Source organism: Balaenoptera physalus, assembly GCF_965194825.1.
Source record: "Balaenoptera physalus genome assembly, chromosome: 1".
Taxonomy (NCBI): domain Eukaryota; kingdom Metazoa; phylum Chordata; class Mammalia; order Artiodactyla; family Balaenopteridae; genus Balaenoptera; species Balaenoptera physalus.
In genome coordinates this window covers 179187188-179248135 of record NC_138882.1, presented here as the reverse complement: position 1 = coordinate 179248135, position 60948 = coordinate 179187188, and the positions used below count along the sequence as shown (strand labels likewise).

The following is a 60948-nucleotide window of genomic DNA, read 5'->3' as shown; positions in this document are numbered from 1 at the left end:
TTGGGCAGGAACTAAATTCTTTTCTATTTGTCCCCCACCTCCTCAATCTACATCCACTTTACCACACCCTCCTCTGTCATCGTGTCTGTCCCTCCTTTCCAAATCAATGCCCAAGAAGGGTTCTGAGACCTTGGATTAGGCCAAGGTTTGAACAGCTGATCATGGCTCAGTGAAATGCGGATACAGCCTCTGGGTGTTAAAGGTGAATTCAAACTAGTTATTGAGAAGGAGAGGGGGCAAAGAGTGTCCCCATATCTAGAATTTGATAATGTTTATCTGCTTTTCCCATGTCCTTCCCCAAGTCTCTCTTCTCCCTCTTCTACAAAAAAGTCACTGCCACAATTGCAAGGTAAAGAAATAATCATTTTATCGTGCACCAGACTATTTCATGGGGACGTCACAAAGGCAAGGTGCCTAGTATAAAAATTGGGATGAGGTGGGGGCAGCAGAGGGGGTAGCAGCATCCAGAGCTGGGGCTTGTCCAGCCCTAGGCCTCCGAGGACACCTTTGCCTTGCGTTAAGACTAGTGGGGAGGGTCTCGGGCAGGGCTTGAACCCTCTGGCCAGCTTCCAGGGTGGGTGGCTATGTCAGTCCTGTGCTGGTTCCTCTTTAAACTGTTCTGCTGGACAGTTTAGAGCTGGGTGTGTCCAAGGAAACTCCATTTTCCTGCAGCTGTGGATCCCTTTGGCCTTCGGGGTGCTGGTGGCAGTGGTGGTAGGGCTGGGCAGAGGTTCCTAGAATCTAGTCTGCTTCACCGGGGCTACACCCTTCAGAACCCCGGGAGGATCAGCTTTGAGGAGCCCCCTGGTAGGTGGAGAGGTGAGGCCTATGAATAAGCAGAGATCCTCTCCCTTCTCCCTGGGGCAGTGCCCATCATACCAGCATCCAGCCTGAATCTACTAGTCCTCTGGCTCTGGGGACAGGACTTAGGGGTGGGGGAGGGGTCTCCACTGCTTCCTTTGTGTGGGTCGGGCCTCTGCCAGTGAGGGATAGTATTTTCCCTGGCTCTGAGCAGACAGCTGAACAGAGCCCGCCAGAGGAGCAGTGAGCCCAGCTGGGCAGCTGTGGGGACACTTAGTCGGCTCAGCTTTCATCCACATCAGAGCCTGCCTGCCCCAAGATTATCCCCACATTTGAATGTGGGTCCAGCATCTCACTTGGTTTTGGCCTTCTTCTTGGACGGACACTGAGCAGAGAGCTTGGCTGGGGGCCGAGGGTGTTGACCCTGTCTTCGTGAGGGAGCCAACACCAGGAGGCACAAGCTGCAAGGCCTGGAGGAGAGCGTCTACAGGCTGGAGCCCGTATTCTGGGTCTGGGACCTTGAATTCAGACGCTGAACCCTGGAGCCAAGAACCTGGAGTCTGAGAACCTGGAGCCTGGAGCTTAAGACCTCAAACCAGGAGCCGAAAGCCCCAGTGTTGGTGCAGCTTGGAGAGAGGGCTGAGAGTGAGGTCCTCTGGTGGTCGGGAGCCCACCTGAGCAGCAGTTGGGTCAGGCCAGGGCTTGCTGTGTGCAGGTCCTGCTCACAGAAGTTTGGGCTGGGCTCCTGATGGTTTGGCTGGTGCACAGGGCCAGGCCCGGGCTGCTGGTGCTGGCTCTGGGGGGCTCTGCTTCAGTACCCACGGTACCTGGGGGGCAGGGGTGCCTCTGCTGCGGAGACCTCACTTCGTCAGCCTTCCCACTGTCCACCTCTTCCCTCAGAGCCTGCTCTGCCCTCCCTTGGGAACCAAGTGGGCTCTGGCTCAGCCTGTGGTCTGTGGCTCCTGCTGCTTCCCAGCCCCTTTTCCTCCAGCCAGAGCTCCATCCCCAAGGCTCAGACCCAGGGGGACCTACAGTTTCTGGGCCTTTGGGTACAGGAGTCCAGGAGGAGCCTTGGCTGGGGGGGCTCTTCTGGCTCTGCCTCTGCCTCTACTGGCTCTGGGACCCAGCTGAGCCTTGCCCTTCCTCCTGTAAAATGGGCACAAGCATGCATCCCTGTCTTGTTGACCTCCCAGGACTGCTGTGGTCATCCAGTGAGATGGCCCAGTACAGGGCCTAGAACAGTATTTGCTCAGTAGATTTGGTTAAGGGAGTGAAATAAAAGTTGGGAGATGGCTTTTTCACGTGGCCCTCTCCTGTGTGCGTGTGGTGTTTCCATTCTTAGTTTCATGGAGGAGCAGCACTGTGGAGTGACGCTCACGGCGTCACCATGAAGGCCCAGCTGGGGTCTCTGATCCAGGACGCAGCCGTATTCCTGCCTGGGAGGGACCAGGGAGTGAGGGTCTCCCTCTCTGAGGGGAGGCCTGGCGGCTGGGCTAGGGGTGGGGGCACTGCAGCCTTCACCGGCTCTCGCCTCATCTGCTGTTCTTGCCTGGAGGGTCCCACAGAGATTGAACCTCTGGCTGCTCATGGAGGCCTGAAATTAACCCTCTGCCCTGGACCTGGTGTCTGCCCATTCCTTTTCCAGGGGGCTTGAGAGACAAAGCTACCAGGCTGAAGCTGCCCGAGGTGCGTGTGTAAGTGTGGGGTGCAACTGCCGTCAAGGTGGCACCATTCCCCTGCCATAGGGCTGCCCCTTTCCCTAGATGGCAGAGTCAGTAGGCATGTGGCTGTAACACTTCGTTACCCACCTTAAGTCTGCAAGTGGAAAAACAGGTACAGATAAAAAGTGAGTGGTCAGCAGTGGCCACATGTGGGCAGCCAGAAGCATGAGCAAAGTCCCTTTGGTCAGTGGCAGCCGCAAAGGCCCAGGCTTCAGGGAGGCCCCAGTTGGTGCCCTTGGGGTCGCCTGGCTGGTTCCGGCAATAAATAACATGAGGACCCAAAAACCAAACCAAAATAAAAAATACAGCCAGTATCTTTTGGGGTGGGTGGTGCGGGACTGTTTAAATTATCGGCCTTCCCTGGGCCACTAGGTGGTTGCGGGCGCAGGGCTGGGCGGCGGTCACCGGCACGTGTGCAGCTCCACGAGCCGCTGGCACTGCCGGCACTTGACGAAGCAGCACCAGTGGAACTTGCAGCTGCAGCGCTCGGCCAGCTCTACCTGTGCTGTGTGGAAGCCGCGGCCGCAGCACAGCAGCTCACAGCCGTCGATGGCCTTGGACGTCTTGTTGCACGTGCGGCCCCTCGTGCCCAGCACGCCGCTGCGCATGTCCTGCTCGCAGAAGTCCGGGCTGGGCTCCAAGTACACCAGGTCCTCATCTGTGTGCGGCTTGAACTGCGCGTTGCGCGGCACCAGCGCCCTGGAGGAGCCCACACGGCGTGGCTCCACCTCCGTGGCGCCGTCAAACTTCTCCTTCAGCGCGTGGCCCACCTGGCGGAAGGGCGGCACGGCTCGCCAGCACGTCTTTACCTCGCAGGAGCCCGACACCCCGTGGCACTTGCACTCCACCCGCATGTGAGTCAGGATAGCCTGCGGGGGGCGGGGAGGGGAGAGGGGCCATCAGGAGATGTCAGGGGAGGCCGGGGAGGGGCTGCTGGGGGGCGGACGAGCGGGGGCAGGGACGGGGGCATGGCGCAGAATTGGAGAAAGATGTACGGTCATGCTTCCTCTGTATTAAGCTCCTGCCGTATGCCACGGTGGGCTGGTAAGCTGTGTTGGGAACAAAGATACTGTCCTTGCCCTTGGGGCACTCGGAGTTGATGGAGGAGAGACATGTTAAAGGGCAGTGTCACACGAAACAGTGAAAAGTGACGTGTTGGGGAAGAACATGGCTGCATTGAACCTGCACAGGAACCTTGACGAGTAGGTACTGAGATAGCAGATGGTACTGCAGTTAAGCACACGGTCTCCGCAGTGACACGGAGAAATCCTAACCCTGCTACTTATTAGGGGTGTGTGTGCGTGACAAAGAGGGATGGAGACACACTTGTGTGCACATATATGTGTGGGTGGGGGCGTGTTGGGGCACGTGTGTGCTACACTGGGGGCCACTCACACTGTTCTGTGACGCCTGCTTACCTGTCCACTCCCTCCCCGCGTCCCCCGCCCCATAGGAGGTGCCTGGTACTGGAGCCCAACAAGTGTTTTCTGAGGGGCAGGTGGGTGGGGGAGAGTGTCTGGGGACCTTGCTGAGCCCGCCCTTTCCCGGCCGGCTGTGAGGGTGCTAGGGCTGCACGCACTACCTTCCTGCCGGCCTCGTTGTTGTGGAGGTTCATGAGGGCCCGGCTGGACGAGGCCCCCTTGCTCCTCTCCCGCACGTCCACAAATGACTGTGAGAAGGCCACGCCGTAGGCGATGTTGTCCGAGCATCCCGACCACTGGAAGCCTGGGTGGGGTGGGCACGCGGGGTCCGCGGGTGAGTGAGGGCCCGGGCCCCGGCCCCTGCCTTGCCACGCATGCCCTCCCCACCGCCCGCACTTACCCTGTGGGCTGACCCCGTGTACCGTCCGGTCACAGCCGCACTTTTCCAGCTCCCCACTGCTGCATGCCCGCGTCACCGCAAAGGCCACACCTGCCGAAGAGATGGCGTACACGAAGGCCGCCTCCCGAGTCCCTGTGGGAGGGAGGCAGAGGGAGGGCAGGGCTGGGTCCCAGTGCTCCTCCCCGCACCCTCCTTTTTAGAGGAGAGGCATAGATGGGACTCCTAAACGATGGAGGCCCAGGGAGAGAGCAAGGCAGGCTGACTCCCGTGGGGCAGGAGTCACGCTGTGCTGGCGCTTATTCTTACCCACCGATGGCCAACATACTTACACACGCCGGACACTGCCCTGCGGTCTTCACGTGTGCTGGTCATGTATCCTCCCCGCACCCGTCAGGTGAGTACAATTATTATCCCCGCTTTCAGAGGGATCAGCCAACTTGTCCCAGGCCACACAGCATGTGGTTGAGCAGCCAGATGGTGCAGCTTCAGTGCTCTGAGCACCGTCAGTTACTGTTCTCACAACCTCTCCAGGAGGTTAGTGACGTTAACGTCATTTTATGAGAGACAAGACAGGCGTGGGAGAGGTGAATTAACTTACCAAGACTGCAGAAGTAGCAGGCTGGCCTGTCAACCCAGCTCTTTTTTGTGCCTATTCCCCAGCTGGCCCCTCTAGGCTCTGATGGGGTCCCCCGCCCCAGGAACCTGCCCCAGCCCTTCCTGCTGAGGCTGGGCCCATTTCTGAGACCACCTTGCTTCCTTGTACCTCTAAGAGTAAACTAATGACAGTGGCCCCACCGCTTACCAGGATCACTGCTGAAGAGGGGATGCCCTCTACCATCGGAAGCTTTATCTGTGCCCATTTCACAGATGGCACAGTGCAGGTTTGGGGAGGGGAAGTGGGTCGCAGTCGTCCAGTCAGGAAGTGATAGAACCAGGACTCAAACTCCGGTCTGTCCGCCTCTGCTGCCTGTCTTTCCCTTCCGCCCCATGACTTCTTGGTGGTTCTATTTTGGTGCCTGCCCTGTCTCTTGCCTGAATGGGTGTTTTTATCCTCCTAGGAACTGTGCCTCAGGGGATGTAGCTGCTATGTAGCCCCTTTCTGGGGGTGTGGGTGGTGGGAGGGAGTGTCTTTGTGTGCGTTGTGTGTGTGTGTGTGGTGCGTGTGCACACGGCTGGCTGGGTGTGTGACCAGACGGGCCCTGCTCCTCTCTGGGCCCTGTGAGGGCCTCTGTGTGCCCGTGACTGTCCTTCTGTCTCTTGCTGGAGTGTCTGTGTCCACAGGAGCAGAGGGGGGAGGCTTTGGCCTCGTGGTTGGCAATTACCTCTGTGACACCCAGGCCGGTGCTCTCGGCTGCCCTGGGGAGCAGTCGCCGTGGTCAGACAGAAACAATCACCTCCTCTGTGCCCGTGTCTGTGGACAGGCAGCGGAGCCCGAGCACTGGGGCTGGGGGCAGCTCAGGCCCCCATGGCCCAGGATGCCCTATTCTCGGTTCGGCCCTCGAGCTGGGGATACTGCCCGCCACCCACTTTCTACGGCCCACCCTCTGCCCTGGCCTGGACACTTTGGGCCGGCATGAGGGGGCTTGGCTGGAGCCACGGGGGCCTTGACAGCCTGAGATGGAATCCTCTCCAAGTTAATCGAGGTTAATAGCAGGATCATGTTGGTTGGTTTTGTGCTGTGGCCGCCCAAAGAGAGACGACTTTAGTTTCTGGTATTTCTGGTATTTCCAGGCCTGAACCAGCACAAATCTTTGCCCCAAAGACCAAGGGGGAAGGGAAAGCAGGAGATAGTAGGGTGGATGGGACTGGCAGGGTGGCCCCAGCTCCTGGCCTGGCATGTTCCTTTCTCCTCTGCTTCTCTGGCCCCTCAGGCAGCCCCCGGCCTGCCCCAAGCTCTGGGCCCACCTCCTCCCCTAAGCGCTAGTAGCCCTGGGTGCAGGGCTCCCTGTGAGGTGGCTCAGGGAGACCCCTGCCTCATCCCCAACCAACACCCATCTGCCAGGACTACAGGCCCCCTTGTCCTGGCCTCGGGAGCAAGGGCGCTATAGTTCTCTCCACTTGGGCCTGAAGGAAGAGGTTCTGGAAGGAAGATAATAACACGAGCTAAAGCTCAGAGAGAGCTCACTCTGTGCTGGGCACTGTCTGAGCACTTGACATAATTTATATACTCTTCACAACAACCCTGCGAAGTAGAGACTTTTACTCCCCATTTTACAGATAAGGAAACTGAGGCACTGAGCCATGAAGCACCTGTCCAAGGACACCCAGCCAGGAAGTGGTGGAGCCAGAATTCGGACTCAGACAGCCTAGCTCCAGAGTTTCAACCTTGACATGATCCTGCCGCCCGGAGCCCAGAGCCTGGAGCCCCCAGGAATATATGCACATCTCTTCCCACCTCCATGTGTGAAGCCACGAGCTGTGGGACATGTCCAGTTCCTTTTGTGGGTTCTTCACTGGGGGATGGTGAGCAGTGGGCCTGTGCTCAGCACAGGAGGCCCCAGAAGGCCTGAAGAATGTGGCTGAGTCACTGTGTCCCGAGAGCCGATGGCAGCGGCTCCTCCAGCCTTTTATGACTGGCCCTGGGTCCCGATCCCTTGACTCCAGGGCTGTGGCCCCTCCTGGCTCATCCCCTCTGCCCGGCTGGAGCCTTGCTCACCAGTGGGGCGCCTGGCAGCGACTGCTGAGACACAGAAAAAGGATTGTGGTATGGCTGTGAGGGTGGCAGAGGGGAGTTCCCCAGCGACCTGGTCGATAACTGCTCCCTGGTCTGGGGGTTTGCCTGTTCCAGCTGCAGGGGGAGGACAGTCCTGACTCTTGTCCTCCTGGGACAGCAGAGCCGGCCGAGGGAAAGGCAGAGCTCGTGAAGGTGCTAGCAGCTGCCCTACAGCCTTCTGCCTTTTCCATAATGCCATTTGCCCCATTCCACACCCAACTCCTTTCTTCCTGCTCTTTCTTCTTCCCTGAGCACCTCCTTCCCTGGCTCCATTGGCCTAAATCCTGAGCGTCCTCTAGGTCCCGCCTCACTGCCATCTTTTCCAAGGTGCTAAGGCTGCCTGGGGCTGGGAATTCAGAGTTGTCCTGGGGATCCAGTGATAACTACCCTTTCTGAGGGCCTACGATGTGCCAGGGCCTTTCCATGAGCTTATGGCGACCTGAGCAACCAGCTCTCTCCAGCTCTGCTCTGTGGAGGAAAAAGTGAGGCTCGGGGGCTTGTCTGGGGTCCCTCAGCCAGTCAGTGGCCAAGAGGGAATTGGAACCGCGGCCTGCCTGACTCGAGGCCGGTGCTCTTCTGAGCACATCACATGCGCTGTCTCCCCAGATGCTGGATGGAAGGACATTTGAGCAGGAAGGAGTGTTTGGAGGAGAAACAGATGAGGCTGAGTTGGGCTAGAAAGGAAGCCACAGGCGTCGGGATCCTCGGGGCATCAGGCAGGTGTCCTGGTGGCGGTGTCATTCCGAAAATAACTTACATGTTTCCAAAGCAGACCCAGCGGGAGCCCTAGGGAGGTGGGGCAGGAGAGGAACTGCCCTTGTCCTCTCTCCATCCCTGCCCCCCAGCCTGCCTTGCCAATTTCCTTTGCTCTCTTGTCTGCAAAGGCTCACCTTTTCTTGAAACCACCTCCAGGAAGCCTCTTTGGATTTAAGAGACAATGTAGGGCAGGGGAAAGAGTAAAGGCTTTGGAGTTGGACAAAGCTGTGTTAAGACTCTTACTAGTGTAGTGACCTTTCCCAGTTCTAACATGGGGAAAGTAACGCTGGCCCAGCAGGCCAGGGCCTGGCACTTCTGCACATCCCTCCCACCATCAGGGATTCCTGGGACCCCGGGTCCTCTGGCTGGCCTGGCCTGCCCTCCCCACGCAGTCAGAGTTGCACTCGGACTGTTTCATCTTCTAAGTGTCTTGTGTGCTTGTCTGCAGCCAGACTGGAAGCTCCAGGGGCCACGCTGTCCCTCACCACCTCCTCTGCCCGCCTCGAGCCCAGTACAGAGCTGGCAAGAACAGGCCTTTCCCAGCTCCCTGGAGACAGAGGCGGGTATTGGGAGGAGCGTGGATGCTCAGCCTGGCAGGCCTGAGATCTAGTCCTGGTTCTGCCACTTCCTAAATGTGTGATTTCAGTTTTTATGTCCATAGAATGGGGCTGACAATAGTTCTGACCTCTTCAGGTGTAAAACATGGGAAGTACTTAGCCACTGGCCTGGAGTAGGAGCCTGAGACATGGTAGCTACTGTGAATGTTACTGTTGGGTGATTAATGCCATTTTATTCATTCGCTAACAAATATCGGTAGGGCACTTACCCCCTGAGGGCCACTTGTCCGCATATTTGCCATTGGGCTAAAGGTTTCCTTAGCCCAGAGACACCTCCTCCCTCGCCAGACGTTTATTAGCCGCCTGCTGTGAGCCAGGCCCTATGCCAGCACGAGGGAGACAGACGTGAGTCTGTCCTCAAGGAACCCCCAGTGCAAAATGTCTCTGGGGTAACCCCTCCCCAGACCTCCTGTGATGTATCTGATGGCACCAAAAGCTGGCCTGAGAGGTCCCCAGAAGAAAGGCATGTTGTCACCCTCATTGGGTCCAAAGTGATGCCAACATTGAGGACAAAGGTGAGAGCACAGGTGTTAGGGAGTCACAGCCCAGGACTGAAAAGCATCCACTTCGTAGATCCAGCCTGAAGTTACCGTCAGTCAGGTGCCCTGAGGTTAGACACGCGGGGACTGCAAACACAGCCTGGGCTGGATCCTCTCTTGGTTACGACCAGTGCACCACATCACCTCCCGACACGGCAGCCAGAGCCCAGAGGGGCCTCAGGGCTCATGGAGTCCCCTCTCTCGGGACAGGGACACGATCAAGCTCACAGAGCGAGGTGTGAGAAGGCAGGGGCACGCCCAGCGTTGGCTACAGATGGAGGGAAGCAGGAGCAGAGGAGTCTGCATGGCCTTCCCCACCCCTCCCTGTCCTGCTCGGGCCAGCCCACTCTGAGACACCACCACATCCTGCTCACGGCCACACTGAACTTTCGCCAGACTCCCTGGCCTCTCTCTCCCACCCTCAAACCCTCGTCAGTCATTCCACAAATACTTATCAGTTACCTACCTTGTGCAGGTGCTGCCCCAGGCACAGGGATTAAGCAGTGACCAAACCGCACAGAGGCCATCCCACATCTGGCCCTGCACGCCTGCTCAGCCAAGAACCACCGCCTGCCCCATTCCTGGCTGCCCCCGATGCCAACTTCACCAAATTTCTGGCAGATTCTCAGCCTAGAGCACACAGTTTGGCCCTGACTTGCACACGGTCCTCACCAGTCACCATTATGTCACCGTCTGTCTTGCCTCTGTAGGCCAGGAGCAGGGGGTCTCCACTGCCCGGGAGGGGAGGGGGTGCGGGTTGGAGCTGTACGGCCTCGGGCAGTGCTGGCCATAAGAGAGCTGCTCCCATCCCCAGGTGCCCTGGGAGTCAGGCAGGCCTTTGGAGACATCATCTTTGAATCCTGATGGGAAGTCCAGGAGCTGGGGCCTGGGGTTGCCCCCTATCCAGGGAGGAGGACGCTGAGGCTAGGACAGGGGATGGACCTTGCCCAGGGTCTCATGCCAAGAGCCAGCAGGTCCCGGATCTAGGTGCATAACACCCTCTGTCTGCTGGGCCTCCTTTCTCAGCTGTAACGTGGGAACAATACTACACACTCGGACTTGTCCTGAGGGTGGTCGGATGCAAGGCAGCACCGAGGAGGCCCTCAACAAATGGGGCTCCTTTTCTTCTCCAAGTATGGCCTGGCTCCTGGAGGGATCTGTGAGCTATTACCTTTCCAGGTCTGAGGTCAGGACCCCAGCCAGGCAGCCCATGAATGTGGGCACTGGCCTAGCCCCCCAACCCCTAAACCTGGGGGCTGTGAGAGAGGCCTGCCCAGCCAGCTGCTGCCCAAAATCACAGCAGCTGGTGAGGACGAATGGCTTTTCTGGGGTCAAGGTCCACCCTAAATGGTGACGCCCTTATGAGGTAAGCACACGTGCAGGTCCCACTGACAGGTGGGGATACCGAGGCTCGGAGGAGTGAGGTCCCTCCCCCAAGGTCATGCTGCCCGTGCTCTCCCCGCACGGCCTCATCAACCCTGGACCCTCCAAGAGCAGCACTGTGGCCTCGGGAGGGGCAAGTCCCGTCTCTTGTTCAGTGGAGATAAATTGAGACTTTTCCAGGAGGAATTTTACTAGGGAAGAAAACGGAAAATGCAAAAGTGAGGGGATGGACAAATGGGAAGAGTTCAGACTCCTCCAAACACGACTGCCCTTGCCTGGCGTGTGGCTGGCTTGGCAAGTGCATGCCCTGACTCAGCCCCAAGGAGACTGGGTGCTTGACCGAGTCACTTGGACTTTAGTCCAGAGCAGGTTCCAGCCAAGGAACCTGTAGGATTCTCAGCATCTCCCTGAACTTGATGAGCCGGGGCTGGGCCCCCTCCCTGGTTCCTGGTGCAAACACAGGTGAGGAAAGCACTTCTCGACGGGGTCCCTCTCCTGCGTCAGGCCGCACTGACCCATGCCTCCCCTCTTCTGCCCCTTGAGTCCTTGCCCCGACTTGCTCTCTGCCACTGGATGACATCCCTTGACTGTCTCCTCCATGCCAGGCTCTGCCACGCGCTGGGAAACCGGTAAATGAGACATTACCCTTGCCTTGGAAGAGTTCAAGGTTTAGGGATGGGGGAGTGGGGTGGGGGAGACAGGCATCACAGTTCAGTGTGAAAGGTGTAATGAAAGCCACGTGGACACAAATGGTTTAGACAGAAGTGTGTGTGTGTGTACACGTGTGTGTATTAAGGGAGGGAGAGAGTGAGAGAGAAAGGAGAGAGAGAGAAATGGATAAGTCAAATGGGTTAAAATGTAAACAGCTGGTGAATCTAGGTAAAGAGTATATGGCAATTCTTCACAGGAAAAACTGAACTCATATATTCAGAGAACAAACTGGTGGTGCCAGAGGCAGAAGCAGGGATGGGGGGTGGGCAAAATGGGTGAAGGGGTCAACAAGTACCAACTTCCAGTTATAAAATAATTATGTCATGAGGATGTGATGTACAGCGTAGTGACCATAGTTAATAATACTGTATTGCATATTTGAAAGTTGCTAAGAAAGTAGATCTTAAAAGTTCTCACCACAAGGAAAAAAATGTTTGCAACTGTGTGGTGATGGACGGTAACTAGACTTACTGAATCATTATATTGGACACCTGAAACTAATATAATATGTCAATTATACCTCATTTAAAAAAGAAGAAAATGAAAGTAGCTGACTGAATAAACCCATCACACAGAGATTTTTAAAAAAAGAGTATATGGGAATTTCTTGTACTATTTTTGCAACTTTTCTGTAAGTTTGAAATTATATCAGAACAATTACCAAAAAAAAGGGAAAAAACCCCAGCATGAACAAAGAGCTTTGGAGCCCAGTGGAAGAAAGCAACCACCTGCTTGCAGGAGCTGGGCAGACTGGTGGAGGGAGCTGCTGAGCTGGTGGAGAAAGAGGGTTGGGTGTTTGGGGGTGGAGGAAATAGCATGTGCAAAGGCACGGGGGTATGAAGGGCCTGGCACACGTAACCCTGCCAGTCTATTCATCAGTCCACCTAAAACACGGAACACCTACTGTGTGCAAGGGGCTTCCTGTGCCCAGGGTCTGCTGTTTGAGCCTAGTGTCTGGGCCTCATCAGACAGACAGCCCTGGGTCCTCGGCAGGGGCACCGTGGTCCCGGGAGGGCCTCCGCTCCCAGGCCGCTCACTGGGCCTTTGCTTCTTCTCCGAAGCAGCAATGTTCAGTCATGCCAAGCATAATCGTGCCTTTTTGGCCCCTGCCAACTCCCAGGAGAATGGCTTCCAAATTTCTATCCCAGTTGGTTTCCAACAACATCCAAATGGTTTTGCCACAAGCCCAGCAGCCCTCGCTGTCCAGGACCACAGGTGCCAAGACAAAGGTTGGCCCAGGAACGCTTTCCTGCTGCCTGAGCAAGTCAAGGGGCCTGTGGACTATTGGTGGCTCGGAGTGTCAGTTTCACACTCAGGAAGTAGAAAAAGAGGCAGCTGGTTTAGAGCGCTCCCTCGAGGGCAGCGGCTTGACCCCGTGACCTCTTAAGGAGCCTTCCAGTTGCATGGAACAGTTCTCTATGCCCTGGCCCATCTTCCTCTGGCTTGATGCCTTCTCATATTTCTGGTGTCAGCCGAGGACCCACTCCTTGGGAAAGCTTTCCCTGAGCAGCCTCCCTGGCTGGGGCAGGGGTCCACCCTCGTGCTCCCGAGGATCCTGTGTCCCCTCTCATCGTGGGTAAGAGCAAGACCCTGGAGCTGGACTGCACGGGCTCAAGTCCTGGCTTGGCCACTTTTCGGTTCTGTGACTTTGGGCGAGTTACTTAACCTCTGCGTGCCTCAGTTTCGTCATTTGCAATACGGAAGCCTATCTCAAAGGGCCAGATGAGTTAATATCACTTAAAGCACTTAAACAGTGTCTGGTCCCTAGCTGGTGCTACAGGTGTGAGAGCCACTGCCCCTAGTGAGGTGTCATCGTTGCTTCAACTGTGAGCCCAGGAGGACAGGGTCTGGGTGCTGCTCCTCCCGGGGACTCAGGGCTGGGCAAGTGAGGCTCAACATGGTTCGTCAAAGGTACAGACGAACGAGATGTGCTTGCATAGGTGAGGCCAGTGCTAAGGTAAAAATAGCACGGGGCTGGGGGGCTGGAAGCCCAGGTCTGAATTCTTTTCTGCTGTTCACCCTCTGAGGAGCCCCGGGCAACTCCGTCCTTTCCCCTGCCTGAGGCTCAGTTTCTGACTCTAAAACGGGATGGTGGCTCCAGGACTGAAAACACGGCACACCGTACTGTGCTGCACAGCCAGAGAACGGCATCCTTCTCCGTCGGCCCTCCCGCAGGGGACTGCCGCCCGCTGGGCCCTGCCTGCTCCCATGCCTCCACCTGCATCCTGTGATGAGTGATGGACCCGTCAGGCCACTCATGAGCACATGATTCCCCACCCCAGGAAACAGTGGTCCCTTCCGGGGTCCCCAGCACCCCCGCGAGCCCCTCCCTCACCTTGCGTCACCACCTTGCCGAAAACAGGCAGCGAGTCGAGCGTGGAGCAGTTCCAGCGCCGGTTCCGGAACTGGTACTGGCACTCCTCGATGGCGAGCTGGGCGCCGCGGCGCACCGAGTCCATCACCTCCAGGTTCCGCTTGCACATCTGCACCTGCCTCTGGATCAGGCCCTTGAGCTTCTCGCACGTCTCCTCCTCTGAGATGCTCCCCACTGATGACAGCTTGGCCAGGTACCTGGGGAGAGGGGGGTTGGCGATGGGGGTGGGACGTGGTGCTGAGCCCCTTCCCTCCTCCTTCCACGCCCCGGCTGAGGCCACGCCCTGCCCAGGTCTCTGGGAGCCAGTTTGTACCAGGGATGGGTCCTGGAGGTCGGCTTCTCTCTGGATCCAGTGACGGCCCTCCTGCCTGGTTCCCAGGGCCAGAAGGGCGGAAGTGCTGTCTTGCACAAGGCCTCCATCTCAAGTTAGCCAAAGCAGGGAGAGCACTGGGAGGGCGGCTGACAGACCCCCGTGGGATCCCTCCCTGCCTGGGTGGTCCCTGCACTGTCATCTGTGCCCCGATGTTACCCTAGACCTCGCCCATGGGCTCCGAGCCCTTCATGTCGAAACGCCCTCTAGATGGGAGGCTGGAGCCGCTGTCTGCCCTGGTGTGTCTCTTTCCCCTCCCAAGGCAGAGACCCCAGTGACCTAAGCCCACCTCTGGCTACAAGGTCACGATCCTCACTGCCAGCCATATCCCAGGGCCACCAGGCAGAGACCAGCGTCACTGCTGTAGCACTTAGGACAATAAGGGCAGTGAGGGCTGGGGGGCTGGGGATGGTGTTGGGGGAAGGGGCTTTGAAAACAAAGTGTGCCATGCTCTCCCCTCAGCCCCTGGAGTCTTTATAGCCAGAGAACGGGGCACCAGTGCTTGCCCCACCTCACAGGGTTACAGCGAGGATCACAATCCAGATGAGACAGCTTATGTCAAGGCACTCTGGGGCCAGGCACACGTGGGAAGGGGCTTTACTGCATCCCTTTCAGCAGAGGACACCTACCATGTGCTGTGCACGGCGGCAGGCACTTCTTCCTGTTGCCAGCTCACCCCAAATCTATCAGGTGACAATTACTACGACCATTTTATGGATTCCAAAATAAAGGCTAAGAGGGAAACATGCCCAAGGTGACCCAGGTAGCAAGTGTCAGAGCCAAGCTTCAAACCCCTCCAAACCCCATGGGCCTTTCCCCTGCCAACCCCCTCCATGAGGGCGCTGGAAGGCTCTGCCCTGTCTAATGACGGCCACTTTGTTTTTTTGTGTGTTTTTTTTGGCCGTGCTGCGTGGCATGTGGGATCTTAGTTCCCCGATCAGGGTTCGAACCCGCGCCCACTGCATTGGAAGCATGGCGTCTTAACCACTAGACCACCAGGGAAGTCCCTAATGACGGCCACTTTGCAATCTGGGCCAGGGGGCAAGGGGGCCAGGAGTAAGACACAAAAATACTCACCGGGGTGGGAGCAGAGGTAGGGAAAGACCCTGTGAAGAAGAAACTGGTTTTTCTCTCAAGGGAAGGGTGTGCATTAACAGAACACCTACTAAGTGCCAGGCATGTTTCAGAGCAGTGAGATGACCATCAAGGTCACCCAACTTGTAGGGGCAGACCTGGATTGGAGCCCGGGTCTGGATGACCCTGAGGCTTGTCCTCCAACCACTGCTCCCCAACCTGTCCCCTCACCCCATCCCAGCATCCCTGGCCAGGGCCCAGTGCACATAGTAGGCACACAAGTAGCAGCCTAATGGTGGAAGGAGAGCTGAGTGGTGACTCTGGAAGGCCTCCTCTCCCTCCCCTGCCTCCCTTTCCCCCCTCTTCAGTGGGAGATGCACCTGCCACCTCTCAGGGCAGGCAGGGCTGCCTGGCGCTGCCTTCCAGATTCTTGGAGGAGCAGCAGGGTGCACAGAATCACAGCCTTAAGAATGTTCCCTGACACGTGGTCTGGTCCAGACTCCTTATTTTACAGGTAAGCTCAGAGAAGGAGAGGGGCCTTCCCACCACCTCCCAGCAGGAGACTCAGACCCTGGCTCTACCCTCAGCCTCAGCCCCATAGATCAGGGGCTCTGAACAAAAGCAGAGCAAGTGTCCCACTGCCCCAGAGACCACAGTGAACCAGCCCAGCAACCCAGGTCTGCTTGATGCGGGGGGCAATGGCTCTCTGGGTGGTAGAGGTGAAGATGCCAGTGCATCTTTACCAGGGAAACTGCACAGATTTCTTGTCCAAAGAAGGACAAAGGCTACTGCTCTCTGGGACTCAGTTTTTCCACCTGTAATGTGAGGGGGAGACCACCGATTGTGGCCAAGTCAGGGAACTGTTGTCAGGCTCTAAAGGGATCCTGTATGTGAAAGGTGGTCTTACGTGGGGCCTCAGGCAATGGGGCAGGAACTCGACATCTGTTTACTTAGTGAAGGAATGAATAAATGCATGGTACCCAGATAGAAAAGCACACAGAAAGCCTAGTAAGATATGGGAGATTTTTATGACAATGACAATAAGAATAGCTAACTTGTATGGCCCTTAATCAGTAAAGCCTAAGACTTTACTTGCATGATTGCATTTAATCCTCCCAGCAAGCCAATGAACCCCCATTTATAGAGGAGGAAACTGAGGCACAGACAAGTTAAGTACTTTGCTTTGTGTGCGAGGTCACACAGCTAGTAAAGGCAGAGCCAGGACTTGAACCTGGTTTTGCCCGACTTCAGAACCTTTGCTAGAGACAATATTCTTTTATGTGGCTCAAGGACTTGAACGTCACCCGTGGGCAGAGGTTGCTGGGAGCTGGGTTCGTTTGACGTAAGGATGCGGGCCACGGTGCAGTGGGTGGGCCGCCTGCGGGTTGCTGAGCTCTCCATCCCCGGGGGTGTACAATCAGCAGCTGGGTTCTATTTGTCAGGCACGTGGGCTGGACCAGAGTGATGGTTCTCGTATCTGGCTGCGCATCGAAACATTTGTGGGGTTTGCTGAAAGTGCAGGTGTCTGGGCCCCACTCCAGGCAGGGCTTGGTGGGCATCTGGGCTTTTCACACGTTCCCAGCAGCAGCTGTGAAGCCAGGCTGGCAATGGCCTGGAGGGCACTTTAGGGGAAGTCTGTGAGTACCCACTGCGGATGTTTCTTTCTAAGTCCCAAGGAATCTGATTCTGGGACCCTCTCTCCTCCTCAAAGCTGCGGGGCCTCTCTGCATCTGGCTTTCTTGATCTGGCAATCCCACAGGCTGCTGTGAGAAGTTAACGTGATTTGACGTGGCTGGTGCATCTGGCTCTCGGCCGGCACATCTTGGGTGCGCCGTAGCTGTGAGGATCTCGCCCTTCCCTGGCAGCTCGGGCTGGTGGGAGGTGGGTGGTCTCGGGCTGAGGCAGTCCCACCTCCCCTCACTTTTCCTGAATTCCTTGCCTCCCGGGAGCCTCAGTCTTCTCTACCAGGTCCTGCCCAGAGGATGCACAGAGGCTGGTAGTGTCCCGACGAGGCCTGGGCAGAAGCCTGAGCTTCTCAGAAGGGAGACAAAGGTGGGAAGATGGCTGGGGGTCCGGGGAGGGTGTATCTGCAAGGGGAGGGGGCTGACTTGGCTCCTCAGCCCTACCTAGGTGCATCCCCCGCCTCTGCCAGCTATGGAGCTAGTCCCACCTGGCGCTTTTGGCCTGCAGGGGGCACCAAGAGCCCGGCTACTGGCCGTGGGCCAGGTCCACGTTTGGGAAGCCACGGGTGAGGGGACTAGCAACTGGGCCTAAAGCTGGATCCTTTCCTGCTCAGATGCCAGGATTGGTCTCTAGGAGAAGGTGGGGCCCCCTATTCCCACTGTGACATGGGGGCACAGAGCTGACCTGTCCCCATCTCAGCCGCTGCTCCCTCTGTGTCCTGCCAAGGGGCCAGGTGGGGCTGTGCTGGGCCCTGGCTTCTGTGTTCAAGGCAGGGGTTCTCTGGGCAGGAGGAACAAGCTGGGGAGGCCTGGCTGAGCCACCAACCCACTGTGGGACCTTGGGCAAGTCCCCGCCCCACTTGGAGCCTGTCTCCTCACGGTACCATAAATGATTGGGTCTGTGTCAGAGTCCGCTGGGACGGGGGGTGGGTTCAAGCCTCAAAGTCCCCCTGGCCTCATGCCAGGCGGATAGACGGAGCCCCTGCCATTGAAGAGGCGTGAGATGGGCCAGAGGGGCCACCCACTGCTGCCTCCCGTAAGCTCAGGACTCAACGAGGGACACGGGCTGAAATAACAGTAATAGGGATTTAGGGGTGAGCTGCTGGCCTGCCACGGGTGTGAGTCACTGGGACGGCTTCCAGGAAGAGGCTGAGAACCCTCTTCCGCTGAGGAGTGTCCCTGCCCCCAAGGTTGGCACCAATGCCCACCGCCCCCAGCCCCTGCCTTCATCTGGCTCCACAGCTGTCCCCTTCCATGCCACAGGAGGCAGGGCCCCAACTCACTCTGGTTCTCTCAGATCCCAGGGTCTTGTCTGGGAAGGGCTGGGTATCAGAACTGGAAATGGAACTGGGAATGGAGTGGGGAGAGTTAGGACCCCAGACATCACGCGCCCTTGCCCACACTGCTTGCTCGTTCTGGTATCTGGTTAGGGTGCCTGGCCTCATTTTACAGATGAGCAAACTGAGGCCCAGAGAGGTGGAGTGACTCCCCAAAGTCACACAGCTAGTGAGTGGCAAATCTGGAATGCAAACCCAGCTCAAATTGGGACCTCTCTTTCCCCTGTACCCTGGTTGTGGATCTGCCTTGTTTGACAGCTGCAGGGGGCTAACACCACCCTCGGTGTCACGTCCAGTCCGTGGCCTCCTCGATGCCTAGCACAGGGTGTGGCACCTAGAAGGTGCTCAATACATGCTTGCAGCATAAACGGATGGCTCTGTCCTGACTAGGTCCCCTCTGCTCCCCTCCTGGCAGAGGGCTCAGGGTTGGGGGCGGGGCGGTGAGGGGAGAAAGTGGAGGCTCTGTGGCTTTTTGGTCTGCTGAGGACTTGGAGACCCTTAGGGGCAAGGCCCAGCTGGTTCCAGGGGCCTCAGGAATCCCCTCTCTGCACCCTCAGGTGGCTCAACCTTTCCTCCAGAGACACGCGTGCCACTTGCTGACCGGGAGCCGGGCCCGGCTCAAATGTCAACTGCACAAGCCATTCCTGGAGGAGACCAAGAGCCTGGGCGTGTGCGGGGGTGCTGATTGCGTTGCGCTGGGCCGGCCTGTGGAGGGCCTTGGCCATCCCTGCTTCTTCTCTCATTCTGGTTGCATCGCCCCAATTTAGGCTTCTTCCTGCCACTGCTGAGCACAGGCTTAGCCATTTGCTACCCGCTGCCCCGGCCACGCAGGACTCCAGCCACAGCCGTGCCATCGATCAGGTTACCCCCCAACCCCGGGCCGCCCCGCTGCCAGGCAGCTCGTGCCCTGTCTTCTCCAGCGGGGGCTCCGGTCCTTCAGGCTCCTCCCAGGAGGCCCTCCCCACGCCCGGCCCGTGCCTGCAGCCTGCGAGGCTGGAGGGCCCTGGCCCTGCCAGGGAGATCAGATCCTCTCGGCCACCTGCTGTTTTCATTAGAAACTAAAATTAGCTGGGCTTGTCCCAAGCTTTTCCAGGTTTGCTTGCTTTTCAAAAAAAATATACAAATTCCTAGAGGAAAATCCGCACCTCTTCGCGACTCCTGCCCAGCTCTTGCTCTGCGCGTCAAGAGGACAGGGGACGGGAAATAGCTGGAGCGTTTGGGAGGCCAAGCAGATCAGCGTCGTGGGTCCTGGCCCCACGGTCTCCAGGTGGGGGCTGGGACGCCAGCCCAGGCCTCTCTACCCCCTCCCTCTGGCCTCCCCACCCGGCCGGGCCACATTTAGAGCCTCCTCAGGAGCGGTCGTGCCTGCCGGCGACACCAGGGAGGAAGGAGGCCAGGCGGCAGGAGGAGGAGCCGGAAGGAAATGAGCCCCTGATGAGCCGAGAGCCGCCTGGGGAGACGTGGCCGGGTGAGGGCGAGAGGGACCCAGACCCATCCGGGACTGTGCGCTCGTGGCAGGCGGGGCGCACCTGGCTCCCCAGGAGCCTTCCACACCCGCAGTTGTTCTCAGACCTTTGAGGGTTTCTGTACCCGTGGTCTTAGTCTCCTGCTGTCCTCTCCCCTACAGTGTCCCGGGCCCGGAGACTCTTATCCCTGCGCGTGGCAGGCAGCGTGGTGCGCTGTGCAGGAGAGAGGGACCGTCTGGGTCAGCGTCCCACCTCTGTGTTACTGAGGCAAGAGAGGGAACATCTTTGAGCCTCAGTGTCTTCACCTCTAGAATGGGGAGAAGAATAGTTCGGATCTCAGGAGTGAATTAAGTGAATTAAATAGCCACATAGGAGGCACTCTTCCCCTGTTGGCAACAGTATTACATAATCATCATTAAGATGTTTATCATCTTCATCATCATCACTGCCCTCTCAAAGCCTCTTCATAGTCCATTGAGCTGGACCCTCTTCTGGACCCCAGACAGTTCTGCTCATTTGTCTTCTTTGGCTTGGTTCCATCAGCTCTCTTCCACCTGGGTTCCCAGCCTGTTTTTCAGCTGAGCGCTCCGGAGGGCAGGGCACACGCCCATGGGGCAGAGTGGATCACTTCAGCCTCGATCCCAACTGTCGATTTTTTTTGGCCACGCAGCATTCGGGATCCTAGTTCCCTGACCAGCGATCGAACCCGTGCCCCCGGCAGTGGGAGTGCGGAGCCTTAACCACTGGACCGCCAGGGCAGCCCCCCCAACTGTAGATTCTTGATAGTCCCCGGATGGAGTACGCAGAGTTAGAGCGCGTGCTTCCAGTGACTCTGGCCCATCAGATAGATCCTCCGAGGACTGGGAGTATGAGGGATGGGATGGGGGGGTGGTCCTATTAGGAGATCAGGAGCTGGGGACACTGGGGTGAGGAGGGCAGGGACAGTGGGGACCTAGGACTAGCTCAGGTGTGCCCAGGGGACTTGGAAACCGTTCATGGCACTAGATGACTAGAAGAAAGGGACCTCATGTCCCTTGTCACTTGTGCTCTTCAAACAACAGCCACATGCTTTACTACATCCTTATATGGATATATATCCATACATCCATGCAGGGGGGTCCAGGTGGGTATCATCCCCTCCATTTTTTTTTAAAATAAATTTATTTATTTTACTTATTTATTTTTGGCTGCGTTGGGTCTTCGTTGCTGCGCACAGGCCTTCTCTAGTTGCAGTGAGCAGGGGCTACTCTTTGTTGTGGTACGTGGTCTTCTCACTGCGGTGGCTTCTCTTGTGGAGCACGAGCTCTAGGCGTGCGGGCTTCAGTAGCTGTGGCTCACGGGCTCTAGAACACAGGCTCAGTAGTTGTGGCGCACGGGCTCTAGAGCGCAGGCTCAGTAGCTGTGGCGCACAGGCTTAGTTGCTCCGTGGCAGGTGGGATCTTCCAGGACTAGGTCTCGAACCCGTGTCCCCTGCATTGGCAGGCGGATTCTTAACCACTGCGCCACCAAGGAAGCCCCATCCCCTCCATTTTACAGATGAGGAAACTGAGGTTCAGAGAGGCATGTGTTCAAGGCCGTGTCAGTGGTGGTCAGGATTTGAAAACAGGTCATACTGGCTCCTAAGCCCGGGCTGGTTGATCAGGCTCCAGAGGTGGCCCAGGGCATTGAGGGCATGATGGTTTGGCATCAGTGGACAATGATTTGAGGAAGGTGGTCTTCTTCTTCGATTGATGAGTCTTTCTAGAGCCCCATGTCTCTTCTGAACTATGGTGAAGGCATCTTTCAGGGCTGCTTTCAGGAGTGAGGGGTGCTGGGGAGGGCAATGTCTCAGGGGTTATGTGGCTGCCTGGACAGCATCTGGGCCGGTGGTCTCTGCAGCTACTCAGGCCATAGAAGGAGTTGCTGTCACTGGCCTGAACCCCCTGGAGGGGCAGCCAGCGAGGAGGGGCTGGCCTTGGAGACATTCCCAGTGGTGGTGGGGTGGCGGGTGCTGCCTCCACGCCACCTTCTTCCCAGATGTAGCATAACTCTAGAGTTCTCAATGCCCAGGTAATGTTCTCTTTGTCCCCAGTGCATTTCCCCAGCTGGGGAGAAATGACAGCCTCCTCTGGAGCCCAAGGCCCCACTCCTGTACCTTAGGGTGCTAATTCCCCCTCTACCTGTCTCCTGGGATCCCTAGCTCCCTTTACTCTCCATCCGCAGAAGCCTCAGCACCCGTATTTTCCGTCTCTTGACATCCCAGTTTCCATTATTTTCAGCTCCTTAGATTTCTTTCCTGTCCCCCACCTATTTGGGAGCCCCCCCATTTCCCATCTCACAGTATTTGTTCCCAGGGGAGCTGGTGGCTGACTCAGGGCCAGGAAGTAGCCTCTCAGACCTGAACTTGGATGGTTCCAGAGCTGTGCCAGAGGTGAGAATTCTTCTCTCTCTGGGGCAGGTGTGCTTGTGGGGTGAGTGGGTGTCGAATTTAAGGCACTTCCTCACCTTGCCTTGCCCCCCTAATTTACCAACAGAGAGCTTCTCCCTTGCAAAGAACCCATCCAACCCTCATCCCCAGGGTGCCTTTCTTGCCCTTGGAGCCATCGAACCATTGCACTGTCCTCCCTAGCTCGGCTGAGGGAGCCCTGGGGATGAGGACCAGGGAGGCATGGGGAAGCTGCATGAGCTGTCCAGGGCCGGCGCTGGCTTCCTGGAGTGAGGCTCATGCTCTGGTGGCTTCAGGTTTCTAGCGAGTTCCTTGGCCTTGGTGCACCCCTTCTAAAGGCCCAGTCCTGGGAGAGCCTGTGGCTGAGCCCGCACGCCCACCCCAACAGGGCGGATGGGAAAACGTGGGTTCCTCCCTCGTTGCTCATCACCTCCAGCAGAGATGACTGGCTAGGTGTATGGGCTGCAGCTCTGCTTTCACCTGCTGCAGGGAAAGTTCTGGGAAGACAGTCAGGAGACCTGGGGTAGAGTTCCAGCTCTACCACTAATATGCTCTGTGACCCCAAGTGCCTAGCACGGTGCCTGACGGAGCGTAGGTCTGGACAAGTAAGTGCTTGACATGACTGAATAGGGCTTACCCGGCACTCACTCTCCTGCTTGGAGGCTCTGTGTCCCGGGAGCGGGCAGAGCTGATCACTTCTGAGACCCCCTCTGACTCTGATGGCTGTGATTCCGCCCTCTATGCCTGGGGTGCCAGGAAAGCAGGGCATCACTGACTCAAGAGGAATACCCTGCTGGCTCCAGTCCTTGGCAAAGAGTTCCTGGGACCCAACCCTGCGATGATATGACTTGTGTGTGAACAGAGTGAGAAACAGGGTCTGAAAGCCTCCAGGGTCATGGCAGGAAAGAGGCCCCTCTAGTTTCATCAGCAATTTCATGCTGCTCCCAGTGGGCCGCTCCAAAGTTCCCCCGTGAACTGCGAGCTGTCAGGAGGTTCCTTCCCTCCCGGGACACATCCCTCCCTCCTTCCACCCTCCCCGCCCAGCCTCTCTTCTCAGACCAGGTCCCCTCTGCTGCGGGGGTTCTGACTTGGCCAGGGAACTTTTAAAACAGAGTTTGGTTTCAAGTTTGCCAGGAGATGGGGGAGGTGGAGAGGGGTTTGGAGCAGGGAAGGGGGAGCTGGGGGTGGTCACGGCAGGGAGCGTGCCTTCTCCCGGGTTTGGCCGAATCACAGAAGACGCAGTTCAGGACTCAGAGATAAAACCTGGCAACTCCTGTAGAAATCTGGACAGCCACCATGGGGTCGCAGCTTCGCCTCCCAGCTGAGTTTGCCGAGCAGCTCTTGCAAGCTCCTTTGGAGCGGGGGTGACTGGGGTGGGGGCAGCTGTGATGCACCCCCACCCCTATCAGCGGCTCCCCGGTCAACTCCGTGCCCAGCTGGCTCAGGCCAAGCCCTTCTTCCCAGAGGGAGGAACAAGAGGAGCCGTGGTACAATTGCTCAGCTTTCCAAATGCACCCACAGGGCCCGAGTTGGGCGAGTTTCAACAGGTTTGGGGAGCACTGTCTTGTCAGATGCTGAGTTGCTCAATTGCTAATCCAGGGTTGAGGGAAGAAAGTCAAGCCACAGCAGACAGCTGGGTCGTGACTGCTGCCTGAGCAAACCCCTCGGGCAGAGCCAGGTCCCGGGGCCCTGGGAAGAGGGTGAGGGGAACGAGCGCTTAGCCTGGTTCTGAGCGGGTGGCCTGGCCGGGAGCTGCGGGCCAGGGCAGCGCATCTGCCGGGTGACAGCCACACGTCCTGACACCCACTTTGGCACATCTTAGCATCACCTGAGGCTCAAGGCAGTAGAGCAGAGCCTCCCTCCCATTCGAGGTCTTTGAAAGTGGGGCATGATGTGACAGCAACTTACAACCCTCTGGAGCGAACAGGCCTGTCCTTCCTTTGTTTATCAAATGTTGACTGAGCACCTAGTACATGCCAGACATATGCCAGGAACTGAGGCTGCTGAGCAGTGTTGATGCCACAGCCTCGGCCTCCAGAGGTTTATAACCTTGTAGAAGGAGCCACATTATTAGACTATAGTTATATACAATACGAGACACTTCCATAAGCAGGGGATAAAAACCATGAGATCTGGACATGTGAGAGCAAGTCAAGTTCAAGTCCTGCTTCTGACGTGCAGAATGTCCTTGGGGAAGTCACTGCACCTCTGGGCCTCTGAAGTGGGGCTGAAGAGAATACAGACTCCCTCCTCTGAAGGGGGAGGGGGAGAGGTTATGTGGTTCTCATAGGGAAATGGCTGTGAAAATGCTTTGTCAGCCACCGATTCTCAACCAGGGGTGATTTTGCCCTCCAGGGGACATTTGGCAGTGTCTGGGGACATTTTTGGTGGTCACCTGGTTGGGGGGGGGGGGTGCTACTGGTGTCTAGTGGGTAGAGAGGCCAGGGATGCTGCTAAACGTTCTACAGTGCACAGGACGGGCCCCAAATATCAATGGTGGATTTGAGAAATCCGGGTGTAGACTGTAAAGAGCTGTGGGTGTGTAGTGATTATGATTCAATGCCCAGAGCCATGGGAGGCGATCCAAGGGGGTGGGTTTTTGCTATTTAGAAGGGAGCGAGGGATCCTTTATAGCTGGAGACTAGGCGGACACTTCTTGGGGGAGACAGACCACACCTTTACCTGTGGGGCTGGCACTGCACATCTTGGCTGGCTCTGCCCACACCTGGTCCAGCAAGTTGCACCCAGAGTGCCAGGCCTCACTCTGCTCATGGGCAGGGCAGTTACACACCTCTGCTGCGTGAGCAGGCACATGGGAGCTTGGCCCGGAGACGGAGGTGCACACCTGTGGGGAGTCAGATCCAGTGCGCAGGGAGATGCCTCCCCCAGGGGCACCGAAGGGCACTCCCAGCAGCAACTCCTCTGACTGGCAGGATTTGCCCGGGAGCCCGGCTGGTCTCCCTGGCTCTGTGAGGCTCTTGCAGGGGCCCTGGTTGAAGAGCAGGGAGGCAGCAGCCTAGGATCCTACCTGTGTGGCCTGTGTAAGATCACAGGGTCTGGACAGCACAGTTTTGGGTAGATGGCGCTTGGGGGCAGAAGCCTGAAGGCCCGTTCCCTCCATCATCTCTGTAACCATGGGCACAGCTCCCCCACTTCAGTGACAGCTGCCCTCCATGTCCTGCAGCAGCCATGGCTGCAGTTTCTATCGCTGTGCCTGGCACTGTTCTCAGCATGCCACATGCACGGGCTCTCTCTGGCCTTATCACCCCCAAGCATGGGTACCATTTTACAGATGAGGAACCCGAGGCTCAGAGAGGTTGAGTAACATGTCCAAGGTCACTACTCTTGTCGGTGGCAGACCTGGGATGGAACTGCATACAATCTGTCCTAGCCACTCTGCTGGACTACCTTTGAGTGTAGCACAGGCCCCCTGCCCTCGCCTACTGGGCCTCCGCTGGGGCCCCAGCATAGCGCGTCACTGCCTTTCTTCAGGAAACCCACAATGATGAAACTTTAATTTATCTATTCTCTAACTCTTCCAGTACTTCCATTTGGGGTTCAGAACAATCTGCTGAGGATTGTGGCCCAGAGGGAAAAAGAGGCCCATCCAAGGCCGCCCAGCACTGGGGACCAAGCTGGGACTGGAACCCTGGTCTCCCGACTTCCAGCATAGCCCCAGTGCCGGGGGGAACATTCAGAGACATTTATGAGCCCAGGTCTGTGGCAGAGTCCAGGCCTTCCACCGATGGACTGTTTTTACCCCTCCATCCCTCCCTCGGTGGGAGCTGCCACAAGCTGTCAACTCACTCCTGGTGCCAGACACAAGTCTAATCAACAGCTTCCAGCTTCTCTGGGCTTGCCCAGGCCTCAGGCTGCAGAGCCCTCCCATCTCCAAGCTCCATCCTGCCCAACAGCTGCACGCAGCGGGACACCTGGCCTCCCCTCCAGGCCACCCGCCCTTCGGAAACAACAGATAGCACTGGCTCTTGCAACCGGCCAGCCAGCAGACCCTGGACGGAAGCCTGACTCCAGGTATTGGAAGGGGAGTGGACACCCAGGCCTTGCCCCTCTGAGAGTGCTGCCAGCCATCCTCTTGTGGCCAGACCTCCAGCGTGGCTCACACTTGAAAAGACACAGTGCCAGCTACCATGCCTGGATGGACATCTGCCCGCCAGAAGCTTTTCCTTCTAGAGGCAGCTTTTGGGTCAGATGCCTCTGTCATTTACTAGCTAGGTGACTCGGGGCAATTACCTCTGTGATCCCCAATTTTCTCATATGTAAAATGGGATTCAGATGTTGTCAGGATTTAGATAGTACAGGGGGAGCTACTATAATCTTTATTGTCATGATTCTACAACCTCCAGGCCAAGTCCCCTCCATGACCGCTCCAGCTCACACTCAACTCTTTCCTCTGATAGCAATAGCATGTTCATGGTCTCATCCATTCGTGATCTGCTTTTATCTTGTCTTCCTCTTAGAGACCAGGCTGTGACATCTATTTCCCCCAGAGCTGGACCAGTCCCTGGCCTGGGGATGGACCCTGTCTTGGAATGTGCCCAGAGATCTCTTCTCCATCATAGCCTCTCTGGTTTGGCAGCGTCCTGGGAAGCCCCTTGTTCTTCCTGCCTTGGGCTGAGCAGAGAGACCCTTGGCTCGAAGCCCAGGGTGGAGCGGGAGTGAGCTGGGTCATCCGGAGACCTGCTTCGTGGCAACCTGAACCATCACGGCTGCAGAGAACAGGTTTGCCAACCTCTCGTCTCTCGAGAAGGCCGCCGCTCCTCACCCCCCCCCCCCCCCCCACGGCGCAGCACGAGAACTGAGCTGTTGGAATTCCCCATGGTTTGCGTGACCCAAAGCTGGGGCTGCCTCCCTGGCTGGGATTTCGGGCTGGGATGTGGCTGAGGGTGGGTGGTGACACCACCTGGGCCACACTGGCTCAACCTTGGGACGGCTTCAAGGAAGGGCGTGTGTCACTGGCTGGGAGTCAGAGCACCTGGGTTCAGTTCTCAGCTCTGAGTTTGAGCAAGTAGCTTCCCCTCCTGGGGCCTCAGTTTCCTCATCTGTAAAATGAGCCAAAATGCTAGATGCTCTTTGAAGGACTTTCCACTGTGGATGTCATGCTCTTTCCCGATGGCCTGGGTCAGACCCTTGAACTGCCGCTTCCTCCTCTGCCTTTTAGTGGCCTTCAGCCCTGGGCCGGTCATACCCAGTTCTTGCTCACGCTCGCTTTGGAGACCCCGGCTCTGAACCCATGCTTTCCAGAGTCAGCTCCAGGGACCCCGGACTTCCCCAAGTCCAAATCAGCTCCCCTCCTCGGCTCTGCGACCCAGGCCCCTCTCAGGGGGACGGCCTGCTAGGGGGTAGTGGGAGGGAGGTAGTGGTGCCCTGGTTTTTGTACACTTTGCCACTGCCCCTGAAGTGTTAATCAAATTAAGTCTCCAAGAAAAACAAAAGCTCCGCAGCCACTTCAGCCTGCCTTGGAGTCGCTCACTCTTGCTCTCAGAACAGCTGGGAGAATTCCACATCACCTCCGTCCCCCAAGCCCTGGGTGGCTCTGACCCCAACGAACACACTCCTTCCAGCCTGCGGGGCCCTGGCGGCTGCAATGACCTCATAGCAACAGCCATTGGACACTCGGGGCAATTTCATGGGAGATATTTGTTCTTTGGTCTTGATGCAGAGAGAATTTTTTTTCCTCTCCTGCTGTCTCCATGGAAACCCCAGCTACACTGTTGGCTATCCCCCTTCCCACCTCATGCTTTTCAGATCAATATTGGATCTTGGCTCCCCACTGGCTGCCCACAGCCGATGGGGGCAGAGCTCTGCGCAGAAGGAATTGGGACCAGGGTTAAGCCTGGGACTGGGGGAATGGTCACTGAGGGAGATGAAGAAGGGGTCCAGGGTCCTCTTGCTTCCCTGTTCACCCACTCATGGAAGCTCATCCTTTAGAATCCCCCCAACCCCCGAGCCAATCTTCCCAGGGAGTCCCCTGAGCCAGGCCCAGTCAAGGAGAAACAGACAGGTCACCAGCGGTCACTACCCCTCCCTCCTTAGGTGAGACTGAGGGAGGTGGAGGGCTGCTGTGCTCTTTAAGGTCTGGACGGAGTTTCTTCCTGCCCCAGGGAGAACCAAGGCCGTCCAGCGTCGGCTGCGGTCTCTCGGATGCCGGGCGTCCCGTCCCTTCCCTCCTTCTCTCCCGGCTCCCGCCCCCCAAGCAGAAACAGGTCTCTGCACGCCTCCAGCCCAGCCCGCAGCGCCGCGCGGGGCAGCTCGGCGCGGGGAACTCGCCCCTGGACTTCTGGGGATTAACCTGTTATTAGGAGCCAGGGTTCTTCCCCGTAATGGGCTTCCTCGGCGACCTGTCAGCCCAGCCCGGTCTGCGCCCCGCGCCCGGCACCCCACGCCGGCCGCGGTCCCGCTCTCGCACCCCTTGCGCTCTCGGGCTCCCGAGGCCGCCTAGGGGTGCGGAAGCCGCCGCCACCCTTGCAGCCTCTGGGCTGGGACGCGGGCAGAGGGGTGTCCGGAGGGAGGCCCGGGCGGTGTCGGCTGCAGTGCAGAGGGCGAACGAGCCTCGCGTCCCGCGGCCGAGACACCTGCCGGGCGCCCCCGCGCCTGCTGCCCCGCGCTGCCTGGCACCGACTGCTGCCCCCGGGGCCTGCGCCGCCCCGCCCCGCCCGGCCCCCGCCCGGCCCAGCCGGGTCCCGGCCCGACTTACAGCCAGTTGCTCGCGGCGGCCGAGAAGACGGCGAAGACCAGGAGGCGCAGCGAACGCAGGCACGAGCGGGGACTCATGGTGCCGCCGCGGGCGCCCGGCCCCGGGCAGCGGCTGCGGCCGCTGGGGGCCTCCCGTCGGGGCGGCAGGTGGGCGCCCCGCGGGCTGGCTGGGGCGCGGCGCCGGGCGCGGGCCGGGGCGCGCGCGCGCGGCGGGGCTCTGCCTCCGTGCCTGCCGGCAGCCCTGCCCGCTGCTGCGCCCGCTGCCCGGCGCGGACCAGACTGTCAGCGCCGCCCCAGAGCCGGGATGCGGCGACGGCAGCGGAGGGAGGCGGGCGGCCGGGGGGGCGGGCCGGGGGCGGGCCGAGGATGGGGTTACCTGGGCGGGCCCAGCGGCCCGGGACACCCCCCGGGGGCGGGCCGGAGCGGCGGCGGCTGCGGCCGCCGTGGCCCGCAGGACTGGCTTCTCCGGGGGCCTCCCCGGCTGGGCGCCCGAGAGGACTTAGGGCCGGAGTCCGCTCCAGGCACGCCTGGCTGCGCGTCGCCTAGCTCGGCCGGGCTAGAGGCGCGGCGACCCAGCTGCCCGGTCCCCGCCCGAGCCTGGGGGACAGGCGGGCACAGCTCCCCCAGCCCGCCGCTGCGGGCACTGCAGCGCCGCCCTCTCCGCCCCGCCTCGCCCCCCGCCGGCGCCTCGGAACCCGACCCCGGCCCGACCGTGGCGGACTGGCCCGAGCGCGGCTGCCGCTCGCGCGCACCCAGCCGCTTGCGCTCCGGGCGCCAGGAGCTGCGCACCCGGGCTGCGCACCAGGGAGTTCGGTGCCGCCCGGCCGCCCCCCGCCAGGCCCCTCCCTGCCTCCCGGCCGGCGCGTCCTCTGGCCCAGCCTCTCCCTGGCGCTCACCTCCCTCCAGCCTTCCGGGAGCTGGACGGGGCCTCCCCAGCTTCGGGCAGCTTGGGACAGTGGCCGGAGACTGCCGGAATCCGAAACCTCGCTTCTGGCTGGCCACAAGATCTGGGCGCGCCCTAAGCAGCAGGGTCTTGACCGAGCCCCTTACCTCTCCAGTCCTCCGTTTTCTCCTCCAAGAAATGGACATAAGACCTGGGGGTTGTGAGGATGGAAGGAGATTAGGGAAGGTCTCTTTAGCACACTCTCCAAGTCTTGCTTTGCGTTTGCGTTTTCTGTGTGCTTGTTTTATTTATCCTTCCAGATCCGGCAAATCAGCCCCTAGCTGGCACAGCGTGGGTGGCTGCAATGTTTGTGGAATGAATGAATGAAATGAAATGGGCTGCAGCCTGTGCCTCCCTGGTGCGAAGTGCTCAGTTCCATACCTTACTGACCGGTGAGAGCTATTTGCCCATCCCCAGGTCACGCCCTCTCCAGGTCCCTGATCTAATTGTGTCCTTCCTCACCCTACCTTAGCCTGGGTACCAGAGCCTCTCAGGGCTGGAGAGATCTCTTGTCTAAATGGGGGAAACGAAGGCCCAGAGAGGGGCAGGGAGCTGCCCACCTCACTCGGGCTGGGGCAGAGCCGTAGACCAGGCTCACACCCTTACCCCTGTTTTAGGGGCAAGAGGTTTGCTCCCACGTAGATGGTCACGTTTGGGTGCCAGGAGGGTGCCCTTCACTCCATGGAGTCCCCTGGGCTCAGCACAGAGGAGGGACTCAGTAACCATTCAGTGTTGAGAGTGGGCAGGAGGTGGCAGGGATTTGTGGGGCTGAGCAAGAGTACAGGTGGAGGTTCACATACCATATGTCTAAATATTTGCAAGTTATAAATCAAGCTAACAAAATGTGAAATAAAATATGTTCTATTCTCCTACCTTGACAAGCACACTTTCATAACAACGTGGAAGGCTAGCTCTGAATGTAGAATTCTCAGACTCCTCAGAGCCTGCACTGGAGCATGGTGGTGCAGGGGCCCTGTGCACACACGTGTGAACATCTCAGCCTGCATACACAAGCTCGGACCACCCCACCCCACCTCCAAGAGAGCTGCCCCTGGCCACCCCTCGGCCGCAGGGCAGGGCATATCAGCGGTGCCATCTGACCTCAGGGGTTGATCTGCAGAAGAGACCCACCCAGGTCTTGGAATTGGGCTTAGGGCCATCCGGGTAGGGAATCTCAGGGCCCTGGGCACCCAGAGTGTGACCCAGAGGGGGCACAGTCTCCAGATGACACGTCCCTTTGGCCCCATGGTCTCTTCTCCCTGTGGTGAGAGCTTAGCTGGAGGACCAGAGTTTGGGGTCCCCAGGGCAGGGACCACTTTCACCTAAGAGCAGTACTGAATTACAGAACTACTTTGAGCCAACATATTTACTCTTAGAGTCTCAGCATGGTATGGTGGAAAATAATAATAATAATAATAATAATAATAATAATAATAATAATAATAATTTAAACAGCAACGGGCAATTATTTTAGGGTGGCCATATAATTTTCTTCCAAACCAGGACATTTTTGAGAGTGACTGGTGATTCTAACTGGAAGATTTGCTGGGGTATCAGGCATAAAGCAGGACTGTGCCAGGCAAACTAGAATGTCTTGTTTTGCTAAAATATTGAGCCCTCATATGCCAGGCGTTGTTCTAAATGCTTTACATGCTGTCACTCATTCCATCCTCACAATAAGTCGAGGAAGAAGGTACTGTTCTTTTCTCAGTTTTACAGATGAGGAAATGAAGGTTAGAGAAGTGACTTGCCCAAGGAAAGTGGTGTACCCAGTGCTGCCTGGTGCCTGGGGCTCTGGTGTTTGGGTCCCTGTCCCTCAGCACATGCCTCTGACATTTGGGGAGCTGCTGGACCTCCAGTGTCTGTACCGTCAGGTGGGGACAACGTTACCTGACTCACCTTCTCCTGGGGCTGCTGGGAGACACACGTGAAGCAGTGGGTGTGAGTCCTGTGAGCTGGAAAGAGATGAGCCCAGGAGGGAGGGAGGGAGGGAACTGAGGCCCCCGGCCAGAAAGGCACGCCCTGATCATGATAAGGGAGAGGAGGAGTCCTTTGGTCTGAGTCAGTGGAAAGTCTTAATGTGAAAGTCTCTTTGAGAAAATGCTCTTCTAACTTTCAAGAGCGCCTCAATTGTGAAGATATAAATACAAATTAATAAAAAGTTCAATCATCAATAGCTCTTTCATATAATAATAGCAACCGTGTATCTAGTGCTTTCTACGTGCCAGCCACTGTTCCAGATGATTTGCTCATGTTAACTCATTTCATCCTGGCCACAGCCCTAGGAAGTAGGTGCAGTTATTATTCCCATTTACACGTGGTGAAACCCAGGTGCTGCTCTAAAGTGCTTTAAGATATATCAGTGACCCTCTGACATCGGCACTATTGTTCTTACTCCCATTTTACATATGGAGAAACTGAGGCACAGAGGGGTAAAATGGCTTGCTTATAGTAAGTGGCACAGCCAAGGTTTGGACACAGGTGTTCTGGGTGCTGAATGACCCACTACATTGTTTAGTAGACAAGAGTCTGCCACATGTAAGGATTAATGTCTGGGTCCAGAAGGGGAAAGTCATGGGGTTTCTCTAGGCTCCTCCTGGCACTTACTGTAAATCCTCTAGGACTGAGGTGGGTCTCCCCATCTGTAGCTCGTCTCTGTGTCCAGTGTGTTGAGTGCCCCACACAAATGGAATCTGAACGTGTATTGGTTGTTTCCTGTTCCTTGGTTGAAGGAAACGATTCCTTAACTTTTGGAGTGTCTTCTTTTTTTTTTTAATTGGCGTATAGTTGATTTACAATGTGACGAGTTATACATATATATACATATTCTTTTCCATTATGGTTTATGACAGGATATTGAATATAGTTCCCTGTGCTATACAGTAGGAGCTGTTTATCTATTTTACATATAGTAGTTTGTATCTGCTAAACCCAAACTCCTAACTTATCCCTCCCCCTCTTCCCCTTTGGTAACCATTAGTTTGTTTTCTATGTCTGTGAGTCTGTTTCTGTTTCGTAAATAAGGTTCTTTGTGTCATATTTTAGATTCCACATATAAGTGATCTCATATGGTATTTGTCTTCCTCTTTCTGACTTACTTCACTTAGTATGATAATCTCTAGGTCCATCCATGTTGCTGCAAATGGCATGATTTCATTCTTTTTTATGGACGAGTAGTACTCCATTGTAGATATATACCACATCTTCTTTATCCATTCATCTGTTGATGGACATTTAGGTTGCTTCCAAGTCTTGGCTATTGTAAATAGTGCTGCTATGGACATTGGGGTGCATGTTTCTTTTAGAATTACAGTTTTCTCTGGATATATACCAAGGAGTGGGATTGCTGGATCCCATAGCAACTCTATTTTTAGTTTTTTAAGGAACCTCCATACTGTTTTCCATAGTGGCTGCACCAGTTTATATTCCCACCAACAGTGTAGGAGGGTTCCGTTTTCTCCTGGAGTGGCCCTTTTTTGGAGTGAATTCTCCTTCTTCATTGGTAAAACTATGAAAATTCACCAAGGACAGGAAACCTGGCCAAGTTTTTAATCAGAAAGAATCACATACTGCATGTCTAAATTATTGCCAGCTCTGGGTGAATTAGCCCAAAGCAGGGTGATTGGCTATGTCTCCAGCCCAGTCTTAGAAGCGCTGAGGAGTCGAGCAGCTGATGACTGGGGTTTCCTGTCCAACTTCCAGGTTTTTGAGATGGAGAAACCAAGGGCCTAGGCTTGTGGTCTAGAGCATTCTTAAGCCGATACATACATTGTTCAAGGAGATAAAAAGTAGAGGGTGCCTTCCCTGCACCGTCTCAGGCTTGGCTGGCTGGGTCTGATTTGTCACCTTTTCTAGAGCCATCCGCCCTGGGGCCCCGTTCCAGAAGAGCACAGGAAACCTGGTCAGTCTCAGCCAGCCAGGTGTGTCTGTGTGGCCCTGGGCAGTTCCCTGCCCCTCTCTGGGCCTGGCGTTTGCTTCCTAAAGACCCTTCTAGGAATCTAGAGAGGGGGTAAAGTGGAACTTCGAGTTCTCAGGAAGACCTATATTTGTTTCCAGCCCTGCCAGAACTCTTCACCAAGCTGAGCCTCAGTTTCCTCATCTGTACACTGGGGATCATAAGGGATATTGTGAGGAATCAGTGTGATTCTGTGTGTAAAGCCTTCTACACCTGGGGCCCGGCTTCAGTGAAGGTTAGCACTTCATCGTGTTCTATGGTTTAAATCAGAAGTCACACTCCAGTGGTCTGCAGGTGTGTTTTGCTTGGCTTGCCCAAGGTTTTTAAATATATGAATTTGTTGACAACATTTCAAGATCGGGAGATTTCACATAAGAAGCGGGATCCCCAGGTTCTCTTGAATAATGGGGAGATTTGGCAACAGGACACCGACATTCTCTGATGAAGAAAGTGACCTCTGCACACCTTTAACGGCTCACGCGTGTCCCTGCAGCACCCCAGCAGAGCCCTAGGGGAAGGAAGGAAGCCAGTATTTCCTGAGCATCCTACTGTGTGTCAGGGATCATGTCAGGAGTTGTGCCTACGAATTGCAATTTAATTCTCACCATAGGTTACTCATACCCTTATTTTGCCAACGAGGAAATAGGGGCTCAGAGAGTTGGGTTAAGTTGCCCATTCTGTCAGCAGACGGTACAAACCCAGGACTTCCAATCAGGCCCTGTGTCACTTTTCTCTTTTGGGGGCTGTCTTTCCACCCTCAGCCTAGCACAGGGTCCATGGAGACATCTTGCTTATTACCTGTTGATGGATTGATAGATGGATTTAGGCATGTGGTGTCAATGCCTGTGGTTCCCATTCTTTATTCAGATCCCTGGGGGGCTGTGGAGTTAGGAGTAGGAGTCCAGGAATCAGTGTGCATACCTAGAAGTCTTGGAATAAAGCTCTCTCACCTATATATAAGATGATTGTAGTTTTAAATGTTTTATTATGATAACGTTCCAATATACACAGTAGAAGAAAATTGTAGTATAATAAACTCTCATGTATGCATCACCCAGATTCAGCCATTATCAATATTTTGTTCCATTTGCTTCATCTACTCTTTTGTTGTTGTTGTTTGTTTCTCTTTTTCTTTAGGGCATTATTTCAAAACACATTCCAGATATCTTGTCATGTCGCCTGCACATACTTCAGTGTAGATCTCTAAAACCAGTGGAGGTTTGGAGCCAGCTGGTTCTGGCTGCTGAGAGCTGATTGTGTGGTCTCTTCTCAACTTGGCGTTCAGTGATGTCATGTTGGTAGCTTGAAATCATCTGTGGTGGGAGTATTTACACCATGGAAATTGACAAAGGCCACAAACCAGGGCTCCCTCCACACCCCCACCCCCCGAGAGCCGGTTGTTAAACATTTACCAGTACACCACTGTCAAAAATACACGAACATTTTCTTACATAACCACCATGCTATTATCTCCCATAATGAAATGAATGCTTACATCCCAATCAAATGTCCCCAATAGTTTCAAAAATATCTGTTTACAGATTGTTCATCTAATCAGGGCTCAGACAAGGTCAAATATCTAGCTATGATACTTAGTTGTTACATTTCTTAATTTTTCTTAATCCAGGCCATGCCCCTTTATCCCCCACCTGTGTTTATTTTTCTGGCCTTGATCGTTGGAGACATCAGGTTGGCTGATCTGTAGACGGTCCCCATTCTGCTTTGGCTGGATGTTCTGTAAGTTAATGTGCTCCTCCGTCCCTGTATATCCGGTCTTGAAAGGCTGAATAGATTCAGCTTTTTTTTTCCATTTGTCTGTTTTTTTTGGAGGAGTGGGGACAGAAGAGTTCATAGATAGTGCTGGGCTGTACAATTAATTGTTTGATGCTTGTAGATGATTTTGTGATGAACAAAATGCTAAGTCACAGACAAGCATTAAAACATTTATGGTAGCTCTTTGCTATTTCACCATCACTGTAGACAACAAATACACCCACTATGGAATCTTTTGCTCTGCAGGAGGGGTCATCAGACTCAGGAAAGCTGGGCCTCTCTGATTGGGCCTCACCAGTCTGGGCAGGTCTTTCTACATTCCGCTCTCAGGGACGAAGAACTGCCGTTGGGAGTTCATTCCAGGATGCTGTCACTCGGATGGTCAGCTATTCCTATCTCATGTCTAACTGCAGTCTTTCCTGCTTTAGGTCAAGCCCATTTTCTCTACCTGGAACCCTGGAATTTCTTTTGTTTTGTTTTGTTTTGAATTTTATTTTATTTATATTTTATACAGCAGATTCTTATTAGTTATCCCTTTTATACATAGTGTATATATGTCAATCCCAATCTCCCAATTCATCCCCCTGCCCTGCTTTCCCCCCTTGGTGTCCATACTTTTGTTCTCTACATCTGTGTCTCTATTTCTGCCTTGCAAACTGGTTCATCTGTACCATTTTTCTAGATTCCACATATATACATTAATATACGATATTTGTTTTTTTCTTTCTGACTTGCTTCACTCTCTGTGACAGTCTCTAGGTCCATCCATATCTCTACAGATGACCCAATTTTGTTCTTTTTTATGGCTGAGTAATATTCCATTGTATATATGTACCACATCTTCTTTATCCATTCGTCTGTCGATGGACATTTAGGTTGCTTCCATGACCTGGCTATTGTAAATAGTGCTGCAATGAACATTGGGGTGCATGTGTCTTTTTGAATTATGGTTTTCTCTGGGTATATGCCCAGTAGTGGGATTGCTGGGTCATATGGTAATTCTATGTTTAGTTTTTTAAGGAACCTCCATACAGTTCTCCATAGTGAAACCCTGGAATTTCTTAATCTCTCCATTCTCCAGTCTCTTCTAGAGCTGAGGAGAAAAACAAACCAAAATACCATGTGATTCCAGGAATCTAAATCCTATACTTGAAGTGGTAGTCATTTTACCCCAGAGTGATTCTAACTTTGCTGTGCCCTCAGCCCCTGCCCAGGAGAAGTTGTGCATACCTTCTCCACCCACCTGCAGGATGGGGGTCCTTACAGATCAGGGCAGAGGGCATTCTCCTTTACCCATCATCCTGGCGTCCCCCTGCGTTCCCTGGCTGGCAGGCCTGGGGTCTTGTCCACCGACCCAGCCTTAAGTTGTGTCTCTGGTCCCCGACAGGGTTCTTGTCCTGGGCCACTCTTCCCATCTGGACCAAATCCTGGAAGCTGATTCCTCTCCGCCTTCATCCTCTGGTCTGCTCCTTCGGGCCCCGACCCCACCTTACTGAGTCAGCTGGGAGCTTGCTCCTTCCTTCCAGAAACAGGGCTGGGGTGAAAACACTTCTTGAGGCTGAGCCTTCTGCTTGACTCTTGAAAATGGCTTGAGCTAGAAGTGATGCTGGTACCTTCAGGAAGCCAAGCGGCATCTGGGGAACGTGGAAGCTTCGTTAGCGTGCTGCCTTGTGCCAGAAGTTTGAATCTGAGTTTGTGTTGAAGCTGCTGTTAGGACCCAACCCAGGAAGCAAACTCTTCAGGGGTGGGAAGGCCCCGTGGGACCCCTCCCTTGAGCATTGTGGAACTGTAAAGCAGCTCATTGACCTGAAGGGAACTTGGGGGTGGGCAGTATGAACTTCACTTTTTCTCAGTTCACATTACCTACAAGTCCTTGGATACCTGTAATCCTGAAGTCTCAGAAAAAAGGTCTGATTTGTAGAGAACTATCCAAGGTAAGTTAGAAGAGACATTCTGTTAAGGTCATGGTAACAGGGAATGTAACTGACAGCAAAGGATTTCTGCATGTGGTGCCAAGTTGCTCTGGAATGTTTATTTTCTTGAGTTGTTTTTATTAGGGCTTAAAAAAATGGGTGGCTAAGATGTCTTCATAGAGGACTTAATTTTCTCAAACATTCTCTAGCAGAATAAGTGATACTAATCTCTGTGTCATGCTCACATCTGAAATCCAACTTTCTGGACAAGGAGGCAGTAAAGGAGGCAGCTCTCGTGCTGTTTTCCTTCAGCAGCAATCTGCCCTCATGTTGGGGAGGCATGAGCAAAGGCCCTGGGGTCAGCTAGCCTTGGGATCTGACTTAGGCTTGTCCCTTACTGGCTGTGTGGCTTTCACCAAACCATCTATTTTGTCCCTCCTTCTCCCCTCCAGGCCTTTGCATGTGCTGTTTCCCCTGCTGGAATGCTCCTCAACTTGCCTTTTACTGGGCTCATTCCTTTCAGGTCTTGGTGTACACATCATGTCTGAGAAGGCTTCCTTGGTCTCCTAGTTACATATATTCTCTCAACCCCCTGGATTTTTCCTTTGAAGCCCTATCAGCCTAATCACAATGGTTATTAAATAGTTCTATGTAATATTATCTGTGTAATGTGTCTCTTCCAGTGGATTATGATTTCCAAGAGGGTGGGATCATGCCTGTCTCGCTCACTGCTGTGTTCCTAGTGCCACTGTGTGCCTGGCACATGGTGAGAGCTCAGTTAATAAGTGCTGAATGAATAAATGAAGTGCAATTCCCTAAGGCTCAGTTTCTTCATCCAAAAAATGGGCTTATGAGTATCTTTCTTTTGAATGGGAATAGATATACCTCACAGACATTAGTTCCTTTCATATCTTCACGCCTTGCAAAAAACTCAGAAGAAATAAATGGTCTTTTGAATTGTTCACCTGAAAAACCCACCTGAAAAGGAGTTTCATAAAGTTGGAATTGTAATTCTGGAATGACTGAGATATCCCTGGTTTCTGCCACAGGGGGATGGACTAAATGACTCTCTCAGATCCCGAGGGGAAGGAGCATTTTCTCCTGGGGATGAGAGAGCTGGTTTGCCTGTGTGTGCTCCCCTTCTGCTGGTCAGGGGAGACCTCCTGGCTGAGGTGATATCTAAGTTCAGGCCTGAAGGGGTAGTAAGGTTAGTTTAGCAAAGGGTGAGAGGAAAAGTATTCTAGGCTAAGGGAATAGCAGATGCAAAGGTCTGGAGGTGAGATGGCATGATGTGTTGGAGGAATGAAAGAAGTTCAGAGTGGTGGGTGGGCAGAGATGGAGGAGTGGGTGGGTCCTGTGATGAAGCTGGAAGAGGTCAGCAGGGGTCAGGGCAAGGGTAGAGAGGGAGGAGGCCACCAACACGTGAGGGATGTCCTGGAGGAGACTGCAGCTTGCAGGACACCGTATGCATGTGTGAGTGTGTGCACGTGTGTACACGTATGTGTGTACATGTGAGTTTATGAGGGGGCAGTTTTGGGGGCAAGGGCAGCACCCTTGGCCTCCAGCCAGGAACCATGCACACAGGTGCCCAGCTGGCATCCCCACAAATTCAGACACCCCGGCCCTGGAGTGTCAGAAACCCGCCAGGGCAGGAGCAGCTGCTTCTAAATCAAGGCCAAAGGCAGCCGAGGGGCCGGGTTGGGTTTGGTGGCTCTGCCTTGTGGGCTGATGTGAAGGCTGGGGCTGCAGGGGGCTCTCCGTTAGGGGCTCTGGGCCAGAATGAGCCCGGCTGGTTTGGGGAAGTTTATTTTGGAAGCTGGGATGATGCAAAATTAAGTGGGGAGGAAAAAATAGATGAGGCGGCGGTGAGGGTCTGTCTGTGGCTGGCGGGGCTGAAAGCGTCCAGCTAGAAGAGCGCTGTTGGGTAAACAGATGGGGGTGGCAGCTTTTCTGCATGTCCGCTATAAATACCCGGCAGCTCGGCCGCCCTGCTGGGGTTTCCTGGCATCGTGGGTGTGGAGATCAAGGTGCAGACGCAGGGCACTTCTGGGAGCAGCAGAGTGTGGCCAGGGCACTGCTCAGATCCTAGTCTCTTGAGGGGTGGAGGTCTGAGCCTGAGGCCCTGGGCAGGGGCAGGAGGTGCTCCTTTGTTACTAACTGGCTGTGGACCTCAGGCAAGCCCATTACCTCTGCGAGTCTGAGCTTCCTCATCTGTAAGACGGGGTGATAAAATAAGGCAAAGGAAGTGTCTCTCCTGGCAGTGACAGGTCCACTGCACACACTCAGGAAATGCTCTCTCCCGGGGTCAAACCTCTTAGGTGCTCTGAGACCTGGGTGAATTCTCTCATCAATCTGACCCTCAGTTTCCTCATTGAAAAGATGAGAAGAACCATGGTTTGGGAGGCTGAAATGGACTTGTGGGTGTGGCAGTGGACTGCAATGTGAGTGGTATTTCAGGGCTAGCTGTGGGCGGGGCTGGAGCTCTCCCCCAGCTCTCTGAGCCCCGGAGAGATCTCTCCCATCACTCCAATATTATAGCACTTAGTAATAATGATAACAATGATGGCAACAGCCATGCCCACTGCAGGCTTGTGATGATCCAGGAACTCTGCAGACTAAGTTATCTCAGTCCTTTGTTTTCTGAGTTTATTTTCCCAACCTCCCATCTTACAGATAAGGAACCTGAGGCTCAAGAGAAGGGACTGCCAGGAAGAACAGATCTGGGATCCGAAAGATCCCCTATCCAGTCAATAAATACTCAGTGAAGATAAGCCACGTGTCAGGTGCTGGGGATTTAGAGGGTCCCTGTGTCCATGGAGCTCATAGCCTTGTGGGGGAGATGGGCTATAAATCAGTGAACAAGTGATACACAGACAAGCATCCAGTGTCCGGAATGACCTGGGACCTCCTGTTCTCCTGCATCTTTAGCGGATGTGTTTGGATTCCTCCTAGGACAGAGGAACTTTGTCATCTAGTCACCCACAGTGCTGGCCCTGGAGTTGGCAGGCACCTGCTGAAATGAAATCAAGAATAAATCAATTCAGGGACTTCCCTAGGGGTCCAGTGGTTGAGAATCTGCCTCCCAATGCAGGCAGGGCTGAGGGGCTGAGGAGTGAAGATGTCCAGGGAGATGGGGCCAGGGCCTTTGTTCTCTGTTTCCCCCCGCCCCACCTGGTCTCCATCCCACTGACCCTGGGAACAGTGATCCCAGGCAGCTGGAGTGGGGCACAGCATGTGTGTTGGCCTTAGAGCTGTTGACAAATATCCAGGTTTACCTCTTTCCGGATCCGTGGTAGGAATGCACTGTCCATTCCCTTAAAGTTAGGGATGATGATGTGACAGGCTTTGGCCAATGAAATGTGACAGCAACCAGAGACTAGCAGGATGGTGGCGGCTTGGTTCCTGAGTGAGGGCAGGATGGGGCAGAGCCCCCACCAACCTGCAAGCATGTAGTGTGAACAGGAAATAAACCTGTGCTGTTTGGAGCCATTGAGGTTTTGGAGTTGTCTGTTACTGTGACATAACCTGTGTATCCTGATTGATGGGTTCTGGGGTGGGGAAGCTATGGGACAGCAAGAGAGACTGCAGCCTTGGGATTAACTAACTAATCCTTTTTCCTTCCTTCTTTTATTTATCTAGCCATTCATCTGTCTGTCTGTCCATTCGTCCATCTGTCCATCCATCTACCCATTCATTCACCTACCCATCCATCCTCCCATCTGTCCATCCATCTGTCTGTCCCTCCATCCATCCATTTGTACATCCATCCATCCACCCATCCATCTGTCCATCTAAGGATTCACACCCAGGTCTGCTTGGCCATGAAGCAGACCTCCTTTGTGCCAGGATGCCTCTTTGGAGAAGACACGTCCTTCTCTCTACCTGCCCCAAACCTCTCTGTCCACCACGGCCTGCTCAACCCTCCCTCCTCCAAGAAGACTTCCCTGACCTGCTCCCAGCCTCAGCGAGGGTGTCCAGGGGGCCGGAGAGACCACAGAGCCCTAATCACCGTGACTGGCCCACAGATGTGTCGACTGAGTCACGACCTGGAGGCACAACTGCACTTTCCCAGAGAGAGCTGAGGCATCATGGGAATTTGGCTGCATTGACCCTGGGACCCTGATTGCCAGAATGGCCCCAAATGCACATATGTGGGGACCTTGTCCTCGGCAGGCCTCACAGGTCCATTTTGGGTTTGGCAAATGTGATCATTCTAGAAATGTGCTCCCACCACCACAGCTCCATTCTTGACCCCTCCAGGGTTCAGAACAGCCCTGGGGTCCACCTTGAAACACAGGTCTTACTTTGAAAAAAAGGAGGAGGAGCCCTTGATGGAGGGAAATTGAGTTTTTAGTGAAATTATCACATGCTGAATGGTTAGGGGAGCCACTCAAGCCTTGCTATTTCCTCTGGGGTCTCCCTAGCAGCCCTTGCTGCAGTACTGAGAGAGGAGGCTTCCCTCAGCCTGGGAGGCAGTGTAGCCTAGTGGTAAATGCATGGGCTTTACAGGCAGACTGTGGGACTTGAGTTCCTTTTCACCTCCTTGTGGTCCCTGAGCAGAAACTTCACATCTCTGAGCCTCAGTTTTCGCATCTGTAAAATGGGGTTTTCCTCAGCTTGAAGGGTTGTTTTGGGAATGTGATGGGATAGTGACAGAAGTGCCCGGCACATAGTAGGTGTGCAATAATGGTACCTACTATCAATGGTGGTAACACTGTGCACTGGACAGGACATCACTTGGTAACAAATGTGCAGAGATTTGGTAGCAAGAATGAGGGTGATGGTGGTGATTTATTTTTGAACTAAGTCCAGTTCCTTTTGTGGAGGGAGCTTAGGCCCTGGGGTTAAATGTTAGGAACCTGGATCAAGGGCACAATTCAACTTACATTTATAAGAGGAAGGGAATTTTTCTTTTCTAAAACTCCTACTGTGTGCCACGTGCCGAGGTTAGCAGAGTAGGTGCATAATTTCTTGGGAGCGTCACATGGGCTTTAAGGGGGATCATTAACCCCACTCTACAGATGGTGCAACTGAGGCTTAGAGGCCAAGGGTCTGGCCAAGGCCACAGAGTGAATAAAAGATGGAGTGAAGATTCCAGCCCAGGTCCCAGCGGCCCCAACTCCTTTGCTCTTTCTTGCACAAACAGTACTCAGGCCCCTGTGCTGGTCGCTCTCTCCACTGCCAGTCAAGGTCATGTGACGGCCCGGGCAGCTTTGCCAAAGCCTCTCCTCGTGCCCACAGGAGGCCACCTTGCCCTGGGGCTTGCCTTTGGCTGCTACCCTGGCCGGAGTGTGGGCTCAGGTCTGCTCTGGGTCAAGCTCCCTGGGGGCCCAAGGACAGGAAGGGGGCAGAAAGTGGGCCGCTGGGCAGCAGGTGGCAATGGCACTGGGGAGTCAGCGTGTTGCTTCCCAACACCTCATTCTTACTCCCAGGGTCCTTCCCCTACTCAGGACCACCACCACCTTCATTCTGGAGCCCTCTTCCCTCCCTCTTGTCAGGGAAGAGAATCAGCCTGGGGCTCCTGCGCTTGATTTAGGCCACGGTCCCCACCATAAGGAAACTGAGGCCCAGGGACAGGAAGGGAGTCTAGCCCAAGTGGCAGAGCCAGTAAATCTGGGCTCCAGATGCCCTGCCCAGGGTCCCTTCTCCTATGGAACTCCCAGGATGATCCTACTTCCCAACAAGTCACTAGCTAGTTCCCATGGGACATGGGAACAAACGATCTGACATCAGAATGGTCAAGGAAAATTCGAGACACAGTCAGCACAACGAAACCCCACAGAGTCCCTCCTCTTGCACCCCCAGTCTCAGCGGCTAAATGCATCGCTTCTTCCGGGAGTGAGGATGCAGGTCAATGCTTAACCCAAATCCCCAGTTCTCACGGTGATATTTCAGGCATGGTGGCACCTGGGCAGGGCAGAGATTTTGGAACTTATGGAGGAACATTTCTAGCTTCCCTCTTTCCTACTCCATGCGGCCTTTGGGAAGGCTGACCAGAGCCCTTGCACCAGGCCGGGCCTCCTCAGAAGACTTTTTCTGTGCCTTCCTGTTGCGGTTTTGACTTTGGGGAAATGCTCTGGCCTTGAACTCATCGAGGGTCGGCCCCATGTGAAACTCGAAGTTTGTTCAGCCGTTTTGGGCTCCTGGTGGCAGGGAGCTCGGCCTTAAGCAAAGTCCAAACTGACCGCAGTCTTCCAGGGTGACTCTGGAGCGGTCGGACCTATTTATATGTGGTGGGCATTATATCACCACTTCCCTCCACGCTGAGTTTGTGAAGGTTTTTCTCTAGGGGTGGAGCGTGCTCTTCTTTCCACCATCATCCTTGCTTTTCCTGGCTTCTCAGAGTTGGGGGGCCGACCAGCCGAGGGAGGCAGTGCTGCAAAGTGGTTAAGGTGTGGACGCAGACAGATCTGGCTTTGAGTCCTTCAGGTCTCAGTTCAAATGTCACCTCCTCCAGGAGGCCTTCCCTGTCTGCTCTGCCCCTGTTTTATTGTCTTCACAGTATTTACCACTGCCTGGATGATCTCATCATATATTGATTTGTCTTACTGTCTCCCCCACCTGGATGTCAGCTCCAAGGTCAGGGGCTGTGTCTGTTCACAGATGTATCCTCAGTACCTAGCACAGTGTCAGGCCCACAGTAGGTGCTCAATCAAAGGATGCTGAATAAATGCACAAATGGGGTGTGTTCCCTCCAACAGTGGTTCTCAAATTTCAAGGAGCATCAGAGCCCCAGGGTGCTTGTTAACTATACAGACTTGGGTCCTGCCCCAGAGAATCTGATTCTGTGGGTCTGGGGTGAGCAGGAATCTGCAGCAGGTCTGGAGGCCATCCCTCGGGAAACACGGGCCCGGGGATCCTGGTCTGCAGAAGGGCCCCGAGCACAGCAGGACTGGTGCTGAGCTGCGGGTGTGGCTCCCCTACGTCCTGCCTGGAGGGTCTTGGGAAGGGGCTGTGCAGCAAGAGGGGCCTTAGGCCCTCAGTGAGGGTAGCAGAGGGTGTACCCCCTGCCCCCCACAAGTGAAGCCAGGCTCTCTCTCCTTTCAGGCATCCGTATCAGGGTCCCGCTTTCATATAATTCCTTGCTTAACGTCTATTTTCTCTGCTAGACTATAAGTGTCCCAAGGGCAGGGATCAAGTCAGTTCTTAACTGCCCTTACACGTAGGCAAGCGAGGTCCTGACCTTGCTCCTGGACCCTGATCTGGTCCTCTTTTGCCTGCGCTGCATTCCACAGAGTGAGGCACCAAGGGGATGTGCCCACCCAGAACTCATACTCTTGATATATCCCCCTGTAGACCACCCTCCAGATGCTGGAACCCCTGCCGTGCTTGAAGACGCCTGAGCCTGCTTCCAGGGTCTGTGTGGGCCCCTTCCCCAGGCCTATTCTCCCGAGGGTGGACTGCACTGTGGGTGTGAGCCCTGCTAGGCCGAGGTGGCCACGGAGCAGATGTCTGGGGGGCATGGGACAGAGTTTGGACATGCGGGCTGAGGTGTCCACACACTGAAACCAGGGTGGGAAGAGAAGGGGTCAGGCCATGACTGGAAAGTTGCAAAGCTTCGTCTTGTGCCCACTCATATTCCAGGGCCATTCAGGGCATGGCAGCGGCCTCACCCTCTTCTTACTTCACCCCCGGCTTCTCTGCTTTAAGCCTGCCCCCTCCTTAGACAGCGAGCAAGGGAAGGGTCGGGGGAATGCCAATATGTGTCATTTCCTTGCCACGTATGTTCATCATTTACTTAGGGCCTGCCATGTCCAGAGCTTCCTTAAATTTCCATGTCTAATCCTCACAGTGTCCAGGGGGTTAGGTAATGTTTTCCCCATCCTATGGTGCTCAGAGAGGCCAGGTGACTTGTCCAAGTCCACACAGCCAGTAAAACATCCTCACTTGCTGACTCCAAAGCTAGTGTTCACAGGCTGGGGAACAGATGTTTTAGGAAAGAGTAGCACTCTGGGGAAATTGGATGGGTGCATGTGCTGTGTTTCTGGAGTGGTGACAGGGTGATGGGGAAGGAGGTGGGTATGGCTCTGAAGATCCTCAAGAGGGCAAGGGGGGGGGCGGGTCCCCGTCACACAGGAGGACCACCAGGGCGTCAGCAGTGTCCAGGGACAACTTGGGAGCCCTTCAGACCCCCAAACCACAGTCGGACATCCCAGAGCCTCCCCCCAAATAAACACAAGTCAAGTTAATGCAGGGTGCTGGCTACACAAATGAGGCACCAGCTCAAACCCGCTGGTTGTCTCCCAGCCAGGTGGCCGCCCCTAAAACAGGACTTGCCACGGGGTGAGGCAGGACTCTCCCAGCACAGCATCCCCCCAGGAAAGGGCTGAGCCCTCCCTGTCCCCCCAGGAGAGGGCTGAGCCCCTGGAACAGAGCCCCTCCAGTCAGTCAGTGTCCAGTCACATGCCAGGCACTAAGCCAGTTTCATTGTCACAACAGCCCAAAGGGGAGGCCACAGTTGCTACCCTCATGCTACACAGGGAGAAATGGAGGCTCAGAGAGATGCAGTGCCCGGCTTGAGGTCACAAGGCAGCAGGTGGATGGGGGATTTGGACCCAGGGCTCTGTGACTCCAGAGCCCAAGGGCTTGACCTCCTCCATCTGCCTGGTGTTTGCTGATGCCTTGGGCCGTGTGGCTGGAGGAGCAGGAAGAGGTGAGTTCTGACTCTCGCTCCTCTTGGCTCCCAGACAGACCAGAAGGTGAGTGTGTGGTGCACCGGGGCTGCGGGGAGCCAGGGTGGACGGGAGCAGTAGGGCGTGTGGATGGGTAGGAAACCCAGCCTGGCAATGCCAGCCCCAGCAGGAAACACCTTTGCTTGTTCGGCCAGGCTGTGGGCAGAGGGCAGCTGTGTTGGGTGCCTACTGCCACAAGCCAGAGATGGTTTCTAAGGGCAGAGGGTAAACAGTTGCCTTGGCTACTTGGGTGTGCACCTGGGTGATAGGTCAGCTCTGGAGTATTCTGGTAAGTGAAGGAGGGAAAACCAGAGGCCTCGTGCTCTGAGAGTGAGGTGGAGGGCACCAAAGGGAGGGCCCAAGACGAGTCTGCTGTCACAGAAGCTGGTCCTGGCTGGGCTGGCTTGGGGGCTGGCATTGTCTGCTCCCCAGGGAGGAGGGTCCTGGAGTCGGGACATCAGGGAGGCTCTGCTCTGGTCAACCTGGCAGCATCTGTGTGATAAACTTTATTGAAGTATAGTAGATTTACAGCACAGTGATTCAGTTACACACACACACACACACACACACACACACACACACACACACACACATACGTATATTTTCTTTTTCAGATTCTTTTCCCTTATAGGTTATTACAAAATATTGAGTATAGTTCCCTGTGCTATACAATAGGTCCTTGTTGGTTATCTGTGTACATCTCCTTTCTTTCTTTCTTTTTTTTTTTTTTAAAGTAAGCAGCCATTCAGTGCTGATTTATTCTGTTTTATTTTTTTTAATTTTTTAAAAAACTTTTTACTATAGAATGTAAAAACGACACCAAAGTAGAGACAATTGCTGTTTCCATTTCCCTCCTTCAACAGTCAACAATACGTGACCAGTCTTGTTTCATCTGTACTCTGACCCACTCTCCACTCTTCACAGATTGTTTTGAATCAAATCTCAGACATCAAATATTTCATCTGTAAATATGTACATCACCTTTCTTAATCATCACTACTCCTTTCTGTCCCACACTATGGGCTGTCTACTTGCTATTTCATTTCTCATCCAACAAACGGTAATCAATCAGGCTCTGAGCTTGGGGTACAGCCCCGAAGTTGCCAAACTCACAGTCTTCACCTCCATGGAGCTTCAGTCTAGAAAGCTCCATATATTGGCTTCCTCTCATCTGTTATTTGCAAGGTGAAACCAGCTCAAGCAAAGCAAAACAAAACAAAACACAGCGGGGGAGGGCATCCTGTGATCAGAAGACTTTCCCATGCTGCTGGCTCTAGGGCAAAAGAACATTTCAGGCTCAATTGCTCTGTCTCCATCTCTTGGTTGTACCTTCTCTGCCTGGGGCTTCATTCACCCTGAGCATTCCTTTTTTTTTTTTTTTTTTAATAAATTTATTTATTTACTTATTTATTTTTGGCTGTGTTGGGTCTTCGTTGCTGCACGTGGGCTTTCTCTAGTTGCAGCAAGCAGGGGCTACTCTTCATTTCAGTGTGTGGGCTTCTCATTGCAGCAGCTTCTCTCGTTGCGGAGCACGGGCTCTAGGTGCGCGGGCTTCAGTAGTTGCAGCACGTGGACTCAGTAGTTGTGGCTCGTGGGCTCAGTAGTTGTGGCTCACGGGCTCTAGAACGCAGGCTCAGTAGTTGTGGTGCACGGGCTTAGTTGCTCCACGGAATGTGGGATCTTCCCGGACCAGGGATTGAACCTGTGTCCCCTGCATTGGCAGGCGGATTCTTAACCATTGCGCCACCAGGGAAGCCCCTCACCTGAGCATTCTTGATGGGTCCCTGAAGATGCCTGCCCCAACCAGGATCCCTACAGCTTCCCCTTCTCTAGCAACACCCACATAGCCAATCTAATTTCGGACCCACTTCTGAGACAACTGGTGGGGGGCGTTCTCTTGAGCAAGAGGCAAAAACAATGTGTCCATGACAGAGAAGACAGATGTTCAAGGACCAATGTGACCAATACTTATATAATTGTAATTGTGATTGGTGTCACAAAGAAGTACAGGGTGAGATCAGTAAATGAGGGAATCTGATCTGGTCTGAGAAATCAAGGAAGGCTTCCTGGAGGAATTAGCCTTTGAATAAGGGTTTGACACAGAAGCGGGAATTAACTGGCATAGAATGGGGAAGAGTGTTTGAGACAGAAGGAGCAGAACAGCTGTGAGGTTGGGTGCAGAGAGCCTTGGGGAGAGAGCAAGAGATGAGTGAGTATGTTGGCAGTCAGTCCATGAGGGCCTCTCTGTGGAGGCAACAGTAGGAATTTTGGCGTTTCCTTGAGAGCCATAGGAAGCCCTTGGAGAGTTGTAACTCGGGATGGCATCATAGAATATATGTTCTATAAAGATCTCTTTGGCTACGCTATGGAGAATGGACTGAAGGGGGCAAGTAGGCACCGAGAGACAGTTGGCTACAGCAGTCATCCATGCAGGAGGCGATGGTGGCTTAAGTGAAGGAAGTGACATAGGAGACAGGATGAATTTGAAATACATTTTGGAGCTAAAATTAATAGAATTTGGGACCTGATTGAATGGTGGAGGGGTGGGAAGAGATAAACATTTGAAGGACGGCTTCTAGGTTCCTGGCTTACACGGAAACCTATGGAGTGGGGATTATCGGCTTTCATTTAACTGGCTCTGAAAACTGAGGCTCAGAGACAGGAAATAACTTGCTCAAGGTCACACAGCATGTGAGCGGCCGAGCCTGGATTCTGACTCAAGTCTGCCTGTCTTCAAAACCCGTGTTCTTCTCCATGTTTTTTTCTCTGCAATTATCTCTTCCACGACGGCTTTGAGAAATGAGTGGCAGGTTTAGAGAGGCTTGGGGAACCCAGCTCCCTGTTGAGGGAACATCTGCAATGAGGTGCCTGAGGCTTCTAGAATGTTCATAGCTAGGAGCCCAAGCCAGAGGGCTGGACAGAGAGAAGCCTACAGGAGGGTGACTCAGGATGAACACAGCCTCCTCCACCCCTGACGGCCAGGATATGTACAGCCTGAGGAACTTCACCATCTCAGGATGAGCAAGGACCCTAAAGTCAGGCCTGGGGGGTGTATTCTGGCCCCATGACTTCTGACCTCTGTCTCTAGGACTCAATTTTCTTTGCTTGTAAAATGATGTCTACATTCCTACCTTGCAGGGTGATCAGAAGACAGGTGAAGCCTTGGCACCAAGAAGGGGTGTAAACTGTAGCTATTAAAATTCTCTTATGCTAACCTTGGGGTTTGAGCAATATGGAGAGAGTCAAGCAGGTTTGAGATTCTGGGATGGGAATTCCCAGAGGTGGGAATATTGCAAAAACAAATCCCCAGAGCATGCGGGGGAAGTGGTCGGCACCAGTGCCAGCCTGGGTACCTTGAATTTGTACCCTTACTCTCCATGCTCAGAAAAATGTGTTCCTCTCCAGCCCACCCCAATCCACAGCACATCTCCCCTCCTCCAGGCCATAAATTCTCAGTGAACTTGTACCTGTCATGGCTGTCTTCTTGCTGATCTGACCTTTGTGAGTGACCCCTCAGCTTCCAGAAAGTGAGACCAGGTAGAGTTGCCCAGGCAGCTGAGTGACCTGGAGTGACTTAAACTTACTGTCCCCCTGCTAACTCAGGAATCCAGAAGTGATAAGACCATCTTTCCCAGAGTGTATTTAAGGATTCAATGAGATAATGTATGTGAAATGCCCACCATAGCAATAAATAGTGCTTCCCACTGGGTTGTCATTATAGGTTTGTGCCTGTCTCTCTTTCTAGGCCATGAACCTCATACCTCTCTGACCTCTGAGTACTCGGAGGCCGGCAGGATGCCTGACACATAATAGGTGCTCAGTTAAGCCCTGTTAAATAAGTGTGCTCCCTTTTTGGAGTCCCCAGCAGTGACTTCCACATTATTAAGAGGACGATGGGGTACAGGTTAGGAGAATGGATTGGGGGATCAGACAGATTTTGGGTTCATATCTTGTCTCTGACTCATACCAGCTACGATGCTTCAAGTCACTTCACTTAACCTGCTTCCTTCTCTGCAAAATAGGATTAAAAGGCCACCTCCCAGGATTCTGTGATCACATAACTCATGCATGTGAAGTGCTTACTGCAGTTCATGATGGGAGCTGCAATTACGATGATTAATCAACTAACTCCCATGTATTGGTTTGGCCAAAATTTCGTTTGGTGTTTTCCATAACATCTTATGGAAAAACCCGAATGAACTTTTTTGGCCAACCCAATAGGTGGCTGCCCAATGCAGTGGGCTGAGTGCGTGGCGTTCTCAGCACCCCTCTGCCCTCCCAGATAACCTTGATTGTGGTTTGGGGAGCCATGTAGTTGCCGGGACTGATTCCACTGCTGGTGCTAGGCAGGAGCAGGGCTAAAGCAACAAGTGCATTTCAACCCCCTGGCTCAGTGATTGGTTTTGTGTTGGGCATGTGATCTAGACCTGTCACATCAGAGTGAACCTTAGGACTTTTGCTGGGAATTCTGGAACAAAGATGCTTCTCTGATACCCTACTGATCACGAATGAAGCGATCTTTTTCTTGGGAACTGCTGGGAGGTGTCCTGGGACGATAAGGGAAGCCAGTTTTGAAAAAGGCAAGTTGAGTAAGAGAAAGAAACTGAGTCCTTGCTAGCACTGTTAAGCTGCTGGATCAAGCCTTTCCTGAAGGACTTTTCAAAAAATGTGAGCCAATAAATCGCCTTTATTATTTATGGCTGTTTGAATTGAGTTTTCTGTTCCTAGTAACCAAAGTCACCCTTACAGATTCAACACATACACTTCTCCACCTTGTGTAGCTGTCACTTCCTTTCTGTGGGTGTGGTGACATCAGCTCAGGCCACATTTCCTCCATGAGCACATGGGCTCTGTGAGAACCAGCTGACAGTGCTGCCTGTCGGAAACCAGACCACCCAGGAGCCGAAAGATTATGGAAACATAAAGAAAACCAGAGCAGGGAAAAATCCAAATGAATGCTTCCAGAATAACCAAAAAGAAAAAGAAAAAAAAAAAAAACCAACCAATAGTGGTGGCAACTCTAATAGCAAAATAATTGACAGCCACACTCCTGACTGAGGAGGGTGTATCCCAATCTAAACCACCTGAAGGGAGTATCATCCCTGCAGGGAATATTCCTTGCTTCTGGCTGTCAGCATCTCCTCCCCTGCAGGCCAGCACTCTGGTTTCTTTTCCTGGAATTATGGCAGGGGTCCCACCTTCCCTAGCCAAAGGTGGGCTAAACAAAAGCTCCTTTACTGAGATGGAATCTTGAGTGGAAGAGGCTGGTCCATCTATCTCTGTGTCAGGATCCTCACCATACTATTCCAGTCGTGAACCCGATGTACCTTTTGCTATCTAACTTCTGCAGCATCCTTGGTTCCCAAGCCGGTGCTCTGGCCCCCTGTGGATCCTGTGAACTCCCAGTAGCAGCCTTCCAATATTTTTCCTTTTGCTGAAGCTAGCAAGATTCATTTCTGTTGTTTACAACCAAAGAGCCTTCAGTGATACACCTGCTGAAGGGTCTGCAGCAAGGTGGGAGAAAAGTCTGTCATTCATTGAGAAGCCTCGTCAAACACAGGCTGGGCGATTTCCCACAAGGCTCTGGCGATGCACTCTGTGGGTCCATTCTTGGGGAGGCAGACTGGGTAATTGTGAAGGGTGTCCTCAAAGCCGTAGTGCATTGTCAGGCATTGTCTGCAGGCTGAATACATACATATATAATGATGCTGAAGGGATGAATAAAATACAAATTAGTTTCAAGGAATTTCTGAATTCACATGTTAAAAAACCATTAGGTGGTTTATCGTCTAATCAATACTAAATGTAAAATCTGGGAAAACGTTTATATGGAAAAGGCGTGCTCCTCTTGAAAATGTTACAATCACAGCTGTGAGGGTGTGATGAGGCGAGGGTGTGTATTGCAGGACCATAGCGGTCATCTGTCCTTCCTGCCTCCAGGACCCATTTTTCCTCCCTGCAAGACTGCACCCTGATAAAGGTCCGGGAGACTGGCTGCTCCCACTGGTTCCAAAGGTGGCCTGTGACTCAGATCTGGCCAATCAGAGCGTTGGATTTCCCTGGCCACACTGATTGGCTCAGGGATGGCGAAGTCACCCAATCAGAGCCAATGAGAAGCAATGGGAGTTTCGCTGGGGCTTCTGGGAACGAGCCACCCACAGTGACTTGGAGGATTTAAATCTGAAGAGGCGCGGAGGTCTATAGTGGCCGAAGGTGATAAGTTCTGAGGGCAAACTTGCCTGTGAACGGGGCCAGCACGCAGGAGAGGGGAGCTGAACTGGAGAGGGAGGAGCTGGGTCCTTGGAGAGCGGTTTGGGCCTCTGCTGAGGCCTCACAGAGCCAGCCCGCCCCTGGACTCCTCAGTGACAGGAGCCAAAGAATCCCCATTTCCTTAAGCCGTTCAGGGGTCCCAGCGGACACATGGGAGAGGTGGTGCTGGAATTCTGAGACTCATCCAGTTGTCATCACCCCAGAGAGACCTACTTCTCGAAAGGGCACATTCAGTGTAATTCAACCGAGGTGTATCTCACCCCTGGCGGGGTGAGAATTCCACTGGGACCCGCCTCACCGTGGGGACTCATTTTAGAGTTGCCAGGTTTAGCACATAAAAATATAGGACATCTCCTTAAATTTGAATTTCAGACAAACAACAAATCCTTTTTTTTTTTTTTTTGGTAGTATAAGTATGTCTCATGTGCTATTTGGGACATACTTATACTAAATAATTATTGTGTATCTGGACTTCAAATTTAACTGAGCTTCCCATATTTAATCTGGAAAACCTACCCCAGACTTCCTCTGAAGTCACCCTGGACAGGTTCATTCACAAGGTGAGGAGGAGGAGGAGGAGGAGGAGACAGGCATGGTGCATGGCGAGCTGTCACTGGATGGACGGGGAGTCTGGAGATGTGAGAGGTGACTGGGGAGGAGCGAAAGGAGGGGAGGGAGGAGAGCAGAGAGGAGTGGGGTCACCGAGGGTGTCAGCAGATGGGGACCCTGAGGCCCTGCAGGGGAAGTATACTTTGCATGGCCATCACTGTGCCTTCAGTGGCTACCACCGCCTGGGAGAGGAAGCTCTCCCATCCTCACCCCTGCTCAAGGAGTCCACGTTTGCACCTCATGACACCCCCCAGCCACAGTTAATTGGACAAGAATGGGTCCTGAGCTAAAGGCAGCCAATCCAGGGCCAGAATCTCATTGTGACTCAATGAGAAGAGCTAAACTGGCCTGAGCAGATCCCAGACCTGAGCTTCGAGATGAGGAGAGATCGTGGCAGCCAGAAGGGGGATCTGAAGCTGGAGGAGATATGGAGAGAGGCTGAGAGGCCATGAGGGGCTGTGCAAAGGGGAGTCATGAGGGAGGGAAGCTGTGTGAAAGAAGAGGCTGAGAGGTCAGGAAACTAGGTCCTGAGCTAGGTCTTAGGGCTCCAGATAAGACCCCACTCTTGAGAAGCTCTCAGTCTAGTGGGATCAGACCCCTAAGGAATGAAGACTGGGACTCAGTGTACAGATAGTGAGATATACAATATACTTCTGGGACTTAGAGGAAGAAAACTTCAACTCTGCCTGGCAAGAAAACTTCAACTCTGCCTGGAAAATTGAGGAGGGCTTCTTAGGGGAGGTGGCCCTTGAGCAGGGCCATGAAGGATGAATAGAAGTTTACTGGGAAAGAAGGCAGGAATGGGGGTGAAGGCACTAAAAAACAAGAGTTCCTGATGTGGTGAGGTTGGATTAGAGATGAGGACTTGGAAGTTTCCTGTCTTGAGGTTACAAGTGGGATGAGGCTGGCCAAGGAGGGAGCAGAGACCAGGGTCACAGGCTGCTGCTTTTGGGGGCCAGGCGGGCACATGAGTGAGCTAAGTTGGTCAGGTGTGAGAGAGACCTTATGGCTTTGTGGGTCTGCTTCTATTTCCCATTTTTAAAAGGGCAGGGATCCAACAATTGCTCTCTAATTAAAACAAACCAGTGAAATGATGAAGAACAAATGTCCCCATGGCCAACTGGAAAGTCCACAGTCTGCCTAAAACAAACTAGACTAGCCACTAGAATCACCAGGGGCACTTTTACAAAATAGGATTCCTGGACCCCATCCCTGGAGAATATGACTTTATTGGTCCAGGGTGGGGCCTGGACAGCAAAATATTTTAATAGCTACCCAGGTGATTCTGTGGTTCTAAGGTATCACCAGAGGTGAAAACCAGTGGTCCAAAAGGAATGCCACTTGGTGCCTTGCAGGAATGTGTCTTCCCAAATTTTTGATTTTTCTTTTCCTTTCTTTTTAAAAAATATTTATTTATTTATTTGGTTGTGCTGGGTCTTAGTTGTGGCCTGTGGGCTCCTTAGTTGCGGCAGGCGGGCTCCTTAGTTGTGGCTCACCAGCTCCTTAGTTGCAGTTTGTGGGCTCCTTAGTTGCAGCTCACCGGCTGCTTAGCTGCATCATGCAGGCTCCTTAGTTGTGGCACGCAAACTCTTAGTTGCGGTGTGCATGTGGGATCTAGTTCCTTGATCAGGGATCAAACCCGGGCCCCCTGCATTGGGAGTGTGGAGTCTTAACTACTGCGCCACCAGGGAAGTCCCTTGATTTTTCAAGAAAAGCCAGAAATCTGGATTTTTCTGTGAAATAGCCTTATTTTAAAATGTTGGCTCAACTTCAAAGGCAAAATTGGGTAGTACATCTATGGGTTGCTCTAAGCTCCTTTTCCTTACAACAACTCTATGAGGAATTTATCTTGTTTTGCAGATGAGGAAACAGAGGCATGGAGAGGCTGTGTAACTCACCCAAGGACCCGAGCTGGATAGGGTCAGAGCAAGATGCATACCCAGGCCAGTCTGGTTCCAGAGCCCATGCGTTTATCCACAGAACCCATCTGCAGCCTGGCCGTGGCCCCCCCAGCAGTTTGTGACCTCTGGTGGGTGAGTAAGAGGAGAGAAGGGCTGGGGGCAATCTTGGTCCTGATGAAAAAGAAGGCAGAGTGGCCAGAGGACGGGTGAGCCGCATGGTGGCTGCCATCAGAGCCCCTTTGAATGAATGGAAGGATGGAGCCCTTTGCCATCTGTAATGGCCTCCAGCATCTCTGAAGCCCCACGTGGCCCTGCCCAGGGAGTGGAGCCCAGCGGCTCTGCTTCCTATGAGGCCTGGCAGGTTCAGACTTAGGTCTTCATCAAGTACCCTGCCGGCTCTGGCAGCGCTGGCGGCGCTGGCTCTGCCGAGATGCTGCCGGTAAATGGGCTTACCTGGTGGTGGGGCCGTTGCCAGGGGAAACTTCAGGCTTTGTTTGTTGCTGTGACTCAGGGTAGGTCATCATCTGGCAGCCGTCACACCTCATGCCGTGGGCTCCAGGCTGGGGCCCTGGACGTGTCTCCTTCTGAGGCTGGTTGGAGCCATCGGATGAGCCCTGCTCCAGGAGTCCCCTTATAAGGGAATGTTACCTTCCCACGGGCTTTGAGGATGCGGCCTGGGGCGGGCTGCGGGTGGGCATTCTGGGAAGGCAAGCGAATGGATTCAACTCACCAGCAGGATTGATTAAGGACAGGAAGGTGGCCATATGCTATGGATCTACTATGTGTGCTGTGTCTTGCTAGGTGCCTTTGCATCCGATTTCTTAACATTTACAACAGTTCTGAGGGGTCAATGTTGTTATCTCCATTTTATAGATGAGGAAGTTGAAACTCAGAAAGGTGAGGTGATTTGGCCAAGTTTTCATGGCTTGTAAGTGGAGCTGTGATTTGAGTCCAGGTTGTTCCCTGGTCATTCACCTTCTCTAGATATGTCCTGAGGCCTCTCCTTAAGACCCACCCCAATCCCACTCACTCCAGACCCCAGAGCTTGATTGTCCTGCCCTAGTGGGTCAGGCTGTGTACGCCTCAGCAGCATATTCACAGGTTGCAGGCATCTTGGACTGACTGGACCAAGAGATGACAAATCTATGGAGACATGTGGGCATCTGTACAGATCAATTGCAGAGAGATTTGGGGCTGGTGATTGTTAACACACCGATCAAATGATAGAACCAATCTGTGGCCACCAGGCAAAGAATCATCTTAGTTGAGTTAAAACTAAGAACAATGTTGTATGTCTTTAGCTAAAAAAGCAGTGATTATTTTGCTTTGCAGCTCATTTTTAACTTTATAAAAGTAGTTTAAAAATCAACATTGTTGTCTTTTCATCTCTGCTCAGCACTCTCTTCCTGCCCTTCTGCAGACAGGCTACCCAGGTGGCATCTGGGCTGGTGTCTTTTGTTGCTTGTCTCTCCTCGCTTGTCTGTTCAGCCCCACTGGGCGTGGGCATAGGCTGTATCCGGATGCAGGCCTCACCAGGAGGAGGGTCTGAACCTGGGTGATGGGGAGTTCCCACCATGGCCCAGGCAGGAGCACTTCTTAGGAGGGTCTTATTTTGTGGGGTGGCTGGACTCTGGGCCCCACTGGGAGGGAGGAGACCACGCCAAGCCCCAGTGGCTGCCCAGTCTTTAGTGAGAGGCCAGTTTTTTGACCTGGTGTTCCAGGCCCTTCCCAGTCAGACCCTGGTCCACCCCTCTGGCCTCCTCCCCTGCCTTACCTCCCTGGCTTCAGTCCTGAGCCACTCTGCAGTCTCACAGTGTCACGCCTCCATACCTTTGCACAGGCTATTTGCTCTCCTAGGATCACCCTCCCTTACTTGCAGGGATACCCTGTGTGAAAGAGGCCAGCACTGGGTTAAATGCATAATCAGTGCTTAAAAGTGCACCTTCCATCCTCCCTTCCTCCTCTCTCCCTCCCTCTAACGTGGAAACATGGCCCTTCCTGCTCTAGGGGAACAATTAGTATGATGTGAGAGGCACAGTACCAAGCCAGAGAAGCCTCTAGTCTACGTGGATGGAAGAAACAATGCCTACAGCACCCGGGATCCCTGGGCATTCTCCCCTGCCCTCTCAGTCCACTGTCTTGTGTGACTCTTCCCCCTTAGAGGTGGAACGCGTGAGTTGCCTAAGCCAGCCTGGTTATCGTGTTCCCTCGGCCACAGGGGTTCGTTCATTCAGAGCCAGTGGGACATGATGAGATGCTGCTGGGACCGCTGGACAGACCCAAGCCCTCTTCTCCTGACTTGAGTCTGGACCTGGTTCTCCAGCCTGCCTGCCACTCTGTGTGAGCTCTCCACGACCCCCAGTAAACACCCTTCAAGCTTAAGGAAGCCAAATTGGAGTCTGTGGCTGGCAGTCAATGCACACACCCTGCAAATCTACAAACTCCTGGGATAGAGGAGCTGAGAGTCAGGGCCCCAGTGGGGAGGAGAAGGTGGTGGTGAGAGTGTCTGGACGGAGGGGGATCCCATCTTGGCCCTGGATGGGACCACAGGGATCAGCTGTTCAGTCCCTGAGTGGTGCCCAATGTCCAACTCGAGGGGCTGCCTGGGCCAGGCAGCCAGGACTTTACCCAGAGGGGCCTCCTAACCCCAAACCTAGTCCTTTTTGCTGAGACCTGGGAGTGGGGATGGTGGGGCGCAGGGGAGGGAAGGGGGGGACTACCCCTTCTAGGCTGGCACCATGACCATAACCACATTCCAGTGCCCAGAAGTGAATCCACGAGTGGAGGGGAAAAAAGGCCCTAAAGCTGGTGCGAGGCCAAGGAGAGAGGCAGGCACAGGCCTTTGTGTCTACACCTGTCCTTCCACAGCAGAAAGGGGGGTGATGAGGGCCCTGGGGAAAGGGGAATGGAAAGAACATTGGCTTGGAGCCAGATGGATCTAGGTTTGAATCTACCTCTGCCGCTAATCAGCTGTGAGAGCTTGGGCATATCACCTTACCTCTCTGAGTCTCAGTTTCCTTGTGTGTAAAATGGGAATAATCCTACATGCATCCTGGGATTATTGTGAAGAGTAAACAAGGATGAATCATGTAAAATTTCATATGGGTGCTTGGCACAAGCAGAGTCCACCAATGTTTGCTTTTACTTGGATGAAGAATAAGAACCCTGCTTCAACCAAGCTCGGTCAGTTTCCTAAAGAGTTGGCTTTGGTTTAATTCCAGTTCTGAACTGGTGAACCTTGGGCAACTGACCGTGGGCTTCCTCTTCAGGTGTCAGTTTGCTCATCTGTAAAACGGGGATAATAGCATTTCCCATTTCAAGAGTAGATGTGAGGATTAAATGACGTAATGCACATAAAGTGCTTGGCATCATTCCTGGCACATAGTAGGTGCTCAGTAAATGTCAGGTCCCTCCTGCCCACCTCCCGGCTTTGTACTGGATATGAAGGAGCAGGTGGTGAGGGGAGCAGAGAAGCCCCAGACCTGGAATCAGAGAACTAGGTTCTGCCCCAGGCTTGGCACTGAATTGCTGGGCTTTCTTTGGGTGAGATCCTGACCCCTGGGTCTCTGTCGACCTCTCATCTGTTAAATGATGACCTTGGACTTGATGGTCCTGCTTCTGACTCTAAAATTCCATTCTAGGAAAACAAGAACATTGCTACTTAAATAAAGGACTGAGCGCAGCTGCTCCTCGCTTGAGATGGGGCTGTAACAGAAGGAGGCTGCACTTTTACTTCAGAAAACCCCCTTTTTCTCTTTCTTAAATGTTTTTTTAAAAAATAAATTTATTTACTTATTTATTTTTGGCTGCATTGGGTCTTGTTGCTGCATGCGGGCTTTTCTCCAGTTGTGGTGAGCGGGGGCTTCTCTTCATTGCGGTGTGCGCGCTTCTCATTGCGATGGCTTCTCTTTGCTGCGGAGCACTGGCTCTAGGCGTGCGGGCTTCAATAGTTGTGGCGCGCGGGCTTAGTAGTTGTGGTTCGTGGGCTTAGTTGCTCTGCGGCATGTGGGATCTTCCCGGACCAGGGCTCGAACCCATGTCCCCTGCATTGGCAGGTGGATTCCTAACCACTGTGCCAAAACCCCTTGAGAGGCCCTTTTTGGTTATGAAAGGGCAGGGTCTCCCCACCCCACCCCCCATCGGGCCTGGTCTAGAAGAGGAAGTTCCTTGTAAAGTGAAGGACGTGGGTCTGTGTAACGAGGAGGAGTTTGGGAGTCATCTCTGGGCTGCTGGAGAGAGACTTTGGGAGGCCCGGGACTCAAAGCAGGGTGGGGACGAGCAGCGGGCTCTTTGGGAGAGAGGGGCTTGGGAATGTGGGAGCAGCCAGACGCAGGGAACGGGCTGGCAGCGAGGGCCTGAATGTCCCAAACAGTAAGTGAACTGGTCACTTTGGTGGTGTTGCTGGTTAGGTCCAGGAGTCTCCCCTCTTTCCCTGACCCTTCAGTGGGTTCTGTTGCACACACAGCCTTGTGTCCGTGGCCCTTGGGGGTGAAGGAGTCATGGCGGAGGCTGCACACAGGAGCAGAGAGGGGGGCAGACAGCACGATGCAGTGGAGACGTGGCTCAGGCCAAGAGCAGATGTAGGAGTGGAGGGAGACAGGAACCACAAACCCTCTCACAAGGTCCCAGGAGCATCAAGAAGGGCTTTGGGCTTTCTGAAGTATGGGGCATAGGGTTTTGAATGATTTTATTTTGAAATTAAGGCCACGGTGAACCTAGAGGACATGGTGACATTGGGGTTTTGGTTTTATATTTGTATGATTTGGATCAGCAGAGAGGAAACGCTATTCCCTGTTGGCGGGGGAACGGCACGACCCAGGCCTGGAGCTGAGAAGCATGGGTTGGAGTGGAGGACTCTTGGATGGTGTTGCTGTGGAGGGCAATGGGTTTGGGTCACAGGGTCTGGCATGCTAGGTAAGAAGCTGATTTTTTATACAGGCAATGGGGGCGCTATGGAAGACCACAGCAGGAGAGGGGCGAGAAGCAAGCCGTGGGAGGATGGCTCCAGAGGCAGGTAGAGGAACTGGGCTGCGATGAAGACAGGCAGGGAGCTGGGGAACAAGCCTTTGGTATCGAGGACCATTCACTGTCCAGGGCTTGTTGTGGCCAGATCAACACAGGTGGGTTACAGGGTGAGTGTGATGCCACCTCTTGGGAGAGAGGGCACCTGTGTGATGGTCCTGGCGGCAGCCCGATTTCACCTGCACCAACCACCAGCTTCCTTGTAGTCTCCACCTTTCCTGTGACTCAGTTCCCCTGAGGACCTAACACAGAGCTGGGGGAATTCTGTCATTACAGAGGTGACTCAGTTAAATGGGCAGGGCTGGGAGAAGGGGATCTCTCACCGCAAGAACTTTTGTGTAACCCCCAAATTTTCATGGGCTGCGGCTGAGATCTAGCCACCACACCTGCTGATCTTGTTTGATGGATGGGGAAACTGAGGCCTAGAGATGTGAAGGGATCTGTGTAGGCTTGAGTGGCCGGAGCAAAGGCCTGGGTCCAGTTCAAGTTCAGTCACTTTCTGTGTGACCCTGGGTGAGTCTCTTCTCTCTGGGCCTCCGTTTTCTCATCTGTGTGGTAGGATAATGCAGTCTCATCCTCCCATTTTCTTGCCTTCCTTCCCCTCACCATAGACGCCATCCTTGCCCAGGCCTTTGGTCCCCTGTGCAGGTCCTGGATGTCTTTATAGCTCACAGATGCTCCACCACCTTCTCAGCCTGACACCAGCTCCCTTCCCCTCCTAGGACCCTGCTTTCCTTGGGGACACTCCTTCCTAACCCTGCCACGCTCTGGCAGGCTGGGGTCCTTCTCACTGCTGTCGCCCTGACCTCCCTGCCACCCTGCACATTCCCTGAAGACTTGGCTCACGCCCTTCCCTCCACTCCATCCTACTGTCATCCAGGGTGACTTTAGTGACTTCGTGGATGGCCTATCTAGCACCTGGTCACTCAGTTCCTGGACTGTCTTGTCTCCAGTGACTCATTCCCTCCACCTGCCCACCCCGTGGCCACCCTGGGCCTCATCGTCCCCCAGGACTGCCTCCTCTGAACCCCTACTCCGAGCCCCACTGCCTGTAGGTGAGCAGCTCCCGTCCTCCTGGATCCTCCTGCACTGACACCTGTGCTGAGCTGGCAGCTTCCTGAGCCCTTTCTTTCCCTCCCCCAGGCCTCCATCTGCCCCCAGAGCCCCTGGTCCTGATCACCCCACCCTCCTCCCTCTGCTGCTTGCTTACTGGAGCATCACTGAAGAAAATCGCTGCCTGGTGGGTCACAGCTGCTACAGATGCACGGTTTCCAGTCATAGCTGGGCCCTCAACACCTCCTTTCAGGCCCTTTTCTTGAGCGGGTGGTCCCCCCTCCAGGCCCTCATCACCTCACCTGGCCTTCATCACCCTCCTCGGGGCCCCTG

The 60948-nt window shown here is 54.3% G+C and overlaps 1 protein-coding gene across 4 annotated transcripts; it reads right to left on the bottom strand.

Annotated features, from left to right (window-relative positions):
- Positions 1-350: 350 nt before the first annotated feature.
- WNT4 (Wnt family member 4) lies at positions 351-28709 on the bottom strand. 4 transcript variants are annotated; one of them, XM_082449326.1, is made up of 5 exons: positions 28506-28709; positions 13398-13633; positions 4344-4475; positions 4105-4247; positions 351-3391 (listed from the first exon to the last, which is right to left on the bottom strand). In XM_082449326.1, exons 1-5 carry the CDS (start codon positions 28580-28582, stop codon positions 2924-2926), a joined length of 1056 nt encoding a protein of 351 aa, XP_082305452.1. In that variant the 5' UTR covers positions 28583-28709; the 3' UTR covers positions 351-2923. The 4 variants fall into 4 exon arrangements, with proteins under 4 accessions (XP_082305452.1, XP_082305454.1, XP_082305453.1 ...); XM_082449328.1 differs by lacking the exon at positions 28506-28709 and adding an exon at positions 13750-14065 and having other exon boundaries at positions 351-3292; XM_082449327.1 differs by lacking the exon at positions 28506-28709 and adding an exon at positions 13750-14056 and having other exon boundaries at positions 4344-4433.
- Positions 28710-60948: the final 32239 nt, after the last annotated feature.

What these genes read in the sequence shown, in the direction of transcription:
- WNT4 (XM_082449325.1), bottom strand. Translation starts at nt 13,856, where the DNA reads ATGGAGGCCTTGTGCAAGACAGCACTTCCGCCCTTCTGGCCCTGGGAA. An exon ending in CGGCAAGGTGGTGACGCAAG is followed by an intron (nt 4,476 to 13,397) that starts GTGAGGGAGGGG and finishes TCCCTCCCACAG; the next exon opens with GGACTCGGGAGGCGGCCTTC. An exon ending in ACAACGAGGCCGGCAGGAAG is followed by an intron (nt 3,392 to 4,104) that starts GTAGTGCGTGCA and finishes CGCCCCCCGCAG; the next exon opens with GCTATCCTGACTCACATGCG.